Source organism: Rutilus rutilus (genome assembly GCF_951802725.1).
Source record: "Rutilus rutilus genome assembly, chromosome: 23".
NCBI classification, from domain to species: domain Eukaryota; kingdom Metazoa; phylum Chordata; class Actinopteri; order Cypriniformes; family Leuciscidae; genus Rutilus; species Rutilus rutilus.
The window spans coordinates 23,850,704-23,911,651 of NC_140233.1; the positions used below are offsets into that span (position 1 = coordinate 23,850,704).

General features: G+C 40.6%; 1 protein-coding gene across 1 annotated transcript; it reads left to right on the forward strand.

Moving 5' to 3' along the window:
- The first annotated feature begins 7,339 nt into the window (after positions 1-7,339).
- On the forward strand, positions 7,340-59,284 carry ano5a (anoctamin 5a). Its single transcript, XM_084397056.1, has 20 exons — positions 7,340-7,590; positions 11,512-11,573; positions 36,847-36,954; positions 38,136-38,204; positions 39,581-39,865; positions 40,587-40,697; positions 40,794-40,909; positions 42,048-42,182; positions 42,374-42,479; positions 42,585-42,645; positions 44,229-44,380; positions 45,704-45,778; positions 48,944-49,172; positions 49,386-49,564; positions 49,752-49,849; positions 50,251-50,381; positions 52,454-52,659; positions 54,570-54,772; positions 54,867-54,972; positions 57,136-59,284. Exons 1-20 carry the CDS (start codon positions 7,518-7,520, stop codon positions 57,370-57,372), a joined length of 2,742 nt encoding a protein of 913 aa, XP_084253182.1. The 5' UTR covers positions 7,340-7,517; the 3' UTR covers positions 57,373-59,284.
- The last annotated feature ends 1,664 nt before the right edge of the window (positions 59,285-60,948 follow it).

The following is a 60,948-nucleotide window of genomic DNA, read 5'->3' on the forward strand; positions in this document are numbered from 1 at the left end:
CCGCCACCGGACTCAACACTTTGGTGATCTGGTATGGCCCAATGAACCTGGGGGCTAACTTGCGAGAGGCCACCCGGAGAGGAAGGTCCTTGGTAGACAACCATACTTTTTGACCACATACGTAGTGGGGAGCAGGAAGCCGGTGGCGGTCGGCCGCCGCCTTAGTTCGTCTGGAAGCCCGGGCCAAGGCTTTTTCAGCCATCTTCCAGGTGCGACGACACCGGTGGACGAAAGCTGAGGCAGATGGAACAGCGGCATCGGGTTCCTGTGAGGGAAACAAAGGAGGTTGAAACCCAATGGAACATTGGAATGGAGACATACCTGTGGCAGCCATCGGCAATGAGTTGTGGGCGTACTCAATCCAGGATAACTGTTGACTCCAAGAGCTCGGATTCTGGGATGTCAGGCAGCGGAGAGCTTGTTCCAAATCCTGATTAGCCCGCTCGGACTGCCCATTGGTCTGAGGATGAAAACCTGACGACAGACTCGTAGAGGCCCCGATCTGCCGACAGAACTCTTTCCAGAACCGGGAGACAAACTGTGGCCCCCTATCGGAGACCACATCTGCCGGAAGACCATGAATCCGGAAGACGTGATCAACCACCTCTTGAGCAGTCTCCTTAGCTGAGGGCAATTTGGGAAGGGGAATGAAATGGGCTGCCTTAGAGAAGCGGTCCACCACCTTCAAAACTACAGTGTTTCCCCTTGATGGCGGAAGGCCAGTGACAAAGTCAAGGGCTATGTGTGACCAGGGGTGAGAAGGGATGGGCAGGGGTTGAAGCAGACCAACAGGCGGCTGATTAGAAGTCTTGTTCTGGGCACAAACCGAGCAGGCCAACACAAACTGCCTGACATCCTGGGCCATGGATGGCCACCAAAAATCGCTGGCGGATGGCGGCCAGTGATCTCCGAACTCCTGGATGGCAGACCAGCTTGGATGAATGGCCCCACTGGAGGACTGCAGAGCGCAACTCAGCCGGCACAAAAAGCCTACCCTCTGGACACCTCCTTGGCACTTCTCTCTCTCGTATGGCCTCTTTCACTCGCCTCTCAACACCCCAGGCGAGGGACCCCACCACCATCTCCTTGGGGATGATGGTATCAACCGGCAGACCAAATGGTTGGTCAGACCAAATGGTAAGACCCGGTACTCAAAGTGTCCCGAGGGAGTGATAAATGCTGTCTTCCACTCATCCCCCTCTGTATCCGAACCAGATGATAAGCGTTGCGGAGGTCCAACTTACTGAAGACCTTTGCTCCCTGCAAGAGTTCAAAGGCAGATGACATTACTGTCAAGAACAGGTATCCCCTACCCTTAATGTCATTCAGACCTCTGTAACCAATACAAGGACACAAGGAGCCATCCTTCTCTACGAAGAAGAACCCTGCACCAGCCGGAGACGAGGAGGAGCGGATGAGGCTGGCATCTAGAGATTCTCGAATATACTTGTCCATAACCTCTCTTTCTGGACCGGTCAGGGAATATAGGTGACCCCTCGGCGGAGAAGTGCCTGGGAGGAGATTGATGGCACTATCATATGGCCGGTGGGGAGGCAAGGACATGGCTCAGGACTTGCTGAAAACCGGTCGAAGATCGTGGTATCTCACCGGAACCCCAGACAGATCAGCCGCATCCACCTGCAAAACAGGAAACACAGAGCCAGGAGAAGGGGCAGCACACATACAAGACGCAAGACTGGTTCCATGACAAGACAGAATTCCTGGCCCAATCCACGTGAGGGCCGTGCTGCACCAGCCACGGGTGTCCCAGGACCACAGGGGCACTCGGGGAACTCAGGAGGTACAGCTCGGTGATCTCACAGTGATTGCCTGAGACGACAAGACTTACAGGGGGAGTGACGTGAGTGATAATAGTGATCGGAGAATCGTCAAGGGACCGAACGGAGATGGGGCTAGGAAGAGGAGTGGCCGGAATACCCCACCGCTCCGCCATACCACTGTCCAGGAAATTACCACTGGCCCCAGAGTCCACCAAAGCCGAGCAAGTGTAATTAGACCCCCCGAACTGGACCATCACAGGAAGGAGGGTGCGGGAAGAAGGGGAGGAAATAACGGAAGAAGCGCCCACCAGGATCCCCCTTGCTACTGATGGGCCCTGGCTTTTAGCGGACACTTATTGGCGAAGTGTCCAGCCTTCCCACAGTAGAGGCATAGGCCCCGGGCAAATCGTTCTTGTTTCTGCTGGGGAGTGAGATGCAGGCGTCCCAGCTGCATGGGTTTTGGGATCATCCGGACTAGGCAAGGGCAAAACCGAAGTGGTGTTGCTAGTAAGCTCTCCCAACCTTCAGGGAGAGCGCTCAGCCCGATGCTGGCGCCGGAGGTGAAGGCGACTCTCCACACGAAGTGCCAAATTAACCAGCTCATCAAAGCCACATGGAAGCTCATGGGTGGCAATCTCATCTTGGATCTCCTCAACCAATCCAGCCCGGAACATAGCTCTGCACGGTCCATCCTCCCAGCCATAGGAAGTTGCTAACGTCTTGAATTCTATTGCAAACTCTGTTACTGACCGACCTCCTTGTCGTAGCCGTACCAGCTGAGCCGCTGCCTCCTCACCCTGAACTGACCGGTCGAACAGCTTGACCATCTCCTGACGGAACTCCTCAAAGGAAGTGCAAAAGGGAGCTCGGGCCTCCCACACAGATGTACCCCAGTCACGGGTCTTTCCTGTCAGCAGAGTTAGGACGTACGCAACCTTGGTCTGTTCCGCAGCGTACCGACGAGGCTGAAGGGTGAAAACCAGAGAGCATTGTGACAAAAACGCTCGACAGGAGTTAGGGTTACCATCATAGGGTGGCGGGTTATTAGCATGAGGTTCCTGCTCTTGACGGAGAGCAGATAAACCGGCAGTGGCATCAGTTCGGTTAGCTGAAGTCTCCCTGCGTAGTTCCTGGAGTTGGGTGCTTAGTTCTGACAACTGGGAGTTTAAGTACCCGACTTCCTGAGATGTGGTTGATAGCTGGGAGGTATGCTGGCCCAAGAGGATGCCCTGCTGAGTGACCGCTGATCTAAGGGGATCTGTGCCCGCTGAGTCCATACTGGCCAGATCGTTCTGTTAGGTTAGGACACAGACTCAAACTGCAGGCAACAAAAGGTTTATTCTTCTTCAAAAAGTGAAACACAAATGTCTCTCAGGTAGTATGTGAAGGAGGGCAGTGAAAGAGACAATCCACAAGCAGAGACTGAGAGCAAGGCCAGGTCTGAATGCAGCTGAACCTCCTGGGAAGGTCAGGAGGAGGTAGAGAAAAATAAAAATAAAAAATGAAACAAAAGGCTAGCAAAAGGTCCAACACGACACAGAGGAACACAAGACAAGGCAACTGGAGCAATAATCACACATAGCTCAAACAACAATCTGGCACAAGACAACACACACAAGGGGACTAAATAGGAGACAGAAGGAATTAATTGATACATGATCAGGTGAGGGGAGTGAAACAATAACGAGGTAATGAATGGGATAACAAGGGGGCGGGGAGAGACACAGCAAATGACAGAGAAGCACATGGTGAACTGTCAAAACAGACCCACATGCTCCAAACAAACACAAAACCACAACAGAGACCGGGAAGAACGGACAGATCAGCCCAGGGGCGTGACATTGTTATCCAATTGCCAATAATGGAGTGTATATTTACACTAGTGTAATAAAGTGTCTACGCGTAATAAAGTGTTTATCGGTTAGAGTTAGGGGTACAGTAGGTGTATAGGGAGAGCTTTATATTCCCAATAAGGCAGCATCATTTAATCATTTTCATAAATATAATAATTTACACTCTATGTTTTTATTGCATACTATTTAGTGTGCAATTTAACACTGAGGTGGCAATAGTATTTGCCACTATTTATAGTATAAATAGAATTTATCACTATTTCCACTTAGTGTAGATATAATCTATTGTTATTTAAACTAAGTGTAAACAACAGCTATCGTTAAGAAAATTAGCTATTTTCACTTAGTGTAAATATAATCTATTTATTGCTATTTAAACTTAGTTTAGTAAACTTAGTTTAAATAGTATCTATCGCTAAGAAAATGTGCTATTTGCACTTAGTGTAAATAGAATCTATCGATATTTACACTTACTGTAAATAGCATTTATTATATTTGCTTTTATTGCAAATAGCCTCTGAATTAATATTCTTCTTCTTCCGTTTTCTTCCTGAGACAAAATTTCCTGAAAACTCCTCATTAAAGGTGCTCTAAGCGATGTCGGGAGACGTAACTTCTTGTTGACGTTCGAATTGTTGTCAAACAAAACGGAGGCTAGCTAGACCCTCCCTCCTCCTCATCCCGTCTCCTCCCTCCTCCCCTCCCTTCCGGCATAAAGGAAAGTCAAAGTAGTCACTACAAACAAAGTTAAGTTTTACTGACACTTCATTCAATGTGTAATGTCGCCAAGTTAGATAAATGCTTTTAGATATTGCAGAAAAGAATGCAGAAAAAGAGAAACATTATCTTAAAATCGTTTCGCCACCTGAGGTTATAACTATAGCTCCCATACAAGGATGCAATAATAGCAAGATAACGTTAGCTTCGCGTTTCCCAGTGAGCATAAACAACGGTGGCGTCGTAAACAAATTTAGTCAAAGTTGTCAATAGCCTATAAATGAACATTAAAATTCATAACAAACAGTGGGTGAAAACAATCATTCACACAAATTGTCGCCCTACTGTGAATTTGCTTGATCATTTACAATAGAGATTGATCGCTAGCTGCTATATGTTGTATTCACCAAAGTTAACGCTGACTGCATAGTTCTAGCTAATTACATCCTTGTGTTGGTTTGGCGAACATGAACGTCAATTTAGAAAGAAAAATGGATTTACCTGTTCTGCAAAAACAGAGCAACTGAATGTCGGATTGGAAGCCCTTCTGCCGGCGGAGTTCTCGCCACCTTTCGAAGTTTTTTACGATGTAAACTCGGTACTTTGTGCGGTTCCTTATCCTTGTCCCTCTTCTTTGCAATTCGTTCATCGGAACGTCGTCTCTTTGGTCGTGTGTCGGCCATAATTCAAACTCCCCTCTTCATGCTTCTCTCTCCTCCACACCCCCTTCATGTGCACGCGCACTAACCCCCCAAACCCCACCCTTAAATACTTCTTGCCAGTGATTGGCTGGAACACTGTTTGTTGTGTTTCGTGGTGCGGGTGAGCCCAGGTTGTTTTTGTTGCCGTTTGTGGAGCCTGTGGTGTCTACAGAGACCGCGTTTTTTTTTACAGTGTGTTCAGGGGACAGGCAGCTAGCGGATAGTGAGGAGATGTTTGCTGTATGTGACAAAAAAAAAATTGGCCTAAAAAACACGTGACATTGCTTATAGCACCTTTAAGCTTTAATGCTAAGCAGCAAACTCGACACAGACCTTCAGACTGCTCTGTAGTTTGTTGCTATATCTTTTCAAACTGATCTGACATTTACAGTTTTCACATAAATTACAATAAAAAAATCCCATTGACTTACATTGGCTGTAATACTAATGCTGTCCTATAGAGGAGCCACAGGATAAGAAATCTTTTGTCTACTCTATATTACTCTCCGTTTCCATCAGTTAAAATGACAAATAAATGCATACTCTGAGTGCGCTTCACAAGTTATGTTTGAACCATATGGATTCTTAATATTTATCGGGTGAAGGCACGTTTTAAACAGTTTCTTTTGTACAGGTAAAATTGACTTTCGAAACTAATGCGCTGCTACATTCAGACAGTAGTGCACACATCGCATGCAGAAACATTCAGGAGAGCAGAAACTTATTGTCAACGCTGTTCTGTGATTTATCAATAATCACTTAGAAACTGAAAAGTTATTACATATTTCTTTCTGTTTTTGAAGTAGCCAAGAGTCTCACTATTAGAGACGCTGCACAGACTAGTATCTTATTGACCGACTTCATCTTTATCTGATTTAGAACAAGCAGAAATCTCTAAGAAATATAACGACCTATCAAAATAGATTTTGAGTCGAGGTTCAGGCTTTTCAAGCCAACTCAAAGTTCACAAACTTTTGCCTCTAGTTAAAGCTGCAGTCTGCAGTTTTTCCTCTTTGTCGCCATCTCTGTTCGAAATCTGCAATTGCAGTTATTCGCGGAATTATCAACTTTACGTGCCTCGACACGGCACAGCGCGGATGAATCCAATGTTTAGAGGAGAATGTGCGGCTGTCAGTCACGGCGCCAGTGTGGATACTGGCATTCGCAATCACAGATTCTACTTTTTGGAAGAATGACCAACAGAAGAATTTTCACCGGAAAATGTCGTCTGAACAAGTAACATCCACTTTTGTTCTGACCAACTAAGGGGAAAAAAGCATTGCAGTAAATTGCGCCGATTAAATCTAACGATCACTTATCATATCACGTCAAACTGTGCAAATTATACTTTGTTCTCAAATTGTTAATGTTAACAACATCAGCATTGCGTGACTGCATTTAATGCCCTTGCGATATTTATCCTTGTTTTCGCATGGGCCTGGTTGCAGTCTCTTTTTTTCTACGAAGTCCGAAGTCTTTCGCGTTTTACAGCGGGTGAATCTCCTGGTGACTGTCGTTTGAACCTTTCTGGATCCACCATCAAATTGATAAGTTTAAGTATATCTAGTGCTGTGAGAAAAGGCTATAAATCTCCACCTCCAACATCCTCACACGCAATATAGCCTACTAGCCGAGACTCGTCTTCTTTATGTGGACAGATGTGACGTAATGACACAAAGACATGCTCGAATTTCCCACGGAAATCCACCAGTACCACTGGAATTAAAAACATTATTACAAGCTTACCATTTTGAATCGAGCTATAAGGCAAGTAGATAGTGCTGAACACTGGCTGGTTATGTTTTTTCATAAAATTATTTTGGATAATTTTTAACCCCCAAAAAAGCTACGGACTGCAGCTTTAACAAAGTAGGCTAATAGGGTTAGGGTTAGACCAGTAGACCATGAATTCACTCTCAGGCTAAATCAATTTCTCAGAAAGATTTTTTTTTTAAGCTAAGTGAATCTAAACGCAAGGGTTAAGAATTATGGACATATATTTGTAGTGTGCCGACAAAATTGCGGTCATTTTATGTCACTCCCCTTTAAATGAAGTGAGCACTCAAGAGTGAGCGAATTTACCAATCCAACTATGTGGAAGGTTTAACTCATGAATGTTAAATAGACCCCGATGACGTGGCTTTGCAGCCTCCCAATGCAAAGACCTGTTCTTGAATATGAATTAGTCCATGTTAACGTTGTTAGTAAACCCTCCAATACTGAAGACATTGCTCATGCATATTAAGAGAGGAGCCCTAGCCATAGTAAGGATCGTAATTTCGCCAAATGAGACCCAAGACAAACCCGAGTGGGCAAATCTGATCCGCTGAGCGTGAAGTGAACGGTCATTCCTCGGGCAGAGCTGAGGTCGGATCACGGGGCGTGGGCTCACACGGAGCCCTTACGGAAAGATCTGTGATTTATAACAGATTCACGTTTAGAATACACCAGGACACTTAATAAAGATGAATCGCGGACCGGGAAAGTCGAGTGATGAGACGCTTATAGAAATGAACCGAACTGCTTGGTCCAGCGGCGGTAAGTGTCCGGAACACGCCTTTACTCGTTTTCACTCATGGGAATGTTTTAAAAGAAGAAGAGAAAAATACATTTGTGCTTTATTCTTAAGTTAGCTACCACTTTTGTTGTTCATTTATCTTATTCAAATAGTCTTTTTAGAGTTAATGGCCTGAAGAGTATTTTCCAAATGCGCACATCCGTTCCGTCTAAATTGTGCGCGACAGTAACATGAGACAAGTTAGCTTTAAACTTATAAAATTATGATAATAATATTTTAAAATAAATGTAAAAAAAAAAAATAATGAAAAAAAAAACCTTTAAACCACTCTTTATTGTATCTGGATGTATTAATATATAGCCTGTAATTTGTGTTCTTCATGTAGTCAGGTTTACATTGCATTAGCCTATAGTCAATGAATTTCAGGAAGGGTATAAACTTTTCTGGTGTTTACAAGAATGTTGATATAATACAGTTGGACTCTCTAACATAGTATAAAGATTAAAAGTAGGCATACCCTGTTAGCATGACTATTATGTTGATATGCAATACAGTGGGTGCACACTATGTACAAGGGCAGAGATAAACTCTCATGGACTAGTTGTGACTGTATAGTTAAACAGAATAGGCTGAGAGACTCATGAACTTCCCCTTTAAAATCCTTGATTGTGATTTTACCTTAAAATGGTCATGTACTTTTCCTTCTCTTTGTCATCAGTGTAGTCATGCCAACAGCCAAAGCAGTTTCTATTAAACTCATTGCAGTGAAGGGAAGATTCTGACTAACAGACACAATGAACAGCTCAAAAACACTGTACATTCCTCATAATCTGGGCTATGGTCAGAGGGTATAGATTACCATATAAAATAGGTTTTTAAAAAGTAGCTTGATAATGACTTTGAACAGTTTCAGTATTTATAAAAAAATCATAGAACAAAGACTTATCATATATTTACTAATGCAACCACTTGATATGAATCAAGACACAATGGATATGGCTGCCTTTGTCAGACTTGTTTGAATGTTGCTGAGTTCAGTTCGTCTTCACTTGCCCCTGCATGATTAGAGGAGTTCCCTGATAAGCTGATAAAGGGCTCTGTAAACTCATCTGCAACATTTATGTTTTCAACTTTGTCTTTAGTAAATAGCCACCACACACACACTAGTTCACTGCCACTTAAACCATACAAGAATTTCACTCAAAAGAACTGGAACTAGTAACACCATTTTGACATCATGGTTTTATGCTGTGGATTTCAACTAACCACAAACTAGGTGGTCTCATGTGCTTTGTGTTCATATTTCCTGTGTTAGCATAGCAACCATTCTCGCTTCCAGTTTCATATCATGTACCTAAAGTTGACTTGTTTTCTTCCAGCGGTCAAGTGTTCATGAAGATCGTATCTGTTAGCTGGTTCAGCCTTGATTAGGATTGGAGCTTAACTTTGCAGGATGATAGATCTCTAGGAACAGAACAGAGCAGTCTTTGTCCTAAAATATGCAATATATTAGGACAAGACTGATTTATATATTCTGTTGCTCAAACAATAAAGAATGCTAAAACTAAAGTCATGCATACAGGGTATATACTATTCCTTCAATGTATTGTACGTTTCTTTGAGTAAATGTAAAATAATTGTGAATGTCAATCAAAAGTCAGACATCTGCATGCAATAAAAATAAATATTAAATGAATGAATCCTGGCTTGTTCGAAAAAACACTGTCACATGGATAGGCTATACACACACTATAAAATTATAAAATGTTATCTTTATATAACAGCAGAGATTGTTCATGTGAAATTCATTGGTTTGATAACACACTATTGCGTGGTTTTATGGGTTTTGTCAAAGCTGACATTCTGTGAGACAGAGACAGAAACATTGGACAGGAGATGAGTTCACCCAAACATGACAATTCTCTCATTATTCACTCACCCTCGTGTCTTTTGTGTTTGAGATTCATTTGGGAAGTGAGGGAAAATATGAAATGAATCCTATAAACCTACTGTGTTTGATATCAACATTTATAAATTATCAGCCAGAATGAAACTGTTGAACGCAATCTACCACATGCCTTCTGTCGCCTGATTGATAGTTTAGCCTATACTTTTTTAGAAAGTAAAAAGTCTAGTATAATTCTAAAAACGTCTCCCTTCAGTGCGTGGTTCACATGTTTTTAGCTGTGAAATCTTTAATGATTTTTTATAAAGTAAACAAGGATAACATTTACATTGTTAGTAATATTTTAAGATAAACACTAACTGGACTGAAGCAACTTAGGTTTACTTGATTATCCATACCTATTTTTACCTATTCATACCTAGTTTAACAAACAGGACTTAGATTAAGCCAGGATTAGGCCTTTGTTAAAGGGATAGTTCACCCAAAAATAAAAATTCTATCATTTTTTTTTGTTTACTCACCCTCAAGTTGTTCCAAACCTGTATGAGTTTCTTTGTTCTGCTGAACACAAAGGAAGATATTTGGAAGAATGTTTGTAACCAAACAGATCTCGGTCCCCATTGACTTCCATAGTAGGAAAAAATATATACTATGGTAGTCAATGGGGACCGAGATCTGTTTGATTAAAACATTCTTCCAAATATCTTCCTTTGTGTTCAGCAGAACAAAGAAACTCATACAGGTTTGGAACAACTTGAGGGTGAGTAAATGATGACAGAATTTTCATTTTTGGGTGAACTATCCCTTTAAATTAGGTCATTTATAGCTTTTATAAACGTGCCTTTAAAAAAAAAAACCTTCTTGGTGTGCATCTTCTTTAGACAAAACAATGACAATAACATTTTAAGATGTCAGTGAATTTTGCGTTCAGTTAAACCAGCTCAAACATGTTTAGCCTGTGACTAGACTGTGAGAAGATTCTTCAAGAATTCTCATAGAAAAGATGATATCTACTCAGATATCTATGTTTAGAAAGTGCTGCATGCTATGAGCTCTGGAGCAATTCTCCTCTGGTCGGTGCAGTAAATTTAGCCTGATCTGATAAGAAACCTTCTAGTATTCCAGCTGTATTTAGATGTAAGAGCTGGTTTTGGATTATGTGGCTTCATACAGTCAGTGTTTGGGACTGACAGCCGTATTTACTATCAGGCGTGACAGTCAACTTGTCCTGTTCACATATAACAGCAGACCGAAGTACATCGTTTTTATTTATTTATTAATATATAACCAAAGTCAGCTCGTATACTTGCTACCAATGCTTGTGACCATAGTTACACACATACAGATGTTTAATCAATATTTGCATTGTATTTTCGAAGATTTCCTTTTGTTATTCCAAACTGTTCAGCATTTCAGGACACTCGCACTGTGTTCTTCCTCTTACGTTTGTGGTCAGAAACTCTTATGATACAATATAAAGCAATTTAATAATCAATGTTACAACAATAAAATATTCAGATGGAAAGGTTCCAGAAACAAAATGTACTAGCCTATGACTTGATCACAAATGAAGATGGATGGGAATTGGGATAGTCTTGGTTATTTCACTTCAGTAAGTTGGACAAGTGACTTAAGCTTTTGGAGAAGTAAACATAATTTGTATTTGTGTCTGGAATTAAAAAAAAATAAATGTCTGTACCTATTGTGCTTCTGTGTTAGTATGGCCAGTGTGTTTGTGTATCTGTGTGCTTTTCTGTTCAAGTATGTTAATATTTTTTGGTTAAATGTGAGGAGCAGCAAAACAAGAGTTTATGTTATTAGTTCAGTATCTGTTTGACCATAAAAGACCTTTCACCTAATTTTTATCCTCAAAAGTTTGACAATGTTACAAATTGTTTTATCAGAAGGAATTTACATTGCTTTCACTACTGCTCATATTTGAAGAAACAACTAGAAAAGAGAAGATTTTTGGAAAAAGGGAAGTCATTTGAACATCTATTAACATCCCTTATTTTGTCTTTTTTTTTCTCTCCAGAAGAAAACAATGGCTTCCATACCAGTTCGGATAAGGAGTCGTTTCAACTTGAAAATGCTGCGGTAAAAAATCTCCTGATCTTCAGTTTCTACGTCAAATAATTTGATAGTGCCAACACTAGTCTCAATACTGTCACAAACCTGTTGTAAAGAATTTCCATGCTGGTCCAGGCTGATTTATACTGGTTCGTGGTGGTTTAGTGCTGGTCTAGCTTGTGGTTGCTATTTACCGCCAAATAATCTGGTCAACCAGCATGGTCTTTATTGGTCTTAAGTTGGATGAGCAAGGAAATATTGCTGGTTGTTGGGAACATCAGCATCTAAAACACAAAAAATATTGATGTTTTCAACAGGGAAATCCTTCAAGGCTTTATGGTGTAACCATATCTCATTAGCAGGCGAGATACTTGAGATTTTGTCCAGTAAGGAACCCCTAGTAACCGCATAACAAGCTAACAGCCCTCGGCAACCACCCAAAACACACTAGGATAGAACTGCCAACTGTATAGAAATCAGAAGCAGGTGTCATATAGCAGGTTATTGCATAAGTTAGTTATGCATTATTAAAAAAATTATTAAAAAACCATCCTTTGTTGAGATAAATAGATAAATAGACATGCTGTGACTCAATAGAGACGTTTTCAAAGAAATGAATGTCTTGTGAACAAAGTGTGTTTTGTCACAGGTCAATGCATTAATAAAGACATGTTTAGGTTAATTAAGAACACAATGCAGGGAAACACATATCCACATATAATTGATTAGCTCATATTAATGCTCAATGGTCAGTTTTTGTTTGCCTAGACAGGTGTCCTTCCATCATGACACATTCATTCAAATCAGGTCACCTTTGCCCATGCACACCCATTAAGTTTGCATATGAAAAATTACTTGTTCGCAAACAACTTCCAGTGTGTTTGCAGGTTTGGTTTTCAGGATTGTTCTTTGTGGCGCCGTTTTACCAGTGAAACTTTTTTGAGAAACTCTATTGTCGACTTGAGAAACAGATTTACTTAATGGATTAGAGTTGCACGATTACAGATAAATTGAGAATCACGATTGAATAAAAAAATAGAGATCTCGATTCTCCCACGATTCTGAATAGACAACTAAACAAAATAACGTGTAAATAACTAAAGGTTCTTACAAAATATGAATTGCTGCAGTCTATATAAAAATATTTCATTAATTTTAATTAATTATATTCATACAGGGTCTTAATTAATTATATTTTTATTTATTTATTATTGAATTAATGATTCAATGACTCACTCTTCACTTGTTTCATTACTAGATGAATTAGCATTTAACTAATCTTGTGAATGAATGATCCAATGACAAATAATTTTTTTAACACTTGTCACTTGTCGCCACCTACTGGTGTAACGATGTAATCAATACAATCTTTATTTGAAGCTTCAAATTACTGATCGTTACCATAGACATCAGTGTTTATATCCGAACTATAAACTTGTACTTCAGAAATAATGACACTGTATGGTTAAAAAGCCTGTTTGTGAAGCTGTTTCATAGCAGGCATCGCCAACGCAGATTTGGATGTTCGCTGTGATCTTACTTCTCAAATAGTTATAATTTAGGAAAAAGATCTCTTTAGTGTTTGAATCGAAATCGCGATGTTTCAACGATTAATTGTGCAGCTCTAATCCAAAGATGAAAATTCTGTCATCATTTGCTCACAAGCATGTTGTTTGAGACCCGTATGAAGTTTCACAGTGTGTTCATGCTGCATACAGTGAAAGTGAATGGGGACTGGGACTCAAAAATGACAAAACAGCTCCATAAAAGTATCTTAAAGTCCATACGACTGAAGTCATGCAAAAAACTGAACAGTATTTAAAAATTTCCCCCTCTTTCACTGCTCTCAAATCTCATTCACACCTGCGCATAATATTCAAGACCTAGCATGACGTGTGTCAGATTTGTTCTCAGTAGCCGTGTTTCCACTGTCGGGCCAAAAGCGAGCGCGCTTCCACTGTCACTTCTGGGCTTGATTGGGCCTTCTCAGAGCTTCCTCTGTGCCAACAGCCTGGGGTTTATGGCCTGCCGAATACCTTGGCCCAAAGCAAGCCAAGTGGGGTCAGGAGACAAAAGTCAGGAGAGGGTCAACACCGCTGCTCATTTCCCATGTTATTACATCAGGCTACCAGCTAACCTCAACATTTAAGACATTTAAAAAAATGTTCAGTTCAAAACTCATTACCAGACACCAGCAAGTATCCTAAATAACTTCCGCACGCGATCCGATAGGGATTCTGATCACTGTATGAGGCATAAATATATTTCTATACGATGCTAAAGGCTACTTATGCTAACCACTGATAATAAATACACATATAATGGAAAACACCAGAGACTGCTTGAAGAACTTAGACAAATTACTGTCACTCTAGCATTTTTTATTGTAAATCATTGGTCAAATATAGATTATGGAGTCTCAGTTTTTAAGTGAAGACCAAACGTCATGTTCATTTTGCGATCTAGCTAGTTTTCAGTCAGCTAGCTTCCCCATGCTGGTGAAATAGTGGGGTTGTGTGACGTCGTTCTATGGAGGCGTGTTAAAGCGGGTTTTAGGGTATAGGGCTGTTGTTGGGCTGTTGGCCTGACAGTGGAAACACAGCTTGATTTGGTCCTCGCGGCTCGAGTTGCGAGGCTATTGGCCCGATATGTTGTTAGCCCTGGCTCGCACTGGCTGACTGTGGAAAAGCAGCCGGTCACACTAATGTCCCGTAACTGATCATGACGCGTTGATTTTGAATATGCACATTCATGAAGGAGATTTTCATTGAATAACATGAATAAATATTCAAATTTTAGTCATTTTCCCCTATCTTAAACTTCAGAAGACTTGGAATATTAGTCAAATAGACAAATTTTCTGATATATGTATAATGCTTTACAAAAAAGAGGAGTTTTTGGAGTTTAACATTCTTGAAAATTTCTTCATTTGTGTTCTTCCACGGAAAAAATAAAATCGTACAGGTTTTGCATGACATTAGTGTGTGTACATAACAGAATTTTCATTTCTATTGTTAATTGTTCCCCCTACTTCTTACTTCCCCTCAGACTCAGATGAAATACTTTGATTTTTGCTGATGTCATCAAAAGAAAATTCTGAAGTTCACTTTATCTCCGCTGTTATCTGTCCTTCACCCTTCTCCATATTTTTCTTGGCTTTTTATGTTTTTATGTTTTTCTTTTTCTTAGACTGATTCAAGATAAGCACTCTCTGTTGCACATCTTCTCTTCTCTCTGTTCTGTTTTTCTTCCTGTTTGTGTAGTCCATGGTGAGTGTGGTCTCTGAATGCACAAGCACTGTGTCTGTTTGCTCAAGTCATTCTTCAGTGATTGAATGTGAACAGTGTGAGCGAGAACACACTGAACCACAGCAGCACCTCTCCAGCTTTAAGGGGGTAAGAAGGGAGTGTGTTTGTGTTGTGTGTGAGTTAAAAGTGTGACTTAAAGGGGCCATCATGGAAAACACATTTTTTTTATCAAATAGTTAAACATCAAATATTTCATATATATTTAATAGGCTATCAAGTCATCACAATAACTTAGCAGAATTAATTATAAATTAATAACACTATAAAGAACTATGAAGAAAAAAAAACATACAACTATTGATGTAATAAAAGAGCAGATTGCAAAACTTGATTGTGAAATCGTGGACTGTAGGCCAGTTGTATGATAGTTGTACGTTCAATGATATGAAAACATCTAAAGCCAATTGTTTTGTCATGTAAATTATTAAATACTTTATGCAAATTCCACAATAATGTAATGTACATGTATAAATGAAGGAATTATCCACTATGCAGGGCTTTTCTCATCAAGTGCTGATAAATTCATTTAATAGCATGCAATTAATCAGAATATGATATAATTCATTTGATTTCTTTTGAATCAATTTGCACAGTCTTCGGGCCAGATTTACTAAACAGGGCAAATTAGCACGAGAGCGCAATTCCAAAAAAGCGCAGATGGGAGTGGAAAGATCTGAAAAGTTAATGTATACAAATTAAAGAACACAGACGCAGTCGGATCATTTCCATAATGACCAACACAATCTACCAAGAGCAGCTCAAATCAGCGTCTGTTTTAAAACATGCTTTTATTTGGGCGGTAAATAATGGCGCAAATACCACAGTAAATTGACTCGCACAAACCTTCATTTAAGTATTCTCCTCCCATAAGTTTTGTGTCTTTAAGGGAAACTCCTACAAATGCATATGCAATAAGATCAGCCGCAAAAATAACCCTGTCCACGACTTTACAGCGCTAATTCTTCACTGCGTGTCTTTAGTAAATCCTAGTTTGTTAACGCCAAATGAGGGTTTGCGCTGGCACAAACTGCTAATAAATCTGGCCCATTATGTTTAAATAAACAAACAATATGACCCCTTTTTTTAAAAGCCACATTCATGACAAAGATAGGCACTTAAGCCTCTTGCATATTTCCTTTCGGCAATTATGAATATTATGCTTTTCTCTACTCACAACCAGAGTGTTTGCATGTCCTACTACTTTAGACGCTCGTAGCGATGGCCGTTCACTCACTGCTGAGGCCTTGGAAAACCAAAGGCAAATAGGAGAATCTTTGTCCTTAACAGAATTTGAGTATATTACTATATTGCTGTTGATAACATGCTATTAGATTAGTTTTTTATATACTTCATCTGGCGTCATTATTACAATAAAGCATTCTGAAATAAATTAGTAACACATGAACATCAAATGGACTTTCGCCCGGATGGTTTATTGTGTAGTGTGAATAGACCAGGCGTTGACATTTGTGTGCCTTTGTTACTGTGTGTATTCTAGTGTCATTAACCTCACAACACACTCAATTCATCCACAGATCTGGAGAAAGAGAGCATTATTTCTGAAGTATCGATCCAGGGTACGCCACGGTAAAGAGGGCTGAAGTGTGTGTGTGTGTGTGTGTGTGTGCTTGCTTTGAGTGAGCATCTTGCATTTTGATCATATTAGTCTCTATTATTGTGTAGTGAAAAACATCATGAAATGCATGGCAAAATTTCTATAAAGTGACTTATGGTTGTGTAAAACTAAATATTCAGTGGGAAATAATGTAGGGTGGAACCTAATTTTATAACTGTATGTATTGGATTGTGAAAAGACAATTTAGTGGATTGTTTGAATTACTTGAGTATGAAATGTCAGGTTGTAACGGGTCCTGCAGTGTGCCATGACTTTTCTAACAGCCTGTTGGATGATGAAATATTCTTGAAGGAGGGGTTCAAGCCATATGTAGGGACACAAGCTAAACCTATACAGTTGTCGCGCCGACTCATGCAAACACACAACAAAGAAAATTATGTATAGCAGGCTTTAATAATCCACAAGGCAAATTCCAACTCAGATAAGCAGTCCAACACAATGTACACACTGATGAGAACCGACAATAAAACTCAAACGGAACTGAACTTAAGTAGTGGAGATAACAAGACACACACCTAAACATAATTATGAGATCAAATGAATAACCATGACAACTAAGGTGGGAACGGAGCAAAACACAAACAAAGCGCACGTGGTGTGACAACAGTATTTCATACACTATTTCTTTGACTTGTAAGTTTACTTAAGTAGCCTTGATCATGTCAGCTAAAATAGTTTCATAGGCATTATGTAGTAAAATTTTAAGAAATATTATTCTAAGGAAATATTTAGAAAAACAGTTTTTTTTTGTTTTTTGAAATCTGAATTGTGCACAATAAAATAAGGGAATTTTTTTCAGAAAGTATACTGTTGAATTCTCTGAAAAATGTAAATGCTATGGCGTGATCAAAAGTGGTCTGTCACGTCTACATCTGGCTCGAATGATGGTGTGTTTTGCGCAGGACTATCGGTTTAAATAACAGGAATGTTTGAGAAACCTGTTTGTGTTATTTTCCAATTGCATTTGTTGCAAAAAAGGAGTAAAAGTACATTTTATCCAGCAAAATAGCCTTTTGAGCCACAAAACTAATGAATGTGAATTACTTTGAAACTCTACACACATATTTTAAATCCACAATATTATCCCAAACATTGTTCAGGCTAGAGTTGTCCAAACAAACAATTTCATATTGAACAAGTGTTTGTGAGCTCTGAGCCTGCATTGCAGCATCAATAAATTATGTTTAGTGCGGATTTGTAAAGCAGCATTTTAAAACATCAGAGGAAAGAAACAGAAATGGAGATCACAGACGGTGGACTTTGAAATCTTTAACCCATTTGTTGAGATGTTAACATATGGTTTGCATGTTAATATATGGTTTAATTTGGTTAAGAACTTTAATTGATTAATTTTACCTTGGTTTTTTCTCCAGCTTTCTTAAAAATTGCTTTTTTTTAGTGTGTATTATTAAGTTTCTAAAAAAAACACACACTAAATTTCCTTCCCTGTATGATAACATGCCTGTGAACATAAAAGCCTCATCATGTTCATTAGCTGTGTTTTTTATAGAGTCTGAGTCTCTAATTGTGTCATGTTCCATAATTATATATCTGTGTTGGAGATAAGTGTTTTTTTTGTGGCTAAAACTCACTCTGTCTCGGCCTGATTTACCTAACCACGCATATACTTACTCTATAAGTCAGTGCAGGAGTGTATGGTTATTATTGACTGCTTTTTTCTTTCTAACATATGTTCATATGCATCATCTTCAACTTGTAATTATAGTAAATGAAAGAGGGAGAGACCTGTAGTGAAAGAACAGCAGTCGCTCTGCCAGGTCAAACATATATATATTCCTGCTTACAGTAAAGAGACAGCAGGATGTTAATTAGATGATGTTTGCACAGAAGAGTATTTCTGTGTGTGCCAGTGAGATTTGTTTAGAAAGGGATCAGGCTACATCACTCTTAAAGGGACAGTTCATAAAAAATAAATAAATAAAAAGAATTGTTAGCATTTACACCATGTCAGGTACAGATTTTGAACAAGTGAGTACCGTAAATAATGCCAGAATTTTTAGCTTTACCAAATTTGGAAAAACAAAAACACCGGGAAAGTACAATACGGATGTGAAGAAGACATAGTGAATCAGATGGGAAAGTCATGAGATACACCTGATTATTTACATGCAATTGTAACTTTCTGAAGCTGAGGTTGGTCCTTTTGAAAATGTCACGATCTGTAAATGGGTTTTGAGCTTGACATGCAAATGACAGCAGAGAGAACATTACAATTGTATTGCTCAGCGGATACTCTTTCATAGCTCAGCATGGGTTAGTTCCCCCAAAACTGACAGATTCAGTATTTACCCACTTAATATGTAATCTGTCAATATAAACGATAAAAAGAAAGAACAATTTCCCTAGATTTACATTGAGGGAGGGAGATTTAACTTAAGCCTTATAGAGACCAGAATATCATAGCCTTAAGGATAGATTCTTTGAAATTTGGCCAGTAAGCAAGAACACAATAGCAACGCCCTAACAACCACCCAGACCACTTTCACAACAGGAAAGCAACATGTTTGAAAACACCCATAACACTATAGTAACTACACAAACTCTGACAACCACCTGATCATCTACTTTACAATGCCCTAGCCGCCACCTAGCAACACCCTTTCAACCTTCTCTAGCAACCATGTAGCAATGCCCTAACAACCACCCAGACCACCCTTGCAACAGCATATCAAGGTGCTAAAATCAACCACCTGAGCATCCACCTCACTCAAAATACCTTAGCAACCGCATAGCAACACCCTACCAACCACCTCCCACATCACCCTAGCAACCACACAGAAGGCAAGGCAAGTTTATTCATAAGACACATTTCATACACTATACTAGTAAGAGTAGAGCTTTACACAGTCAAGGTCAAGTTTGAAACCATTTAAAGCCCCACTAGGTAGGAATTCCGTTTTGGTCAAACAACGACCCCTAGAGTCGCTGTGGACTACTTGTATTTAACGTTACTGTCGTAAATACCACTCACGCAGAGCAGTCTCTTCACTCACGGCCTGATCCCCTCCCCCCTGTATACCGGTCCCTGTTCAGTCGGATGGAAGCTGTAACGAGTGGAAATAAGGTGTGTCCCCTTTAAGAGCTGCGCGCGCCCTGTTTAAAGGAGAACTCCGGTCAATTTTAACATTGAGCTCATTTTTTTGTACATTTGGAGTGCTGTCAGTACAGAGAACAACGACAAAAATCGGTGTTTCCTACACCGTGTTATCCTCTTTTTAAAATTTGCACCCTGTTGACTTCAATGGGGCAAGTTTTAAACCTGCTTTTAGCCTCTTAACATCCTTGATGTGTCATTACAAGTGCACAGGTCATGTGAGTGATTCCTTCGGAGTGAACGCGGGTTAATCTGACTGCAGTAGATGTGAAAGATATGAATAAAAATTATGTTTATTCAGCCAGCGCTCATACCTGTGTTTACATCCTGTTTAGTCCAAAGTAGTCGATTGTCGAGTTCACGCGCGTGATCATAGGTACTAAACCTATGCGCGTGAACTCGACAATCATAGGTAGCCTATGCCGTAAAGCAGTCGAATTTTGTAGTTCCTTTTGTGCTCGGGTTACTACCCGAACCCCGAAGTTTAAAATAGGGGTGCACCGATCCGACTTTTTCAGTCCCGATACCGATGCCTGGGCTTTGTGTATCTGTCGATACCCGATACCGATCCGATACTATAGTTGAATTAATAATAAACTGTATACCTTCCACCTTATACCTTCCTTGAAGAGACTAAAGGCACCAGACTTTACTAACTAAACATAACTAAGACAAAATAACAGATGTATGTAATGTGTTGTATTCTTATTTATTTAAAAAACAATTGTGCATTCAAATCGAAAATAGAATATAATCAAACTTCTTTAAATAAATGTAAAAAAAATCAAATTAAAATGTAGCGGTGGAAACAAAAAAACTGTGTTTCCAAAAATTGTAAACATGTAAAAAATATAAAGTGCAAAGTCCTGCAACAGGAATTTAAAATGCAACATAGCAGCTGAACCTGAGAATAAAAAAATAAAAAGTTGGTCGAACAACAACTTGATCACACATACAAATAATAATAACCAAACATTGTAATGTGTGTCACACCACCATCACAAACATGACCTGTGAATGCTCACTTAATCAGCAATGGCAAATTTAAATGTCAGTTTTAATGATCATTATGTTTCATATTTAAAAAAATGAAAACAAAAAGAAGCAGGGTTGTGTTTTATATTTCGTGTTGTTAATATGCAGTAAAGATAATCAATGTACGCGTTTGCCTGAACCACATTTATGTGGCCATTAATATGTTTAAGATTTTTTTTTTTTTAAATGAAAAGAGGCAGAGTGGTGTTGTATAACATACTTCGTTTTATTTTTGGCTAAAATAAAGAGATTACCGGAGTAGCCAGAGCGAGCTGAGTGACGCGATCAAGAACGCATGCTATTCCATTTGCAGAATAATCGGACTCGCGTCCTCTCGTCCTCGGGAGTTCGTCGAACTTGTCAAGTCCGAACTACCAAGGAGGACGCAAGTCCGAAGTTTGCGTACTTGGTATTGAGAAACGGCCTCTGGCTCGCTCCATGTTGCTTCTAGCATGCGACACGCGTGAAGCTGACGAATGACGTAGGTTCTGCTGCGACAACGAGAAAAAAAAAAAAAAAAAAAACCTGGATCTGTTATTTTTTCCGATCCCCGATCCAGCTATTTTATCAGTATCGCGGCCGATATCCGATCCTAATATCGGATCGGTGCACCCCTAGTTTAAAAGTACGATTAAAAACGATACGGACCTGACGTGTCATTCAACCTATTGTAAGTCGATGTACCATCACAAGAGTCTTGGAAATATATTATGAAGGTTGAAAAGTTACCTGGTGCTGCTTTAAAATAATCAACAAAATTTTTTTAACAAAGAACAAGAAAAGAAATCAGTGCTTATTTAAAACTGGAATAAAATGAAGGCTAAGCAACTCGAAACAACATGTCTACACTCAGGGCTGTACACAGGGTTTCATGACTACCCAAGTCACAACATTTGCTGGAGGGTACGGAGACATGAACAATTTACAATAAGGTCCCATTAGTTAATGTTTGTCAATGTATTAACTAACATTAACAACAAGCAATCCATGAATAACCATGAATATGCAAATTATCCCCGCCTCCACTTAGTCTCACCAGCTCACAGATTCATGCACTCAACTTACTGTGGTAAACGCTGCACAATGGTGCTTTACAACGTCGGACACACAACGGTAATTAATATTAGATAGGTTACATGTTCCCTTTCGTCATCTCAGTCCGCCTTCTAACATTCATCTGAAACGCTTTGAACAACTCAGAACGTCAGTGGAGAAAGGCATAGTTCATCATAACATCGTAATATACATCATACACCCGCTATATTGCTTAATCTACCCAATTTTTCATATCAATAGAAAAATATACCGGGATGACCTGGCATCTCTCGAGACTCCACTGCTAGCTTGCTGTATGCTAAAGCCCGCCGGCACGTTGACCTGATTGGTTACAAGGTAGTTTGTGACGTCAGAAACACCAGCAATTTCAAACCGCGTTTTTGAGACTGTCCCTGCGTCCCAATGTGCATACTACCACCCTATCTGCCCTAAATAGTATCAGTATAATTTCCATAATGACCAACACAATCTACCAGTTAGCGACATATATTAGTTTAAGACATGCTTTTTTGAGCGTTAAATAATGGCGCAAACACCAGTAAATTGACGAGCGCTAATCACCTTGCATGATTAATTTAAATATTTTCCTCCCATAAATTTTGCGTCCTACAAATGCATATGCAATAAGATCAGTTGCAAAAATAACCCTGTTCACGCCTTTACAGCGCTAATTTTTCACTGCGTGTCTTTAGTAAAAAAAAAGTAGTAGGCAAAAAAGGGTTTGCACTGGCACAAGCTCTTAGTAAATCTAGCTCTATGTATTTTAAGTATTTGGTGCTGTGATGAACACCAAAGCAAATACAAAATATCAATGGCTGTTTGACAATTTTAAATGGTGTTCATAAACAGAAAGTACAGCAGCTGCTTTGTTTACTGGGTTACCGGGGTAACCGCTGCATTTCTGCTTTTCCATAAGCCCATCCAGTGTTCAAATTGTGTCAAAGCTCTTTGGGGGACCAAAAACGATGGTGAGCACAGCATTTCTTTGAAAGAGAGTGGCAGCATTGCTTCATTCACTGCTGTTTAGAACAAGCTAAAAAAACCTAGAAAACCCTAAAAAATTGAGAGATTTTGATACGATTACGATGCCGATGACTGTTAAACACGTCATCACAGTCTGTGAAAATTCACAATCTTGAACAGCCTAAAATAGATCTTACGCGGGACATTCTCTCTTTTTTTTCGTCATTTTTATCAGTTTGTTTGGGGAAAAACTGTAATTATTGTCGTTATTCATATATTTCGTCATATTTGTTGAAAAAGCCTTCACCTAATGAACATTTTCATCAGTAATAATGTCCTTAATGAAATGAACACTGTTATTGAGTAGTTAAGGTTACTAGATTTCAAATTATTTGTTTAATTCAGAATGGGTTGCTAGCTCCAATCGAGATAAACATTTTCTAAGAATTACGTTAGATGGGTATACAACTGTCCGATAGTGACCTAGCATCTTGTAAGATAAAAAAAAAAAGCATTTACAGACCAAGATTTTAATAAAAATGTATTTTTGGTTCTAAGACAAACACTTATTCAGTAGGCTATCAGTAAATTAGGTTTACCAAACAATCATAAAACAAATAAATATTATCTTACCGTCATCGTGAGGTGAAAATGAGGATCCACTCTGCCAGACTCTCATTAAAGTGCGCATCTATAGCACGAATTTTATTTCTTGTATCATTTATACGGCAAAAATAGTTTTGCGTGCATTATAGCCTATTATACGCAGTTTTCGCGTACATATAATACGCACTTAATGGCGTGTAATAGGCACGCACTCCAGATCCCTAATCCGACCCTAGGGGTTTACAGTGCGTATATAATTTGCACGCAAAAACTATTTTTGGTGTATAAATGGCACGAGAAATAACATTTGTGCAATATATACGTAAATTCCTTCAGAAAACAGCGTGTGGCGCACTTGAGCTTATTTTCAGACGCAAATCTAATTTGGAGTAGCTTCTTATGGGACAGGCAGCGCACTACTTTGATAAAAAAAATAGATATTACGTCATATATTATGTTTCTAGTATTTTAGTTTTAATAAAAAACTGGGGGACCCCCCAAGGTAATTTTTTTTCGGCCTTATGGGGGGTCCCTTGATGCTTATGGAAGGTCCGGAGCTTATTTATGCTGGTCAGAGCTGGTATTGTGCTAGTTTGGCTGGTCCACCACCAGCAATCCCACTTCCCATGCCGAGGACCAGCAACCAGCATCCCATGCTGATCCCAGCCTGCTAAACACTACTAATTCTCAAATCTAGACATTATGATTACAATGATGTCATCTCTGTTAGCCCCCTCTATCTCTCTATCTCTCTCTTTCCGCTCTATTATTGACTGGGCGTGTGTGCATTTTAAAGGAGGGCCGCTTTACAGTGTGTGTGTGTGTGTGTGTGTGTGTGTGTGTGTGTCCGATTTGCTGGGCTGTTGTAAAAGGAGGTGGTCTCCGCCTCTGGAGACTCCCAGAATCGTGAAAGATGCAGCACTTGATAGATGGATTGGAGGTAAAATGTTTCTCTTATCTCCATTTCTCTCTCCTTCTTCCATCTTCCGCCAGCTGTTTGTGGAATAACGGAGGAGGATCTCTGGGGGATGTGTTTAGCAGTGTCCTGACATTACTAGCCAGCGGTAATTGCTTTTACTAATGCATGTTGGTGTGTATTACTTGCGTACTCTAGTAGGGATGTGTTTTCGTCAACTGCTTTGTTTTGCTTGTAGGAATGGCATAAGTAAATCAGCGGTGTTAAACCTCAGAGAAATGTCGTTCGGCTTGGTCACATCTCTGGAAGTGGCTGTGAGAGAATATAGAGGTGTTTTATGCCCGGTTGCCGTTGTGGTCACTGGCTGTATTTGTTTGTGTTATGCAGTGTATGTAAGTTATTTTTAGTTGTTGGAGAACAGCTGCAGACTGACAGGGCTGGAGCAGAACTGGCTCAAAATACAGCCTGCAGTCTTTTAACTCTAGGTTGAAAATGTCCCTCTCAGGGCTGATCCGGTCAGTGTTGTCATGTAGCTCGTAAACTGAGATTAATATAGGTTTTAATACACTTGCCTGTGTATCTCTGCAGAGGCCTTCCTCAGTGTTTACATCTTTATATTAGACTATCAGATTGTCCTGAACAGTAGGTGGCAGCAATCACATTGCTGTATAATGCAATCCTTTGAACTGTAGGAGAGGAAGAGAGTTACGCGTTGAGAGCTGTGTCATGCTAATTGTCTTTCTACCTAATTATTAAGTATCACAGTATATTTTTTTAATGGTGTTTTTGCCTTAATTAGTATAGGGGATAGTGAACAGGAAGCAAAGTGTGAGAGAAAGAGAGGGATGGGAACAGAAAGGACCATGAGCTGGCATTCGGATTTGGTTTGGCCACAAGGTTTATTGAAAGTGTGTACAATTCGGCTATCCCTAGAAATGAACAAAAGTATGACAAAACCTCCCTTCTGGGATGTATTGGATTAGAAAAATATAACAAATAAATAAATGTTGTTTTTAATCAGGGTTCGGGTTAATGTGACTTAAAAAGAGCTTAAGCATTGAAAGTGATCAGACAACAAAACTGCAGTGCGCTTATACTGTAATAAACAGAATGTCATTGTCCGTTGGTGTGGACACTATGGAAGTAATAGTAACCACAGAATAAAAAATAAAAAGGTAATCGCGAGTTTTTATCTCACAATTCAGACTTTTTATCTCACAATTGAGAATTGCCTGACATAAAGTCGCAATTGCGAGTTTTAAAGTCAGAATTGTGTGATATAAAGTCGCAGTTGCGAGTTATAAAGTCAGAATTGCGCGATATAAAGTCGCAGTTGCGAGTTATAAAGTCAGAATTGCGTGATATAAAGTCTCAATTCGTGTTATAAAGTCAGAATTGCGTGATATAAAGTCTCAATTCGTGTTATAAGGTAAGAATTGCGTGATATAAAGTCGCAGTTGCGAGTTATAAAGTCAGAATTGCATGATATAAAGTCTCAATTGCGAGTTATAGTCAGAATTGCATGATATAAAGTCTCAATTGCGAGTTATAAAGTCTCAATTGCGAGTTATAGTCAGAATTGCACGATATAAAGTCGCAGTTGCGAGTTATAAAGTCAGAATTGCACGATATAAAGTCGCAGTTGCGAGTTATAAAGTCAGAATTGCGCGATATAAAGTCGCAGTTGCGAGTTATAAAGTCAGAATTGCGTGATATAAAGTCTCAATTGCGAGTTATAAAGTCAGAATTGCGCGATATAAAGACTCAATTGCGAGTTATAAAGTCAGAATTGCGCGATATAAAGTCGCAGTTGCGAGTTATAAAGTCAGAATTGCACGATATAAAGTCGCAGTTGCGAGTTATAAAGTCAGAATTGCGCGATATAAAGTCGCAGTTGCGAGTTATAAAGTCAGAATTGCGTGATATAAAGTCTCAATTGCGAGTTATAAAGTCAGAATTGCGCGATATAAAGACTCAATTGCGAGTTATAAAGTCAGAATTGCGCGATATAAAGTCGCAGTTGCGAGTTATAAAGTCAGAATTGCGTGATATAAAGTCTCAATTGCGAGCTATAAAGTCAGAATTGCGTGATATAAAGTCGCAGTTGCGAGTTATAAAGTCAGAATTGCGTGATATAAAGTCGCAGTTGAGAGTTATAATGTCAGAATTGCGTGATATAAAGTCTCAATTGCGAGCTATAAAGTCAGAATTGCGTGATATAAAGTCGCAGTTGCGAGTTATAAAGTCAGAATTGCGCGATATAAAGTCGCAGTTGCGAGTTATAAAGTCAGAATTGCGTGATATACAGTAAAGTCGCAATTGCGAGTTAAAGTCAGAATTGCGTGATATAAAGTCGCAATTGCGTGTTATAAAGTCAGAATTGCGTGATATAAAGTCGCAATTGCGTGTTATAAAGTCAGAATTCTGAGAATTCTGACTTTGTATTTCGCAATTCTGAGAAATAAAGTAAGAATTGCGAGATGTAAACTCGCAATTGTGAGATGAAAAGTCACAATTATCTTTTACATCTTTTTATTCAGTGGCGGAAACAAGTTTCCATAGGATACCAGTGTTGTTGTTACATATAAATATTATTATTGGTATCAGTGGCGGCTCGTGGGTTTTAAAATAGAGGAGGCACACTAAATTGTAATGTCTGGGGATACCCTGCCGAGGATGATGATGACAATGATGAATATTTATTATTTAGGCCATCCTTAAAATTATTCTTGTTTGCCGTAACCCGACCGACCCTGTCAATTTAGTACCGACCCAATTATTTATTTTTTTTCCCTTTCAGTCCGACCGACTTGCCGGTTGTAAACTTGCGTTAAGACCGACAGATTTTTTTTTTAACTCTTCAAACAACTAATACAAATGCAATAAAATAATATTAGTTATTAAGTATTGTGAATATAAATTGCCTAGACCTACATACAAACATAAGCTACGTTCTTTCTTTTAAATAAAAACCCGTGGCGCGTCATCTATGATTATGTTTACACCATTGGTTAACCGTTAACGCATGTCACACTACTGGCTGCAAGCTAAGTTTGCTTCGTTTCATTCACTGTCAATGGTTCGCGCTTGGTAATGATGGCTGCGGCTTTAGTTTACTCTAAAGATTATTTCATTTTTATATGTTGTTGAATATGGTTTATTAAAAAATAAACATGCGAGAGCGTGTTATAGGCTATATGTCATGTTTTAGTCAGATATGACGACGCTACTGCAACACGCATTGCCGCAGATGAGAAGCTGAGCATCAACGTGCAAACTATCGCAAATCAAAGTGAAAGTAAGTCGCTGACGCTTAACACACAATCATCATCATTAAATGTAAAGAAACGAAATGATCTTACCAGGGCTGTTTCCGCTTTCTCTTATTGCGGGCTTTGATTCAGAAATTTTAGCTGATGATAAATAAAATAATGTAGTCATAACTGTTGCTTTCGGTGACGTGCACTCCATTAAATCTACATATAGCAGTAATTGAAGATCGGATTTATATCCGCAAAAAAAACAACACACATTTAGCCCATGTAACCAGGTGTAACGTTAAATGGAATCGTTCTCTTACGAGAGGTTCTCTCGTATTGTGTAAGCTAGCTTACGCTGCGGGAAAGTCTCCTTTCACGAGATACTGAAGCCAAAAATTATCCTAATTTTTTAAACTTTGTCAACGCAGTGCGGCAGCCTGCAGACCTAGGGCAAGCGAGTCGCGTGCCCATTGGCTGCTCTGCGGCAACTGCAGCAGCCTATGGCTGAGCCTTGCGCGTGACGTCACGTCCAATGAGCGCGCTTGGCGCGCTTAGTGCGTCACAGCCCGTCATTAGGGGTGTGGCTTAGAGTATATAAGCAAGGAACAGAGGCTGCTTCGCTGATTTCTGTCTCTTCAGCGAAGCTCTTCGCATCGCTGATCTCCGAGGAAGCCGCCGTTGAATCCAGCGACCAGCACGCCGAGGATCTCAGCCTGAGGACGCCGGCCGCTCGCCGCCTTCAGCCTTCCCTGCCTGCTGCGCCATCCGGCTTTTTTCTGCTCTGTTTTGTGTGTGTGTGTGTGTCCGCCGCGACACACTTGCATCTAAAAGAGCGCGAGGCGTTGTTTCAAATGCCTCGCACATCCTGTGGCTCGTGCAGAGCCTCGCTCAGCGACGGAGACCGCCACGTGCTGTGCGCTCTCTGCCTGGGTTTTGACCACGCTGTTCGCGCTCTCTCCGAGGGCGGCTGCGAACAGTGTGAAGATTTACCGATGTCGACCCTACGGGCTCGACTCGCTAAATTCGAAGACACTCCATCTTCTCCGGCCGCTTCTTCCGGGCCACGAAAGAAAAAACGTCGCTCTCAAAGGCCGCCGGAACTGGACGCTACAGCTGAGCGCTCGCCGGAACCTCTCCCGCGAGCCTCGCTCTCTCCTTCCCCCCCACCCTTCTCCGACGCGCAGCGGCCGGCCACTGCCCGCACTGCCGTCGCCCTGGGGGATGATGCAGATGATGCCGCTGACAGCTGCTCTCTGCTCGCGTCTGACAGCGAGGAGTGGTCGGGCTCTCACCGCTCCGCCCCCTCTACTATGGAGTCTTCTCGAACCCGCGCTAGTGTTGACGCAGAGCTTCTCCGCCTCCTCACTTTAGCGGTCGAGAGAATGGGACTGGATTGGTCTCCACCTAAGGAGCCGGAGCCCAATCGCCTTGACGGGTTTTTTCTGCCTAGCCGCCGCCCTGCGCCTGCCTCTAGGTCAGCACCCTTCCTGCCTGAGCTCCACGCCGAGCTCTCTAAGTCCTGGAACGCTCCGTTCTCCACCAGACTCCGCTCGCCAGTCTCCTCGGCTCTCTCCCAGGTGGACGGAGCCGCCGAGAACGGCTATAACGGCATCCCCGCCGTTGAGGATGCTGTGGCAACGCACCTTTGCCCGCCGTCTGCTAGATGGCGCTCAAAGTCTGCCCTGCCGTCTAAAGCCTGCAGGACCACCTCAGCTCTCGCCGGCCGCGCTTTCGCCGCCTCCGGCCAGGCTGCTTCCGCCCTGCACTCAATGGCTATTCTTCAGATCCTTCAAGCCGACCTCCTCCGTGAACTGGACGAGAAGGGCTCGGATCAGTCTGCCTTTACCGATCTCCGCAGCGCTACGGATCTCGCGCTGCGCGCTACCAAGACCGCTGCTCAAGCCATCGGCAGATCCATGGCCGCGCTCACCGTCATCGACAGACATCTATGGTTGACGCTCGCGGACATGAGTGAGTCAGAGCGCGCTGTGTTTCTGAACGCACCACTCTCGCCCACCGGCCTCTTTGGCCCTGCGGTCAGCGGAATTGTGGATCGGTTCTCTGAGGTACAGAAGGCGTCGCAGGCGATGGACCTCTTCCTGCCCCGCCGTTCGAGCTCAGCCACAGGCCGCCCTCAAACTCAGCCTCCTGTGCGCAGCTCTAACCAGCGCTCTTCCAGGCCCCCCAACGCTTCGCAGCGGCGCCAGGGCAATCGCCCCAGGTCGCGCTCGACCAGCCGTCACAGACCGCCGCCCCCACGGGGCCCGCGGTCCAAGATCGCGTTGAAGCCCGAGCCCGCGAAGTCCTCCTAGCATCCGCAAGGAGGAAAAGATGGTTGAGTCCCGCTACGGCCGGACCGCCATCAAAACGCACAGCTCTGTCAGTCCCCTATGTTCAGGCTACTGCAGCAGCACACACCGCAGCCAACGAGCCAGTAATTACACTCGCTCGCCTGCACACAAACGCCGTTTTCACGGCGACCCAGATAAATCTCAAAAAGAGTATAAGTGCTTTAAGTGTAGAAAATGTGCCCACACCCATGTGCTCACTGCTTCACACAAGTGCAATCCCCATGGTAACGCGCCCAGAGCGCTCTCTCATAAAGCGGCCTCACACCGCTCGAGCACTAAATGTAGTAAAAGTGCCCACACTTCCGTGCTCACAACTACTCGCTGCTCGCTCTGTCACTCAGTTACCTCAAATTGCTACGGCTCAAGCCGCAGGGGTTTTAAGTGTAGAAAAAGTGCCCACTCCCGTGTGCTCACTGCCTCACACAGACCAGGTTCCCATGGCAACGCGTCCAGAGCGCTATCTCTTAAAGCGGAAACTTTCCGCTCGAGCATCAAGTGTAGGAAATGTGCCCACAGCCCTGTGCTCACACCTGCCCACTGCCCGCTCTGCCAGACAGGTTGCAAACCTCATAAAGCCCCCAAACACTGGCCGTGTCATAAGTGCATATCCCGCGCCAGCTCACGAGCACGCGCGCCCACTTTCAGACACCATAATCCCCACGCCGCCCTCGCGCCTGGGTTGTTTGACAGCAGTTCACGCTCCATCGTCCAAGATCGAGCTACTAAATTCTGCACAGTCGGCCAGCCCTGTTCTTCTGCCCTCGTGTCCGAGCATCGGCGGCGCGCGCGCCGCCCCGTCTTCTCTGATACAGGTTCCCCATCCCGCGCAACGCGGCGATCTGAACCCAGAGACCATTCGACCCCTAGCTATGCATGCAAAAGCATGGGAGGCTATTCAGGGCGCGTCAGAATGGGTGCTCAACACCATAAGACACGGTTATTCGCTCCAATTTGCTCGTCGCCCTCCGCGCTTTCTAGCGCAGACGGAAACGAAAGTGAGTTTGGAAACAGCACATCTGCTTCAAGCAGAGATAACAAAGCTGCTGCGAAAAGGGGCCATAGAACAGGTGCATCCTTCTCTGAGCGAGTCAGGCTTTTACAGCCGTTACTTCCTCGTTCCCAAGAAGGACGGAGCATTAAGACCTATTTTAGATCTGAGACATCTGAACAAAGCCCTCATGAGACGGCCGTTCAGGATGATTACAACCAGACAGATCCTCGCGCAAATTCGCCCAGGAGACTGGTTTATCTCTCTCGATCTGAAGGACGCTTATTTCCAGATCCAGATAACTCGCCGTCACAGGCCATTTTTGAGATTCGCCTTCGACGGTCGAGCTTATCAATACACAGTCCTGCCGTTCGGCCTGTCTTTAGCACCCCGTACATTTACGAAATGCATGGACACGGCTCTCGCTCCCCTGAGGAGTCAGGGAATGCGAATTCTGAACTACTTGGACGATTGGCTCGTTCTAGCGCAGTCAGAGACAGAACTTGTGTCTCACAGAACAGCGCTACTCGACCACCTGGAGGTTTTGGGTCTAGCGGTCAACTGGACAAAGAGCTCGCTCTCGCCCCGGCAGTCGATTTCCTTTCTCGGAATAGAACTGGACTCGGTGGCGATGACGGCCAGATTGACGGAGCAGCGCGCGCGCCGCATCCAGCGCCTCGCTGCATCCTTCAAAGGAGGCAACCGGGTTCCCCTGAAGGCATTTCAGCGCATTCTGGGGCATATGGCCTCAGCTGCAGCAGTGCTTCAGTTGGGTTTACTGCGCATGCGCCCGCTTCAACGCTGGCTGAGAACGCGCGTATCCCATCGAGCCTGGGCGACCGGCGGCTCGCTAATCAGAGTGACTCAGGTCTGTGTCTCAGCCCTGCAGCCCTGGCTAGCAGCCGAATGGTATCACACGGGAGTGAATATGGGAGTGGTCTCACACCGGAAAGTTGTCTCTACAGATGCGTCCAACCTAGGTTGGGGAGCGCTCTTCGAAGGCAGACCGGTCTTTGGCCACTGGTCAGACCAGGAGAATCTCCTACACATAAACTGTCTAGAGATGCTCGCGGTCGAGAAAGCGCTCATGCACTTCCTCCCTTTCCTCCGTGGTCACCATGTTCTAGTCCGCACGGACAACACTTCAGTAGTGGCCTATGTGAACCGCCAGGGCGGTGTCAGATCAAAGCAACTCTGCGCCCTGACGGAACGCCTCCTCGTATGGGCTCAGCACTCTCTGCGCTCTCTGAGAGCATCGCATGTGCCTGGCCATCTGAACGAGGGCCCCGACAGACTGTCCAGGGACAACGTTCCCCCTGGGGAGTGGTCTCTACACCCTCAAACAGTCCAGTCGCTGTGGCGCCGCTTTGGCAGAGCGAAAGTCGACCTCTTTGCGTCAATAGACAACGCACACTGCCCAGCGTTCTTTTCGAAGAGCGAGGACGCGCTGGCCCAGTCTTGGCCCAGCGGCCCGCTATATGCGTTTCCGCCAGTCTCTCTGCTGCCTCAGGTCATCGAGAGAGTCAGGAAAGCGCGCCACACAGTGCTCCTCATAGCCCCGTTCTGGGAGAACCAAGCTTGGTTCCCGGAACTCATACAATTGGCAGACTCAGCCCCCTGGCCGATTCCGGTGCGGAGAGACCTTCTCTCTCAAGCCCGCGGCTCGATTTGGCATCCCCACCCAGAGCACTGGTCTCTGCATGCGTGGAGCCTCAACAACTACATGCTGATCTACCAGAAGGGGTGATGAACACGATCATACAATCTAGAGCCCCCTCCACGAGGCGGCTCTACACGTCTAAATGGTCTGTGTTTAACAAATGGTGCACTACCAAAGGGCTCAATCCACAGACATGTGGGGTCTCACAAGTATTGTGTTTCCTTCAAGAGCTACTGGACGCGGGCAGGTCCCCCTCCACGCTCAAAGTCTATGTCGCGGCCATTTCAGCGCTCTCTGTGTCAGAGCCGGGCCGCGCATTAGGAAGGAACGAGTTGGTCATCCGCTTCCTTAGAGGAGCGAGGAGGATGAACCCCCCGCGACCCCCTTCGGTTCCTATGTGGGATCTTTCACTGGTCTTAGACGCACTGAAAGCACATCCCTTTGAACCCTTAGAAACTGTGGATATGAAATACCTCACGCTCAAAACCGTTTTTCTGATAGCACTGTCTTCAGTAAAACGTGTGGGAGACCTTCACGCGTTATCCACTAACGCTGCGTGCCTCGAGTTCGGACCTAATGACTCTAAAGTTATTCTCAGACCGAGGCATGGGTACGTCCCAAAAATTTTGGGCACTCCCTTCAGAGCGCAGGTCATTTCCCTTTCAGCCCTGCCGATTACTGGCTGCGAGGCAGATAGTCACCTCCTCTGCCCAGTTAGGGCGCTGAGAAGCTATATTTCGCGCTCCGCCGCCTTCAGGCGTTCAGAGCAGCTTTTTGTTTCGTTTGGTGGGCGCACCAAGGGTCTCGCCGCCTCGAAGCACACTCTGTCCAGATGGATAGTCGATGCTATCGCAGCTGCTTACGCATCTAAAAACCTGCAGTGCCCCTTGGGCATTCGGGCACACTCCACCAGAGGCATGGCCTCATCGTGGGCGTGGTCCAGTGGGATTCCCATTCATGACATTTGTGCAGCGGCGGGCTGGGCCTCCCCCTCCACATTTGTTAGGTTTTACAACCTGGATGTTCCCGCTTTGCAGGCCAAAGTGCTATCAGTCTAAGTCTCGCGTAAGCCAGCCCACTGTCTGTGCGCGGGCTACGCTGCTGATTTAGCTCTACTGGTTGAGCTACACTGTATGGAAGTGTTAGTTGGACCGGCTGTGCCGCTCCCTGCCCCATATTATGTGCTTGTGTACTGTGGTATCTGGCCGCCCAGCTCCGTTTCGCGTTCCCTGGGCTTCCCACGGGATTCATTCAGGATGCTGGGCGCGCGCACGGCGTTGACAAAGGTGTTCCCGCAGCGTAAGCTAGCTTACGCAATACGAGAGAACCTCTCGTAAGAGAACGTACTCGGTTACTAACGTAACCTCTGTTCTCTCTAGAGAGGGAACGAGTATTGCGTAACCCGCCGTGCTCTCGCCACGAGCTCATTTTCGCTTCATGCGACAGAAACCAGCGAAGCAGCCTCTGTTCCTTGCTTATATACTCTAAGCCACACCCCTAATGACGGGCTGTGACGCACTAAGCGCGCCAAGCGCGCTCATTGGACGTGACGTCACGCGCAAGGCTCAGCCATAGGCTGCTGCAGTTGCCGCAGAGCAGCCAATGGGCACGCGACTCGCTTGCCCTAGGTCTGCAGGCTGCCGCACTGCGTTGACAAAGTTTAAAAAATTAGGATAATTTTTGGCTTCAGTATCTCGTGAAAGGAGACTTTCCCGCAGCGTAAGCTAGCTTACGCAATACTCGTTCCCTCTCTAGAGAGAACAGAGGTTACGTTAGTAACCGAGTACGTTTTGATAAATCAGATTGCAATCCGAGAAAACGCATGAAGTGGCCTGGTGTAAACAGCCCTTAGAGATAGGTGAAAAATGTCACCTAATGTCACCCGACCCTGATTTATTTATTTTTTTTAAATGAAAAAATATATACTTTTTTATATATTTTTTTTATATATAAAAAAAAATATAGACCGACCTACCGACCCTTTTTTTCTTTTTTTTTGCTGTTACTGCAAACCAAAATATTTTTAAGGATGGCCTTACTGAACTGTTTTAAATGGCTTTTTGGTAAATTTTAGACAGAAAATTACACATACATTAAGATAATACAAATATAATTTCCCTTACCTAACTTATCACTTGAAGCAAACATCCATCCCTTCTTAAATGTCCGTTTTAAAAGAGGGTGTTGGGCCATTTAGTGAAGCTGTAGCCTATATATCCAGCTTAGGCATGGAAGCTTCTTCATTTTTAATTTGTAGATACTGTTTGACTGATAGCTTTTGTAAATTTGAACACTATTGGCTATTTTTTTTATTTATTTTTTTGCCAACAGAGGAATTGTATTAATATTAAATTGTCCCTCTCCCATTTTCTCCTCAAAATCGACGAGCCGCCACTGCTTGGTATATACAGCGATGAGCCATTACATTATGACCACCTACCTAATAACCTCCTTTAGGACCTCCTTTAGCCCACAAAACGATGCGGCGAGGCATTGATATGACAAGGTGGTGATAGATCTATTGGTGTATCTGGTACCATAATGTCAGTAACAGGTCCTCCAGTTCCCGTTCATTAGGGCGAAACCGCTTTTCCAAGTCGAACCACAAATGTTTGATTGGGTTCATGTCAGGTGAATTTGGAGGCCAAGGCATTAACAGATACCTGACAACAGTAAGGGATTGTGCTATTGGGAAGGAAACATCGCCCACAGCATAACTCTACAGGCTGCCGGCCTGTGTCCGCCCAAACGTGCATCCAGGTGCCATTGCCTCTATTGGTAATCGGCGTATTAGCGCTCGGCCGCCGACGTGATGCACCAGGAATCTTGATTCACAAGGCCAGGCCACTTTATTCCAATCATCCACAGTCCAATCTCAATGATCTTGGGCCTATTCCATGCATTGCTGACGATGGCGTACAGTTAGCATGGGGACGTCGGCTGCATTAGGCCCATACGCAGAAGGCTGCGATGAACTGTGTGCTGTCACACATTTCTCTGGTCACCGCTGTTGTAACTGCTGGTGATTTGTCGCACTGTGGTCCTGTAGTCGCTGTGAAAAATGCACGGCAGTCTCCACTTCCCTCTGGCATCAATGAGCTGCTGACACACTCAACTGGATCACGGTTCGTCGTTTGGCCATCTGTGCACCAATTTTGATATGTATTGACTACAGCAGCACATGAACAACTCACAAGCTGCGCCGTTTCCGAGATCGAAGTCCCGAGGCGCCCTGCCATCACAATTTGTCCTTTATCAAACTCCGATAAATCGGCAGCTTTTCCATTCTGACACGGAACACTCTGTTGACCGAAAGCCGGTCCTCGGGTGGCATATATACTGCACTGATTGCTCAAGGCTGGGGGTGGTCATAATGTAATGGCTCATCGGTGTATAAGGCTTTAGTTTGTAGGAAATGGATAATTTCTATATTGGACCTTGAAAGTTCTTTAGACACATAAGCCGCGTTTCCACTCGAAATTACCCGCAACAATTTGTCCCAGGAACTTTTTTCCCCCAGACCTGTTGCTGTCTGTGTTTCCATCGTGGTCTAGAATACCGTGAAGATTAGGCAAATTGTCTGGTGACGTAGGACTGCGCGCTACTTTCTAGTTCCCGCTGGATTTCAGGCTTAATAAAGCCTGAACCTCGTCGTCGGTCCGTCTGTCATATTTTTTTAACTCCATTGTTGATTCGAATAGCAGACGACTGTTACTGCACGTATTCGAATGCATTCATTCAACAGACTTTAAAAAATGGTGGTTGAAATAAAACGTTGCGTGGAGTCAACCAATCAAAATTCTGCGTGAACTCAACCAATCAGCATGTTCAAGTCCCACCCCTGAAAGTTCCTGTACTTTGAAAAAGTACTACCTCGCACGCAGGGACTATGTGAGGGGGAAATATTGTCCATTGTCAATAATGTAGCAATGTATGAAGCACAGCTCAGACAGAAGTCACTTAAAAACCAAAATAAGTAACTTTCTGTTGGTCCGTGTTACCAAAGTAAACCTGTTGAAAAATTTGTATGAAGAAATGTCAGATCGTGTGGATTCCTATTGAAATTACTGGATTTCGAAAAATTGTAGTACAATGTTGTAAATGTGACTGCACTAAGTCTGGCTTTTCTTTAGCATGCAGCTTGTGCTGAAGTATTTGTTCAGGGTTTAATTTTTGGATTTTTTTTTCTCTTTTTTTGTGTGAAGATAAACAGCAGACTTATGAATTGGTTTGAAGTTTTGAAACTGCTATAGTCTCTGTCATGTTTAACACTAATGTTTAAGCTCTGTTTCTATGCATCCTTTATTGTGATGATATTGTGAAACATTATAAAGCTGCAGTACTTTGTATAAAAGCTTGACTTTGTTAAAATAAATGTAAAAAAAAAACTATTTATGTTTGTGCAGGTGGATAAGCAGCAGCAGAGTAAGGATTCTGTGTACTTCAGAGATGGCGTACGGAGGATAGATTTTGTTCTGTCTTACATCGACGACAAGGATGGAGAAAAGAAACAGGTTTGTTATCCACTCTACGATGTATTCATATAATAACATTTGGCTTCCCTCTGTGAACTGTGTGTGTGTGTGTGTGTTGGGGGGGGGGGGGGGGTCATTTGCTAAACAAATGACTAACTTGTAAACTGAATAGCAATCCTACAAAACAATGACTGATCCTAATCCTTACAAATAATGATTAGCACTGAGTCAGACTTTCTGCAAGCCACTTAAAAAACATGTTAGTAAATGTAACAAATTTTGGGTCAAATGTTTTTTGTGGTTTTATCTCTAGATCTGTTCGAGGTCTAACCGACTGTGCATATCTTCACACTGCTGATAACACTAGCTGTCATAAACATTTAAGGCATCCTAGATAAACTTTCTCATGGTAAATTTTCCACCAAGGTAAAAGTTGTCAGACAATGCACAAGTCAGGTTCTCCTCTTTAAGTGATAGTGCTAAGTACTTGTATATTTGATTTGATAAGCCTACTGTACATAATTTACGTCGCATTAAGAAAAGAGTTCAATATTGGTCATGTAATTGATTTAAGGCATACATTATGTTAAAAATTACACTGAAAATTCCAAAAAGAAAATGCGCACTTTAAATACCCGGATGGTGCCCTAAATTAACAGGAAAACCGACCTATGGAATGTAGCGTAACTTTTTAGACTCCGATGTTGAATGACAAAATAACCTTATTAAGTTTATACACTACACGGATGATACATAATACATGAGTACATGGAGTATAAGTCTATAGTCCGTCATTAGGGACGCAGCTTTAGTATGGTGAAATATTAGTCATAAATACACAATTATATCCACCAAAATTCTGAAATTGTATTAGTTACAATCACACACGTAGACAATGGGGAAAAGCTTTCAACTCTGTCCTCCAGGTGAGCAGTAGCCCCCAAACTGTGTTGTCAGCCCTTACTTTGTGAAGTCACACACCACTGTGTGTGTGTCATAGTCTTGTGTGCTTCCACATTCTTGTTACTCATAAATTATGTGCTTAACAGGCCTGGGCTGGAACTCACACACAGTTCACACACATACATCTCTGCAGACAGAAATAATCTTGTCATAAGTAGTTGCCAGAAACCCTTCTTGTGCTATGTACTATTATGTACTATGTATTGCACCAAAAGCACAACTCTGATTGTCAGATGTGTTATTGATCTTTCATGCAGGATCGAAGGAAGGAGTTTGAGGCTAACTTACAGAAAGCCGGACTTGACCTGGAGACTGAGGACAAATCTGTGAGTAAAACAATTAATATGCCACCAACAAGCCATTTCAGGACATCGATACGTCATCAGATTAGTTCTCACTGTATCTCACAAATAAATATATTGATTCATAAGCACTAGATTATTATGATTCTGCAATGTCTGATCATTAGAAGTATATTTCATCGTATTTGTTTAGCTGGGTACAATATAAAGGATTGTTTTAGCAGTTAGTATCCATTAGAGGGTAGTGAACTTCATGTTAACACACAACTCAACTCAACTTTATTTCTAGAGCACTTTCAAAAACCACAATGGGCATCAAAGTGCTGTACATGAGAATCACCTCTACATTTCAAGCGCGATCAGCAGACACAGCTGATCATTGGAGCGAAGAGATCTCAAAGGTTTATGTAAACTAATTAAATCAGAGATATACTCAGATTTGAAAACATATAATAACACTTTATACTGTATTCTGTATCGAATCGGTAACCAATGTAATGAAATCAATACAGGAGTAATATGGTCTCTTCACTTACATACAAGTTCTGTCAGGACCACTATCGTCAAATACGATTGACCATTATCATATAGTTAGGATTGGCGGTATGGTTCTGTTCTGGGCAAGAACTCCCTGCGCATCCATGTAGCTTAGCATGGATAAGAGCAGGAGCGCAGCGATAACCCCCCTTAGGGGAAACAGAACAGAACCAACATGAATGTATTGCAGATATCATTCATTCAAGATTTTAAAGTACAACATAATTCGAGAATTTATTCTGATTCAAAGGGCACTCAGAAGGCCAAATCCTGACTGACGAGAGGAGGAGCTGGAGCTGGAGGAGGGAATTAGCTCCTGAGAAACGCGATAGCTGCTGATAATACTGAAGGAGCTTATATATGAATACAGTGATAGGCGTTGCATTCCTATAGGTAGACGTGGATCAGCTGAGAGTCAGCTGATGCGAGCTTGACTAACGTGACCTGCCAGAACTGACGCTACGCTTAATTTCTGTCATCATTTCTTCCCCTCATGTATGTTCAAACCTGAGGACTTTCATTCTTCTGCAGAACACGAGGAGACATTTTGGCAAATAATTGGGATGGGGACCTTTGAGTTTTGAACTATAGAAATACCAGAATTCCATAGTAGGAAAAAAAATATTATGGAAGTCAATGGGGCCCATTAACTGTTTGTCTACCGACATTCTTCAAAACATCTTCTTATCTTCTTTTTACTAAAAATGGATTTCTCATGTTAGCATGAATTATCATGCTGATGCAATGTTCATTTTTATCTGCTACTGTGCATAAAAAAAAGAAAACTGTACCAGAAAGGGCATTAGTAAAACTGTATAAACAAGTTTACACTTTTCTTATGTGTCACGTGTCTGTCTTTCCAGGAGTCGGAAGATGGAAAGACATACTTCCTGAAGATCCACGTACCATGGGAAGTGCTGGCAACATATGCAGATGTTCTGAAAATCAAAGTGCCTTTTAAAGCCAATGATATTCCAGCTAAAAAAGAAGTGCCCATGAGCTGGCTCTTCACGCCCTACCGTCTGCCTGAGCATGTGATGAATCCTGAGCCGGATTACTTCACCTACACGTTTGATAAGAGCAAGATTGACTTCTTCCTCATCGAAGATAAAGAAACCTTCTTTCCTCCGTCCACGAGGAACAGGATCGTAAGAAAAACTTTATTAGGCATTAGAAATGCCAAAAATACTTACATTTATTTTATATATAAAAGACATTTAGTCTTCAGTGTCCCACAATGCTTCAGAAATCATTATAATATGCTGATTTGGTGCTCAAACATAATCAGTTACTGTTAGTTCTCAATTATTAATAATGATTCTTATTATTATCAATTTTGAAAACAGTTTTCGCTGCTTAATTATTTTTGTGGAAACCATTTTTCAGGATTCTTTTTTTAAAAGAAAGCATTTATTTAAAATAGAAATATTTTGTAAATGTATTTACTTTTCTCACTTATAGTCACTTTTGATCAGTTGCTGAATAAAAGTTTTATTTTTATTTTTTTTAAGTCATGCTTAACCCAGACTTTTTAAGTATTTCACAGTTTCCACAAAAATATGAAGCAGCAAAAAACGTTTTCAACAATGAAAATAGAAAGAAATGGTTCTTGAGGACCAAATCAGCATATTAGAATGATTTCTGAAGGATCATTTGACACTGAAGACTGGAGTAATTAGTTTTACCATCACAGGTATAAATTACATTAATAACAGATGTATAAAGATATTACATTTTATTAAACAACCTCCATTACAGTGTGGTCGTAACTAACCTCTAAACTTCCAGAGCAGAGAAGTAGACTTTTTTAGCTTTTACTAAGGAACTGCCCTGTAACCGAAGGCTTGGCTTATTTTCTTCTCCACGCAGGTATATTACATCCTTTCCCGAATTCCATACAGTAAAGATGACAAGGACAAGAAGGGCATTAAGAGGCTGCTGAACAACGGGACCTACACAGCTGCCTTCCCCCTGCATGACGTAGGTCTTTTACATGGGAAGATGTGCCTCAAAACCAAAACCTTCAAAAGGTTTTGCTCCGTCGAAAAACAATAACATCAATGTGTGTTTTTTTAGTGTAGGTACTGGAACAAGTCTCGTGATTCTAACTGTGAGAGCGAACGCTATTCCCTGTATAAAAACTGGGCCCGTTTCAGCCGCTTTTACAAGGAGCAGCCGCTCAACCTCATCCGGTAAGGCCAACCGGATTCTATTGGTTTGGTTTCTATTGAACTTCCTCAGAAAAACAGCTAAAAAAAATTATCTTGATATTTTCAGATATTATTTATTTTTATTTTTCAGTCAAGAAGAAACATCATCATAAACAGCCATTGTTGTCACACTATGTTCAGTTAGTTTCATTATCATGAACTTTTAGTTTGTGTTCATCATGTGTTCCTTTGTTCAGTTTGTGTCAGCTGTGTTCTATTAATCATCCTCATTTGTGTTTACTATAATATAGTTTATATATATATTATATTATAAGTTGGTCCCTCACATTCATTCTCTGTCCGATCACCACTATCCTAAGTGCGTGTTGCCCTGCCTGTTTGCCCTTTGGATATTTGTCATTGAACTTCGTGTTGGAGCCTGCCTGAAACCACATGTGACTGTTGTAGCCAAATAGATTCAATCTTTTTTTACAAAAAGGTTAAAATTGTATTTAGTGTTTGTTGAAATACATGTATATACATACATAATCCGAACAGTAGTCAGGGGCGGAACTACCCTCTTGTTTGACCAAGTGTTCATGAAACCTGTTTTTGCAATTCAGTAGCACTAGGGTGCAGAAATTCACACAGTGCAATAGCTAAAACAGTGGAAATCTAGTTAAAATCAAGACATTTTATAGATGTTTTTTACTAAATGAACACAAGGAAGAATGTTGAAACATTTTCATTTGTATTCACCAGTATAACATTACAAGTGATAAACAGCCTATACTAAAATATTTACCATTAAATGCCACACAGCATATGTTCAGATGATGAAAATAATTAATTGAAACAAAATTTATAAGTTCTATTAAAACATCTTTCTTAACACTCTCAGGCTCGCAAGCCAATGAAAAATCACATATCTTGTCTAATGACATAGAGTAATCTTCATGGCATATTAAAAGCATTGCAAATGCAATATGTTTATCATCATTTTTTGTTACTCAAATAGACTGACGCATACTTTGCACCATAGCTTTTGTTAAAGAAATAAACTCAATACATAAAATACTCAATATTAAATAGAGAGAATGTGATGCATGTTACTTTTGCTGACACCTTGAGCAAGTGGATGGACATTTTCATTGAATAATTTCTGCTTCCTGTACCAAAGGAAGTACTATGGAGAGAAGATCGGCATCTACTTCGCTTGGCTGGGTTTCTACACAGAGATGCTGTCTTATGCCGCAGTTGTTGGTCTACTCTGTTTCATCTATGGTGTGGCCACCTTTGACGACAACATCTGGAGGTGAGGATGAGGCTAGAGAACTGAGTGTAGAAGAAGACAGTTCATGCTAATGCCTGCTTTAGCGCCCCTTGTGGCAGTGCTGAGAGTGCAATGCATTAAGAATCACGCAGACACATAGAGGCCTCAGACACAAGTTATGCGTTTTGGTTCACAGAAACAAATTTTGAGACAGTTTTTGTTGTCTTCTGTAGTAAAGAGATCTGTAATGAGACCATTGGTGGGCAGATTGTCATGTGTCCTCTCTGCGATAAGAAATGCGGCTACTGGAAGCTCAGCACAACCTGTAGCTCTTCGTGGGTGAGTAAAAAAAGTTGACATGGTGTAACAATTTTTTTATGGAGCATGTTTTTTTGCATAATTATTGATGTAAAGTCATGCCTTCTCCATCTAATTGCCTTTTAGCAATCATATCTGTTTGACAACACAGCCACGGTGTTCTTTGCAATATTCATGGGAATATGGGGTGAGTAAAGAGTTTTTTAGCTCTTTGTAACGTTTGTGTGCTGGTTCTAGAATTGTTTTGTTATCTGTGTCTCTGTGTTTGTTACATCGAACTACTGTCTGCTTCTCATCATACTTTTGTACAGCTGGGTGCCAGGTGATCAGCCAATGAAAATAGGGATGGGCCATAATTTAAGAGAATGTGTTAATATTTAGATGTATTTTAATTATTATGATCATGATAAAAATGACACATACCTTGACTAAGGTTTATAAATAGGGCTGTCATGATTCCTTGATTAAATGTGAGTACTCGAATTAAAAAAATATTTAATTGCAATTAATACTGGAAGGACGAGAAACCACGAACCGCATTATTAGACTGTTATCTAAGGCTGCACAATATATAAAAAAAATCATAATGTAGCATACTATTGTGAAATCACAAAGTCTGCTATTCAATTAAAAATATATATGCGCTGCGGGTTTCAGAGTGAAGCGCAGCGCTTTAATCATTTACATGAGTGCAGGTTGCGTGTTTCTTCCAGCGTCTCAATTCACAGTAAATTCTGCTCCACACGTCTCTGGATGTGCTGTTTGTTTGGGTTTCCAATAATGTGTATTTGGGAACGCACAAGTCTGACAAGCTTTGTGTTTCATTGTGTTAGCTCAGTTAACAAACTCCATCTCTGCGTATGCTGAGAGTTTGGGTTGCTTATAACATTCATCTAGGAATACAACGTGCACCATTTCACCAGATTTGTAATGTAAATGGATTAGCCTATATACCCGTGCCAACACAAAAGAATACAACAATATGTTTCTAAATATGCAAATTGTTGTTCATCGCAAATTCAAAATGAAAGTTTAAACCCTCATAGCATTTCAATTGTAAAGAAGTGGCTAAATATTAAAGATTAAGTGGACAATTGAATTAAATGTTATTTGGCCAATATTAAACAAGGATTTGATCATGCTGTAATGTGTAATAAAAACAATTGCCAGGCTGTTGGCGCCCTCTGCAGGCATTTGTTATAATATGTAATGTACAAACATTGATTGTTTATATTATGTATATCACTTTATGTATTTTAACAGTGTTGTTCAATAAAACCATGTGATTACTTGCTCATAAAACTTTATTTGAACCACTTATAATTGCCTCATTGTTATTATACAGTATAAGTATTTTAAGTAATTTTAAAGGCTGTTGTTAACTTACCACAATTATCTGATTACTCGATTAATTAAGTCAAGTCAAGTCACTGACAATCTGGTTGTCAAAATAATCGACAGATTACTCGATTACCAAAATGTTTTGTTAGTGACAGCCCTGTTTAATTAATATTCCCTTTTACTCTAATGGTAATAGATGATTCTTCTACTAGGAAACTAGGGAAGTTGTCAGTCATTAATTGGCTTTCATCACATACAGTCCAGATTTTCAATAAACATTTAGCATGTCATGACATCTGGTTGCATGGAAACCTTTTTTTTTTTTAAGGATATATATTTAGTACATTTCAGGCTGTAATGTGCAGTTCTTCATGAATGCAGATGAACAATGTATATGAATTTTAAGCTGTAATTTTCCTCCGGTGTCAGTGACTCTGTTCCTGGAGTTCTGGAAGCGGCGTCAGGCCCGACTGGAGTACGAGTGGGATCTGGTTGACTTCGAGGAAGAGCAACAACAGCTGCAGCTTAGACCCGAATACGAGATCAAGTGCACCAGTCGACGGCTCAACAACGTTACACAAGTAAGCATCTATTTGCCTTCTGACCCAGAGATTTTATGTGATCAAATTTAGATCATGTAGAGCAGTGTTCTTCATTCCTGCTCTTGGAGAGCCACTAACCTACAGACTTTAGATCCAGATGTGCTCCAGTTCAACTGGCCATCATTTGATTCAGGTGTGCTGGAACGAAACAACTCTCCAGGACCATGAATGAGGAATAAAGGATTTGTAATTCATTTTAATGACTGATTCATTTAGCAGTGTATTATGCTACTGACATTTTTTTCTTCATTCTACAGAGAATTTGTTGTTTGCTCATAATGTTCATTGCAAGATTTTCTTGAATTTCACCATTTGCCCTGCATTTAAATGTTTGTCAAACTTATATTGCAGCTGTTCTTCATTGTTTTATCTCTTCTTTCAGCTGATTTTATATTAGCTAATCCAATTTTTTCAACTGTACATAATTGTAAACTCAGGCAAATTAAAAGGGTTACTAGGCTAGTTAGAAAATGTACTCAGTGATATTGGTGAGTTGTGAGTTGTAAGGTGGATCCATTAGTCAGTGCCAGTGTCAGTGTTTAACATGAAATGAAAATGAGACCGATGAATAGACGTACAATATGTTTAGTTTGTTGTACTGCATTAAGGTCTCTGGTCAAATCTAATTGTCTCAGTCCATATTTTTTCAGTGTTTCATAAGCTGAACATAGTGAATGACACGTGTACATTCACACAAAGCTGTAAAATCTACTGTTAATGTTGAGAAAACTAGTTAATCTGAAGTCTGCAGTCAAATTCAATTTCAACCCGTATAAATATGAATGTGGTCTGGATTGGGTTTGTAAAAATCTGCTGCCTAATAGTGTTAAATGGACAGAAAATGAATTTACAGAGTCACCGTAGGTGTTGAAGGTAAACACCCGAGTTTGGACGTCAAGGTTAGTTTATCCACCAACCGACTGAGAAACTAGATGTGTTTGTTTGACTTTGCTCACGCTGTATAGGAACAGGAGTGGGTTCTAGACCAGACACCAGCTGATAAAGCAGGCAGGTTGATCCTGTGCTGGACCACTGTTGTCTTGTGGGTAAGGCAGGCACAGGACGAAAAGAGATTGGTTTGATGTGTGTGAGTGTGTGTATAGCGTTAGCGACCTGCTCGCAGTGTGATCCCAGCTAGTCGTAGAATTGATCTGATTCTAGCGATCTCATTAGAAACAGGAAGAGTCCTCTAGACAGCATTGTGGACACTGACAGCACTAGTACAGTGCTAGATTAGGGCTTGTGTCCCAGGTGTGTGGTGGTGGTTGCTCATGTTCCCTGCTTTGCTTGCTTGCTGTGTAGGAGTTGGAGCCCTATTTACCTCTAACAAGCAAGTGTGCTCGCTCAATGCTGTCTGGGGCCACCGTCCTCTTCTGGGTGAGCATCAAAACGGTCTGCTACTTATAGCAGACTAATACTTTCATTTTCCTTATACAGTAAAGTACAAATGTTGTCACCTTTTTATATTAGCACATAATGTACAAAAATACAGTGGGGTTCAAAAGTCTTAGACAACACTGAAAATCTGGGATTCAAATTGAATTAAACTTGGACACTTGGAAGTTTTAAGATTTTTAAACATAATAAATGTTCTGACATAACACCATGTCCTAACTAGACACGATGCGATAAGATTCCTCTATTTATCTGTCCACACGACTACGAGACGCTACAAAATCAATCAAAAACCACAGCCAATCAGCGTGTGGGCGGAGTCTCTCTGCAAGCGAACTGCACTCGCAACCAAATTGATAAGCACATAATCAAATTCATAAATATTGAACTATTTTAACATTATTACAAATACACACTGAATGACTGAAACAATCTTTGTCATAGAGTGCACCTGTTTGTTCACAGTTTATGTTCTTGGTTCCTTTAATTTATTTTCAAGGTCTGAGTTAAAGGGTTAGTTCACTCAAACATGAAAATTCTGTCAGTAATTACTCACCCTCATGTTGTTCCAACCGTGTAAGACCTTCGTTCATCTTCGGAACACAAATTAAGATATTTTTTTATGAAATCTGAGCCTTGTCTCACTCCTCCGTAGGCTGCTAGGTGGCCCAAACTTGCTGGCCCAGAAAAGTTATTAAAGACATCGTTAATATAGTCCAAGTGACTACAGTGGCTCAATCTTAAGTATATCAAGCGACGAGAATACTTTTTGTGCGCAAAAACAAACAAAAATAACGACTTTATTCCACTATTCATTTCCTTCTCTCTGGGCCTCGTAGTGTTTTTGCGCTGCGCGTCTGTGTTGCACGTCATCACGCATCACACACATGACCAGCGTCGGCCAATAGTGAGCCTACGTGGTGACGTGTAACACAGACGCGCTGCGCAAAAACACTACGCGAACCAACTAGAGGTTTAGAGAGAAGGAAATGAATAGTAGAATAAAGTCGTTATTTTTGTTTGTTTTTGCGCACAAAAAGTATTCTCGTCGCTTGATATACTTAAGATTGAGCCACTGGAGTCACTTGGACTATATTAACGATTTCTTTAATAACTTTTCTGGGCCAGCAAGTTTGGGCCACCTAGCAGCCTATGGAGGAGTGAGACAAGGCTCAGATTTAATCAAAAATATCTTAATTTGTGTTCCGAAGATGAACGAAGGTCTTACGCGGTTGGAACAACATGAGGGTGAGTAATTACTGACAGAATTTTCATTTTTGGGTGAACTATCCCTTTAAATTATCCACTGTGGCTTTCAGTATGGCTAGGTCATGCAAAATTATATTCAAACTCGCATTAAATTAAACATTAAAGGAATAGTTACCCACAAATAAAAATGACCCCATGATTCACTCCCCCTTAAGCCATCCTAGGTGACTTTCTGATTTCAAACGAACACAATAATCTGTCGGAAGCTAGTTATTTTAGTTTATAAAGTTTTAAATATGAATATTTTTCTTACAAAAACGCATCGCTTCACTTCAGAAGGCCTTTATTAACCCCCCGGAGCCGTGTTGAGCACTTTTATGATGGATGGATGCACTTTTTTGGGCGTTTTAAAATATCATCCTCCATTCACTACCTTTATAAAGCTTGGAAGAACCAGGATATTTTTAAATATATCTCTGATTGGCGTTGTATGAAAGAAGAAAGAGTCATATACACCTAGGATGGCTTAAGGGTGAATAAATCATGGGGTAATTTTTGGTTTTCACACAAAATACTTAGAAATTCTTATTTTTTTCCCTTTTTTTCTATTTTTTTTCCATTTTCACTAGTGGTCTCAGATTTTTGAACCCCATTGAATATATTAGCTCTGTTCCAATGCCTAGTGAGCTGTCTACATACAACAGGCAGGGGTTCCCAATCCCGCTCCTGGAGATCTGCCTTCCTGCAAAGTTCATCCAACCCTGATTCAACACAACTGAAGCAGCTAATGAAGAGAGCTCTTGATAATTAATTACACACAGGTGTGTTGGATCGGGGTTGATCTCCCTAGCTCTGCAGGAAGGTAGATCTCCAGGAACAGGATTGAGCACCCAAGGTCTAAGGCATCATGTGCAAAGATGTTATTTAATGCTGAAAAGTCGGTTAGCAATGGACTGTTTACTCAATAAATGCATGTGCTATGTTTTTCCATGCTTATTAGAGTTTTGTGTCGTTAGCTAAGCAACATGCTAATATCAAAAACAGTTTAAATCCATTGTGAATCAAATCTTCTGTAAACTTTGCATATAGAACGCTTTTTGTTTAATGTTGCGTATTAAATTATATATTATTATTGTATTGTATTTAATGACTGCTTTTGTGCAGTGTTCCAAATGAATAACTTAAGAGGTTTCACTGCAGTTAGGTGGCGTTTACACAACATCGTTTTCAAGCAAAAACTGAAACCTTTTTATGCGTTTTGGTGGCCTGAAAACACAAGCTTTTGAAATGAGGTTTCAAAGTGCACGTTTTTGAAAGTGATACTATTATTGTCTTCATGTAAACTACAAAACAGTGAATTTACGGTACGCATGCGAATTACGTGTTCAGTCTATAGGCGTGTGTGTTTCTTTACAAAGTGACATCGCCAACTACTGGCCTGGCAGCAGAATACAGCGATTTTAGTCTTTTCCGCGGATCCGTGTGAACGGGATCGATTTGAAAACGTTGCCAAGATGCCAAGCAAAAACGTATTTTTTAGTACATTGTCATAAATATACCCTTAGAAGCTGCCTATGTTGGTAGTAGTTTTGAAACAGAGCTATTATATACAAATATTAAACAGCAGATATCTATGTGCATAATATCTGTGTTAGACTGATGATTGAATGTTAATAAGTCACTGGACTGTATGGACACAGAATCACACATCAGTGAGTCAGTAAGTTAAATCACCAGCATTTTGCATAAGGATGCATGTTTTTACCAGCTTGAGGCATGTAACCGTTTTGGCATGTCGTAGTTCCTAGTTTCCACAGTGCTCTTATTAAACAAAAAAAAATTACAATATTTTTGTATGAATAATTGAGTAGTACACTAATTGCAGTGTATGAGTTGTTATGTGTGTGTGACGTTTACCTCTCTCGCCCCAAAACCCAGATCTGTCTGATTATCGCCAGTATAATCGGTGTGATAGCGTACCGTCTGGCAGTGTTTGCGGCGTTTGCCAGCATCATGAAGGACAGCCCAACCAATAAGCTGGATGTGGTTGGAAGCTTAATCACACCCCAGTTTGCCACATCCGTAACTGCTTCCTGCATCAATTTCGTCATCATCATGATTCTGAACTTCCTGTATGAGCGCGTAGCCATCAAGATCACTGATATGGGTGAGTCTTTCTTAACCTCAAACCTCAATTATGCTGACAAAAAAATCAAGTAATGTAACTTTTTAATAAATGAACGGATTGTTCTGATATGTTCCAATCAATTCATAAATGCTGGTGAATAAATAATTGTACAATTGCTAAAGTATTTCCGTAATAAACATATTTTTGTAGGTTCGCATACTGACTTTTATCCACTTGTTGTTTTGTCCACAGAGGTTCCCAAAACCCACGTGGAGTACGAGAACAAGCTAACAGTGAAGATGTTCCTCTTCCAGTTTGTCAACTACTATTCCTCATGTTTTTACGTCGCCTTTTTCAAGGGCAAATTTGTGGGTTACCCTGGCAACTATGCCTACATGTTCGGCAAATGGAGTGGGTTGAGAAATGAAGAGGTAGACCTGACATCCCATCAGAATTATTTTCCATGCCATTATTAAAATGTTGTTTTGCATGGATTATTGTCTGTGTAACTTTAATTTATATGAATTGTGTATAGAGTTAAAGCACAGTAAAATGCATATTATTGTATAAAATTATAATGAATGAACTTATTTATGATGATCATAATTGTCTTTCCAGTGCGAGCCAGGCGGCTGTTTGATTGAGTTAACCACTCAGTTAGTGATAGTGATGGTGGGTAAACAGGTTTGGGGGAACATACAGGAAGCGCTCGTCCCGTAAGTCCCCATGACATCATAATCACACATTATATTCATAACCATCATTATTTGTTGCATGACCAGGGTATATACCTTAAGTCAGTGGTTCCCAATTCCAGTCCTCGTGACCCGCTGCTCTGCACATTTTGTAGGTCTCTCTTATCTGACACACTCAGTTCAGTTCATGGAGTCTCTCCTAATGAGCTGATACACATACAAAATGTACAGAGCAGTGGGTCACGAGGACTGGAATTGGGAACCACTGCCTTAAGTAATACAAATGACTAAACAGAGTATAATAATTCAGATCCACTCAATGTGGCTGTGTGTTTTTAATTGATTTATTAGTGTTAATTATTTATTTATTGATAGTGGGTAGTGTTTTATATATTTCTATATCTTCATGTTTATGTATGTAGCTGGTTGCGTAACTGGTGGGTGAGCAGAAGTGCTCGTAATCATCCGGAGAGTCTGTACAGCCGCTGGGAGCAGGATCATGACCTCCAGACCTTCAGTCAGCTCGGCCTTTTCTACGAGTACCTGGAGATGGGTGAGTGGAGACACAGACACACACACACGCACACACTCCTGGGCAAAAACAAAAGTGTGCAATACAATTCAAAGTGCTTTACACAGAAAGGATTTAAAATAATCACAAAATAAAAGCAAGGAAATTTAAAACCGTTATAAAATGAATTAAAAGAGATATGTGATACAGTTATAAAATGAATTAAGAGTAAAAAGATGATACATAGATAAACTTCTCATCTGGCAAAACACCGGTGTATCATGTTTTTCACAACTCCCAGTTTTACTCTGAGATTTTCCCATGGTGATTACACTGGTGTCTTTTCTGCACGCCTAAGAAATGTATCGGATGGATCCGATTCTTCCCTAAAGTCGGACAGGAGGAGCTCTAGGACTGACTCACGGGGTAACCTCAGGTTCACTGCCCCATCTGTCCAAACCCCAAAGATTTGTTCAGATGCTCTAGGAATTTAGTTTAATTACACATCAAACTCACTACTCCACCACAGACCCTGGTCATCAGCATGGTTTCATCTCTCAAAAATATTCAGGGGTCTTTTAATGGTCTTCACTATTTTAATCACAAATCACTGGCCAGGAAATGAGCAAGAGCTGCACAAATACTGTAGATAAAGAAACTCAGCGCGGCTTTTCACTGTGTTGTTCTGCTCACTGTTAATGTCTTCAAACGTTGAAAAATGTCTCCCAGTTCGTTTGAGTTTAATGTGAGACCAAACATTCAAACCTGAGCTAAACATGAGCCTGATGGACTCGTTCTCAAGACACTTCTTGGTTGTGTTTGCAGTTTGAGCAGGAACAAAAATAACATCTGATCATCTTTAAAGAGCTTTTCATTTCTGCAGTATTCTTCTGAACTCCAAAGCATGAAAAGAGTTTCACAGTGAAGCAGCAGCTGAAAGGCTCCTCTTCCTCATGCTTCACTGAGCTACAAATGCATTTATTATTATATTTCTCAGCAGATTTTTGAAGACATCGCTTATGCAACTCGTGTTTTATTGTGATTCATCACATCAAACTTCATTCTGTCTTTGATGGTTTTCTGAGACAGCAATGGCTTTTTAAATACTGCAAGACAAAAACAAGCTTAGTGTTTAACCATTAGTGGCTTGGTCCTTTTTTTGCCCAGGAGTGTTTATATAAAATCATATATAAAAGATACAAGCAATATATTACCTTCAGTTATTACACAGCGCTCTAGAATACTTGTTTCTCTTTCTCTACAAGAAAGCTAATGAAATAATTTCATCTCAAATCAATATGTCATGTCCATGTATTAATTTCATACATTGCTGTTGAATGAGTAGACTTTGCACTGGGGTCAAATAAGCAAGTTTGGTAACACTTTAATTTAAGGTGACGTAGTTGCACATTACATGTAGTATAGTAATAACAGTAAATTATGCATAATTACAAGTAACTAAACCAAACCCTATACTTAACCGTATCTCTATAGTTGGTACATGTAGTTAATTAAGATTATCTGAGTACAATGTATCTACGTCACCTTAAAATAAAGTGAAACCATTATAGTTAGCTATAGACCTGTCGGCCATTTTGAATCTCACAGTGAAGAAAATGAGGCTGTGAGGAATTGGCTTTACCGTGACACTGGTCTTAGTTTTCAAAACTCTCAACTTTCAAGTTTTAAGAAGTTTTTGTCAAATGATAGTTATTAGGAAAGATGTTTTGTGAGCTGAACAGTTGGCATGTTGTTAAACAACAGTACAATCCATTGAACACACTGTACTTGTCCCTCACAGCCTCGTTTTTTTTATTCCTGTCAAATATTAAATATGGTGCTTTCTTACTAAAGGTCTATAATTTAAAAAAAATGTATTAAATATTATATATATATATGTTGATAATTACTTTATAAAAGAGTATTTTAATGTAGCTTAACTTAATTAAATTATGAATTGCTTTTAACTTTTCAAAGTATATGTTTCAAAGTATCTTTACTTGCAACTTTTATTTGAACAAGCTTTCAACCTGCAATAACTCAGTTTTGCAGACAGATGGTGCTGTAGCTTATCTTTGTGTGGAGTAGCGCTTCATCTCATCTTTGTTTTGCAGTTATCCAGTTTGGCTTCATCACCCTGTTTGTGGCCTCTTTCCCGCTGGCTCCTCTGCTGGCTCTGATGAATAATATCTTGGAAGTGCGAGTGGATGCCTGGAAGTTCACTACTCAGTTTCGCAGGCCCGTGGCAGCAAAAGCACACAGCATTGGGGCATGGGAGGAGATCCTCAACATGATCGCTGTTTTCTCAGTGGTCACCAATGTGAGTCTGTACCACATTATGGTTCCGATTCCACTTAACACCTGAAGAAAACTCTTTTACTAACAGTTATGATGAAAATAATAAGTCAGGAGCCGTTCTGACTACTGTAGACTTGTTTGAAGTATTTAAGCTGATAGCTCACGAGTCTTTTAGACTGATTCATTTAAAACAATTAACCGTGTAACCGGTTGATAAGAATCATTGGTACACGTGCACATGGAAGCTTGTTTCCGCCACAGAATAAATACTTAAAAAGGTAATTGCGAGTTTTTATCTCACAATTCTGACTTTTTTCTTGCAAATCTGACTTATTTCTCAGAATTGTGAAATATAAACTCGTAATTGCATGTTCTAAAGTCAGAGTTGGGAGATAAAAAAAGTAAGAACTACTCTTTTTTTTTTTATTATTCCATGGTGGAAGCACGTTTTCATGGTTGTATTATTTTCAGTAATTGTATGGCCTATCGTCAACTTTCATTTACTTATAAACTGGTTATGAAGCATATCCTGACCAGAAATGTGACCCTGGACCACAAAACCAGTCACATGGGTACATTTTCTGAAATTGAGATTTATACATCATCTGAATGCTGAATAAATAAGCTTTCCATTGATGTATGGTTTGTAAGGATATGACAATATTTGGCCGAGATGCAACTATTTGAAAATCTGAGGGTGCAAAAAAATCAAAACTGAGAAAATCGCCTTTAAATTTGTCCATTTATGTTCGCCATTGTGCAGCATTCTCTCACAAAAATAAATGTTTTATATATTTACGGTAGGAAATCTACTAAATATCTTCATGGAACATGATCTTTACTTAATATCCTAATGATTTTTGGCATAAAAAAAATCGATAATTTTGACCCATACAATGTATCGTTGGCTATTGCCACAAATATACCCGTGCGACTTGTGACTGGTTTTGTGATCCAGGGTCACAAATGGTATCAAAGTAGGTCATGAATAATTTTTTAAGTTGATTCTTAGCAAAAAACACTTTGTTCTTTCAAAATTATACGTTCTCATTAATGTGTAATTACTTCTACCAACTAATCAAGTATTCTCGTAAGCGTAGAATCTGCCATTTAGAATACATACGAGCGAGCTGCTCGAATGGCGGCAGCCATGTTGCGCCTCCATCTTGAAAGTACATGTGCCAAAGAGGGACATACCTGGAAATTCAAGCTTCGCCTTTCGCGTTTTTACACTCAGTGGCACCGTGACGAATGTGAGGGGGAGATTACTCGCGACTGCCGGCAGATTTGAAATAATACGGCCACCGTAGGAGTTAAAACGCCCTCGGAATGGGAGGGGCTAGAAAGTAATATTCAGTTGGTAGTCATAAACAATTTCACCGCTAGATGGGAGAAAATCCTACACAGTGTAGCTTTAAGTAGTACATGTCATTTAGGGATGGTGTCGGTATGACGACATATATCGTGGCAATGGTATAAAATGTCAGTCGTTTGAGATTTAGCAATATCGTGTATATCACCGTATGTAAATATATACGCATAGCACAGCACTATTGACTCTTTAGATGAAACGCATGACTGAGGCAATAAAGAGCGGGATGTGCTTGATGTTAAAAGCGGTGAAAAATAACTCAATGTGGTGCTCGTGCTGACTGACACAGCTGAATCGCTCGTGATTGCGAATTCAGTTCTCTTTTACATCCTATTGCGCTTGAATGGTCAAATACACAAACACTTATGTCAAAATGCCCATTGTGTGGCGTGTTCATGTTAACCCGTCCTAAGTAAAAGTAAACAGTTGGGTGTAAACCAGATTTGTATCAGTATAATGGATCCGTGCATTGGGTCCTAAAGTGACAGCAGCCTAATAATCCTTCTGCTCTCTGTGCCATTAATGTTAATAAGACCTAATGTTATTGATTTGTTTGTCAGGCTTTCATTGTCTCATTCACGTCTGACATGATCCCTCGGCTGGTGTATCTGTATGCGTATCACCCGGAAAATGATATCTCTATGAAAGGATACATCAACAACAGCCTTTCAATCTTCAACATCTCCGCGATTCCAATTGAAAACCGTCCAGAGGACGGCGAGAACCCAGATTGGTACGACAGCACCAACTTCACCACCTGCAGGTACTGTTGTGTATGTTTGTGCTGTGTCTTTCTGTAGATATTTATGGTAACACTGACAAATGTGTAATAAACATGAAGGCTGTTGATCTTCTAGGTACCGTGACTACCGCCACCCTCCAGGACATGAGAAACAGTACAGTCATACTATGCAGTTCTGGCATATTCTAGCTGCCAAATTGGCGTTTATCATCATTATGGAGGTATGGGCTCTTTAAATTCTCCTCATTCCCTTCAGAAACAGAAGTACATTTTAGTATACTTTGAAAAAGAATGCCAAATGCATTGTCAATCATTTATGGTAAACCAAAATATACTTTAATGTCATTTCTATTTTTTTTTTTTATATAGCGCTTTTAACAATGTAGATTGTTTCAAAGCAGCTTTACAGAGATAAACGTATAATTTAAGGTAACAGAGATTGTTTGGCTTTATAGCGGTTCTTTAATAAAGTTATTTTTCAGCTAAAGTTAGTCTTGATTGATTCGCTTCCGTCGCAATGATCATTTGTTATTAAATTAGGGCAGAGTTTCCGCTAGAAAAAAATGGTGCCGGTCAAAGTGACCGGCAGAGGTTTCGTTTTCCGGACATTTTGATGACATGCCGGTCAAATACCGCCTCTTAATTAGGGGGGCGGGATTATTACACGATTTATCATTTATAATATTACCATCTTACGTGACAGTTCTCCATTACGGACACGTCGCGACCGTTCAAAGCGGCACTAAAAGACTGCTTTAAAATTTCCACAGAGACCTCAAACAGAAAGCACAAAGCCTTTCTTTAAAACGAATTTCGTTTTGTATTAATTGTATCTTAATTTTAATCAGTGTTTCATTATCCAATTTTCTCGATTTAATAAATAAAAAGTAAATATAGCAGACAATAAATAATCACGAAATGGAGGCGCCAGCGCCTGAACTGTCTGGAGCTAACGTTAAGCTATCATCCATGAACCGAAATTTAACGTATAGACCTAAGGTAGCCTACTCTAACATTAAATAAAGCACATAAACAAGTAGCCTACCAGAGATTATCATTGCCACACTTTGTGTTTGATGTTCCAGCGCGACGTTGCAGAAAAATAGATACCGTTTCTAAATTAGAAATGTCGTGTGTCGCCGTCGCGTCTGGTTAGGACAAAAACTCTGATTAACATGGAAAAGATAGGCCTACCTTTTATCGCGTCTCATGTAGTTAGTTAGGACACGGTGTTAGGCAATTTTAATCGGACAATTTGACCGGAGAGATTTAATTTTGTCAGACATTTCTTTTTTTTTTCGGCCAATGTCCGGCAATTACCGGACAACGGAAACCCTGAATTAGGGGCCGCTAGGACGACACCGTTCTCTCTACACAGACTTTAAAATTTGAAACTTGTATTTAAATATATTTGTAATTACACATTTGCAATGATGTAGTTGTAATTTAGTACATTTAAAATATAATAACTTTAAATGTAATATCGAAAAACGCACTACAGTTTAGATTATAATCAAGTGCTATACATGTGCTTTGTGTTAGTTAACATAAAAATAAATTTACTTTAAAGCATGATAATTTAAAATGTACTTTAAGGTTAAATTATTATTTTGACATTATTATAAAGTGCACTTTTTAAAAGTGTACTTCAGTGTGTTAAGAAATATAGTCAGAATTTGTACTCTCTTTAAGTACATTTATGTGGCCTTTTATTTCAACAATATATTATCTACAAGTACAGTTGTTTTAAAAATATCCTTTTAAGATTTGAAGTACACTACAAGCGCATGTTCAGTACAACTGAACACTGGAGCACTTACAATGTGCTCATCATTTCACAACATTTGTCTCTTTAAAAATAGCAGAACCAACTCTGGCATGTTTAAATGTGTTAATTGTGTTCTATAAAACCAGGCAACTCTTTGTTTGGTCTGTTTACACCATGATGCATCACAACTTACATCACAGATACAATTTCACACCAGAAAATTCACACTTTGAGCAACACTTTTGAACAGAAATGAAAGGCAAGGCACTCTGTTGCTTTAATACATTTTTGTTTTGTTTTGTCAGATTATTAGCAATTTAATGTGATTAAATATAAAAAAGTGATTAAAAAAAAAAGAACACCCTGATTGGCCAAACCACAGGATGTCATCAAACAGGACAACAGTTTGTATGTAGAAAAACAATTAATAAAAACTTTACTGATGGAATATAAGAGTGTGTCCTGTGTGAACGGCCATAACGCACTCTTGCTCGTGTGATATTGCTTTATTATTTCTGTTTATCTTACTTAGATTGACTTTTATGATATATTCATGTCGTCAATATTAAAATAAACGCTAAACTTTTTCTGCAATAATAATCTTCTTCTCTCCCAGCACGTGGTGTTTGTGGTGAAGTTCTTTGTGGCGTGGTTGATCCCCGACGTGCCGTCAGACGTGAAGGCTCGTGTAAAGCGCGAGCGCTACCTCATCCAGGAGTACCTGCACGACTACGAGCTGGAAAAGCTCAAAATCCAGCTCAGCCAGAACAGCCAGAACATTGACCAGTGCACGTGTCCGACCACAGCCTCCGTGCCTGTGAAAGTCGAGATGTTATCAGACTGTCTGACCTAACACAGGCCTATGTGTGCGCCTGACAGCCAATGAGAGAAGCTTACACTTAGCTCATGCCACAAACCAATCCTCTCTCTTTCAACACAAAATCACATGCCACTGGTTCCTAACATCTCATGGTTTACGTTGGATAATCTTTTTACTTTGATTGGGGTATTCCTTGACAAATCACTCCCATTTTATGTCTCCCAGAGTTCTCATTATCAGCCATGTGATGCCTACATAAAGGAAGCATCCAGCATCCAGAATAAGAAATACAAAGTAAAAATCTTAGAAATCTATTCATGTGCAGTAGACATATCTAAAGCCACATGAGTTCAGCTGTAACTCATTTTCTGTCTATGCAGAATGACATTTGCACCTGAACAATCAAGTCTTCTCTCTCTTTCACGTCATTGTTCTCTGTTTGTGTTGCCAATGTCTCTTATAAGACACTAAAAACATGCAGTACAGGCTGTTTATGTTCTCTGTTAAGAAACACTGTGTGAAAATCAGGTAGCTGAAGTGAAGTGTCAGGTTAGAAATGTAAACCAGACATTTTCTTGGCATGTTTGTGTGTTTCACATACAAGCACTCAGCAAAAAATGAACACTTTATTGTTTAGAATGCCTTTAAGCTACCAAAGATAAAATGCCTTAACATCATAGTCATATGCATGGATCCTTTACGTTATTTCAAATGAGACTTTAATATAAAACACTTCTATTTACTACATGTTCAGAATTCATGTAAAAAGAAATTCTAAAAAGGGTTTTCAGGAAAATTGTAATTTTGTGAGTTGTTTCCTATTACGTTTTTTTTTTTTTTTTTTTTACATTTAGTGTATTTTCTTTTATGATTGAAATATAAGACAGAAACTGGCACTCAAATTATTTAGCAGTATTATTTCATAGATTGAACCGATATATTTGCACACTACCAGTGCTGTTTGGGTGATGGAGGTGTTGAATTTTCACTCACGCTATTTATAAAGCAGCTATCACACTTGTGGTCATAGTTAAAGATTATCTGCACTTTAAAGCCTTACAATGATGTGCAGGAAATCTTCTCAAAGCCAAAGTTGCTCCTGTGATTTAAATGGCCAAGTTAGAAATCTAATATTTTTTTTTAATATGCCTTTGTTTGTCTAAATATAAAATCCAGGCTGAGTGATTGTTTGTACTTCCTTTCCAATTCGTTTACTGCGTTGTCCTGGTCGGAGAATGACAGTCACGTTGATTTTATGTTTTGCACAAAGCACTTATTGAGAAGTAATTTATCTCAGTGTTATGGAAGCAAGATGTGTGGACAAAGAAACCTTGTGAATTTCTCCAAAACTATGAATGGTTAATTTCCGTTGAACTAAATGCTTCAGAAACTTCAAATCAAACCGTTGTAATGAGGACCATGAATAGTTGACAATTTGACATGTATATATATGCTAATGAGTGTGGAAAATCTAAGCACATGCATTTTGCTGTTATTTGTGACTTGAATATTTAAGTTGGAAATTATGATACTTTTTCTGTAGTTTCTTTTCTTTTTTTCTGGATCTGTCATGAAGAATTTGATCATTGTTTCATCATTTGAAGAACTGTTATTCATTAAAATGTGTGCCGTTTGAATATTTCACTGTTGATGTATGTAGCTGACAATCTGCAAGCTGCTACAAGATGAAAAGCCATTTATCTTAAAACATTACCTGGCCTTTTTAGCATTTCAGCTAGATGTTGAAGTTCTGGGTGATCAAAATGATCAACATTTATGCCTTAACCTTTATCTGTGTTTTTCTTGATAATTACTGTTTTATGCATGTTATTTTGGATGTGGATATGAATCTGGTGTTTTTCTCGACTGCTAATGTACCAGAAATGTACTCAATTTTTCATACTTTAAGCAACCCACTGTCACCCAAATAAACTATTGAATCCACAAATTCAGTAGTATTTAATTGTTGTACACATTGCTTTGAATTCTTATGTCACAAATTTTGGAGTTTTGGGAGAGGGTTAAGTTTCAGCACCAGCTAAATTATATTTCATATATACAGTAAGAGAGTTTGCTCCATAAAACCCGGCAGTAAGACTGATGGGTCACGACTGCAGAGAAACAGTCTAAATTTGTACAAACAGCACTGCTGTGATTTATTATTTTACGTGATAATTGTTACGTTCTCACAGTCTAGGGGTCAGGAGGTGAGGTAACAAAGGAAAAGAAAATATGATAATAAAAAAAGTAACGTAGAGACGTAAAAATACGTGGAGGACACACTTCAGCCTCAGTCTCGGAGTGAAAACATAACACAACTTTAAGGAAAAGGAAAAGTATTTACTTCCTTCATATATCAAAAAGGTTAAAAAAAGATGGGAATAAATCTTCAGGAGAGAGCATGGCCTAAAATAATAAACAAAACAGAAGCTAACTAAGGTTTAAGGACCTACCCTGCACAAAAACAAAGATGAAAATCAACAACACAAACTTCCCTGAGCTTCCTCTCCAACCAAAAACAGGAGGGAGGACGGACGGACACACACCATTTGTACTCTCCTCAGTCTCAGGCATGCTCACAACGAGTTGCAGCTGATGGTAATTAACCTGAGAGCGAGAGAGTGAGGAAGAGAAACAGCACAACACAGGGCACACAAACATTTTCCCACAAAAAAATGATATTTGAACACCCTGGGACATAACATAATGGACAGCTTGCTACAGATGTTTATCAGTCTTAATTGTTTAATCTACTGTTTAATGCAGGGGTGCCCAACCCTGCTCCTGCCGATCGACTGTCCTGCACAGTTCATCTCCAACCCTAATCAAACACACCTGCCTTTAATTTTCAAGTGATCCTTGAAGACCTTAATTGGTTGCTTCAGGTATATTTGATTAGGGTTGGAGATGAACTGTGCAGGACAGTCGATCGGCAGGAACAGGGTTGGGCACCTCTAGTTTAATGTAAAAAATGGGCCATGTTATTAGAAAAATGTCTCGGTTGCAAATCGATCACAAGGATGAAGTTAGAATGACAGGGTGACGCAGCATCTTGTTCCCTTCTCATGGAACAAGGGTTACAGTCGTAACCTGAGACGTTCCCTTTCGAGGGAACTCGTGCTACGTCAAGGACACTTTGGGAATGACAATACCCAAACGTCATGCTTAAGTGCCTGTCTGTGTGAATACTGCGAGCACAACTAAGACATGAGCACCTGTGAACCAGGTCGGAGAACCTTACGAATGTGAGCGGAGAGAACCAGCCCGCCACATCACAAACATCTCGAAGGGACACACCCGAAAGTAAGGCTCTGGGGGCCGCCATACTCCTTGTAGAATGAGCTCTGACAGCCAAAGTTGAAGGCTGACCAGGAACCTCATAAACAAGATAAATAGCCTCAAATATCCATTTGGTGACTGTCTGTTTGGATGCAGGGAGCCCCTTTTTAGGCAATCCAAAGCAGCCAAACAGCTGATTAGTTTTCCTCTACACAGGGCAGCTCTGTGGACATAAGCATACAGCACTCTCACTGGACACACAAGGTTAATCTTTTCCTGGTCCTGATCTCTGACAGGAGGAGGGCAGAAGGCTTGCAAGAAAATAGGCCA

Excerpts from the sequence above, each read along its gene's own strand:
- ano5a (XM_084397056.1), top strand. The coding sequence starts at position 7,518 with ATGAATCGCGGACCGGGAAAGTCGAGTGATGAGACGCTTATAGAAATG. Across the intron at positions 39,866-40,586 it reads CGTCCACGAGGAACAGGATC|GTATATTACATCCTTTCCCG; the intron begins GTAAGAAAAACT and ends TTCTCCACGCAG. Across the intron at positions 54,773-54,866 it reads ACCAACTTCACCACCTGCAG|GTACCGTGACTACCGCCACC; the intron begins GTACTGTTGTGT and ends TTGATCTTCTAG.